A 63,469-nucleotide genomic window follows, 5' to 3' on the forward strand; every position below is an offset into this window, starting at 1 on the left:
TATCATGCCTGATGCTGTTTTACTGAGAGCCTCAGCAACTGCTTCCTTTACTTGGAATATTCTTCCTGCTGTACTATACACAGCCCCTTCCTCCACTTGACCCAGCTCAGTTATCTCCTCCAATATCGTCTTCACAGAAACCTTGACTGTTCACCTAAAATATCTTACTGTAGTCACTTTTACTTCAATCAAGCTGTCGCATCTAACCCTTTCTTGTTTTCAGAATACTTAGTCATGGGTCTGGGAATACAGCTCAGTGAGAGTGCTCTTAGCCTATATGAGTATCTGGGTTTAATCCCCAGCACCAAAAAAAAAAAAAAAAAGAGCATTGTAGCAGGGAGATCACTGGAACCAGGAGTTCAAGGTCAGTATAGGTTTAGTCTCAAAAAGAAATAAAAATAATAATTTATTAATGAGTATATTAATTAGGTGGGTATTATTCTGATGTCAATAATTTTTATATTCAGTGATTAAAGTTTACTTATCATTGGAGTTGCCGCAGAGTTCTGTCTCAAGTGTGGTCACATCAGGATGATTCCTTGCTTCTTCCTCGGTAGCCAGTTTGAACACAGTGGATCTAAAGTTGTAGCATTTCATTGAGGTGGAAACTCAGAAGCAGTGCTTCCAGCAGCTGGTGCACCAGACGACTGGACTTTGTTGGGAGAAATGCATGGACAAGCCCGGGCCAAAGTTGGACTGTCGGTCGGAGGTCTGTTTTGAGAATTGTGTTGAACGCTTCATTGATTTGAGCCAATTCATCTTGAATCAACTGGAACAGACCCAGAAATCCAAGCCAGTCTTCTCAGAAAGCTTTTCTGGCTGATCTCAGCATTACCTTTTTGGAAAAAGAAGGTAGTTCAAGAGAGGAAAAGCTGTTGATGGGATGGTTGAAGAATTGACCATGGGGCATTGGCTCCCCCGCCTTTTGTCACTTGTGGGACACCGTGTCATCTGAGAATAAACAAAGACCAATTGTTTTGTGTGGGGTTTGAGGGTCATAAGTGTATTTGGTTCTGTTTTTTATTGTTAATCTTGTAAAAATAATTGACAGAAAAGCATTAGATGCATATTATTGAATGTAAAATATGGTCTCAAGGTAGTACAGGCATCCTGAGGATCTAGAAGCCTTCAGTTATAAAGGAATCTGGCCAGTAAACATGATTCTCATTACTAGACAGCCACAGGAAGAAGCAAACTTACACTGTATATCAGGGTTAAAAAAATTCATAGGTAGTGCCTACAGAAATTATATCATTTAGCCCTGTCAGAAACTAATAGCAGTTTCAGGTAAAGATGCATACCTGATGTTAATCATTATAGATTGAATTTACTGCATTCTTTTGACAATTAAAATAAAAGTTTCTACTCTAAAAAAAAAAAGAGTAATATGGTCCATTATTTACTGTGGAGGGGATAAAAGTGTCAAAGGGGAAACAGAAAATTCTCCTGCAGTAGCGTTTTGAAGAGATGGGCATGCCCTTCATTAGGGCAGAGATGGCATGAAAGCATAATTTGGTACTTACCAGAACAATTAATTTCTATATTTAAAAAACAACAAAATTTAAGTAATTTACCAAGTGCTATTTTTAAAATCTTAATTTATCTTTTCTTCCCCCTTCTTCTTTCATTCCTCCCCCACAGCCCATTGGTATAGATTTGATAACTTTTCTCTGAGTCATTAAAATGTACTTCCAGGACGGCTAAGACAAATGAAACTCAGAAAAGAGAAATTTTAAAAGCTAAGAATGAAGTAGAAAAAGAGAGCACTCATCTGATTTCAAGTATCAGTATCAGTCCTAAAATGGAGAAGTGAGATATCAGTGAGTGATGTCTCACTGCAGCCAATCTCCTTAAGCTTCATTGAAATGGTGGACTCAGAAACCTACTGGGCTTCCTATCTGCCTCTTGGATAAACTAGGGAAACACTCAAGCCCTTTACTACACAGTGGTACAGCTGTTACTGCCCCTAAAATATATTGTGTAATAAGCTTATGCGCATGAGATATAAAACACACATATTCCCCTGGACTAATCCAGTTTGGGATCGAGCCAGCTGCAATGTCAAGGGATAATTTATGAAGGCTTAAGTCACCCCTAAAATCTCCATCAACTTCCCACATCAAAGCTTCCAAATAAATATACAGTCTGAAGAATAAGATACCTGCTCTGCTGATGAAGCTGCAAGGTTCATCTAACCCCACTGAGTTAGTTTTCAGGGTTGCCATAACAAAGTATTATTAACTGGGTGGCTTAAAACAACAAAAATCTGTTCATTCTCTCTCTGAGTTCCAAAATGCAGAAGTCTGAAATCAAGGTGTCAGCAGAGCTGGTTCCATCTGAAGGCTCTGGAAGAATCAGTTCTATGCCTTACCTCACTGGTGACTATCAGCAATCCTCAGCATTTGTTGACTTAGCAATGCATCACTCTAATCTCTGCCTCTTTCCTCCCATGACCTCGGTTGTTATGTCTCTTAGTCTTCTCCTTTTCTGTCCCTTGCAAGTACTTGTGCCGTAAGATTTCAGGTGCATGCTAAAACCTGGATGATCTCATGTGAGATCCTTAATTGAATTATATGTGCAAAGACCTTATTTCCAAATAAGGTCACATTCCCAGGTACTGAGGGTTAGGACTCAGACACATCTTTTTTGGATGTGTCAACCCACTACATCTACCTTTCTTTTTTTTTTTTTTTAATTTTAATATTTATTTATTTTTAGTTTTCGGCAGATACAACATCTTTGTTTGTATGTGGTGCTGAGGATCGAACCTGGGCCGCACGCATGCCAGGCGAGCGCGCTACCTCTTGAGCCACATCCCCAGCCCTACATCTACCTTTCAAACAGAATAATGTTTACAAGTATCTCCTATAGAAATTCCAGAGAAGCTTCCGAAACTGCCTCTCCATTGTTATCTACACGTCACCACAACACCACATATAACCATCAACTACATAACATTTACCCTGGGACAGGCACAATGTATGAACACCCATGTATAAAAATATCATTTTATTTTAAATAAATCATTGTTGTTAAATTAATTCCTGTACATATCTTTAAAAGATCACAAGACTTCTAATAGAACTACCAGACTTCTAATAGAACTGTGGTCCCCTATCTTCTAGTTCCCAACCTGTTCCCCAGAGGGATATTTCCCAATCTTGTCCCCAGCGGAAACTTCCTTTAATCCATTTAACTCTTTCTTTTAATATTTACATCTGAAATTATAAATTAAAACCTTATGATTCTAAGTGTTTTTTTTTTTTATTTCATCCCTGATTTCTTCTGCTAACCATTAGGTCATTCAATAGCATATGATTTAGTCTCCAGGTATTAAAGTAGCTTCTATTTTTTATTTTATCACTTATTTCTAATTTCGTTCTATTGTGATCTGATAGGATGTAAAGTATTGTCTCTATCTTTTTGTACTTGCTCAGAGTTGCTTTGTGGCCTAAGATACAGTCTATTTTAGAAAAGGATCCATGCGCTGCAGAGAAGACAGTGTATTCAGTCATTGAAGGATGAAATATATGTTAAGTCTAAATATTAATTGTATTTTTTAGTTCTATAGCTCCTTCCTTCCTTCCTTCCTTCCTTCCTTCCTTCCTTCCTTCCTTCCTTCCTTCCTTCCTTTCTTTCTTTCTTTCCTTTCTTTCTCTTTTTTGGAGGATCTATCCAGTGGTGAGAGAGGTATGTTAAAGTCACCCAGTATTATCGGGTTGTAATCAGTTTGATTCTTGAAATTGAGAAGGTTTGTTTGATGTGCATAGATGCTCCATTGGGGCATAAATATTTGTTGTTGATGTATAATTCCCTTAAGCAGTGTGAAATGTCCTTTACTTAGAGGTAAATAAGAATAGTGATATAACACATCAAAATCTCTTGGATACTATGAATGCAGTGCAAAGAGAAAAGTTCATTGCCTTGATCTTATTCATTAAAAGAATAGAAAGTCAATGAATAAATGACCTAACATTACATATCAAAGTCCTAGAAAAAGAAGAAGAAATCAACACCAAAAGCAGGAAATAACTAAAGACAGGAAATAATTAAAATCAGAGCTGAAATCAATGAAACTGAAACAAAAGAAACAATTAAAAGAATTGGCAAAAGTTGGTTCTTTGAAAAAATAAATAAAATTGTAAGCCCTTAGTGACACTAATGAAGAGAAAGAGAGAAAACTCAAATTATAAAATTCATGATGAAAAAGGAAATATCAGAACACACAATGCTAAAATACAGGCAATAATCATGAATATTTTGAAAATTTATACTCCAATAAAATAGAAAATCTACACATCAACAAATTTGTAGACATACGACCTATCCAAATTGAATCAGTAGGACATAAGAAATTTAAACAGATCAATTTCAAGTGATGAAATTGAAGATGCCATCAAAAGCCTACCAAGAAAGAAAAGCCCAGGATCAGACAGATTCTCAGCAGAATTCTACCAGAACTTCAAAGAATAAGAAGACTCCTAAGTGCAAGAAATAAAATCAAGGATCAATAAACTGAATGGATCCAAACTAAAAAGCTTTTTCTCAGCAAAGGAAACAATCTATGAGGTGAAGAGAGAGCCTACAGAAAGGGAACAAATTTTTACCACATGCACATCAGATGGAGCACTAATCTCCAGGATATATACAGAACTCAAAAAAATTAACACCAAAACAAAACAAAAAGACCAATCAATAAGTGGGCTAAGGAAATAAATAGACACTTCTCAGAAGAAGATATACAATCAACCAATAAATATATGAAAAAATGTTCAACATCTCTAGTAATTAGAGAAATGCAAATCAAAATTACTCTAAGATTTCATCTCACTCCTGTCAGAATGGCAGCTATTAAGAATACAAACAAGGGCTGGGGATGTGGCTCAAGCGTTAGCGCGCTCGCCTGGCATGCGTGCGGCCCGGGTTCGATCCTCAGCACCACATACAAACAAAGATGTTGTGTCTGCTGAGAACTGAAAAATAAATATTAGAAAATTCTCTCTCTCTCTCTCTCTCTCTCTCTCTCTCTCTCTCTCTCTCCTCCCTCCCTCCCTCCCTCCTCTCTCTCTTTAAAAAAAAAGAATACAAACAAAACAATAAGTGTTGATGAGGATGTGGAGAAAAGGCACACTCATACATAACTGGTGAACTTCAAATTGGTGCAACCACTCTGGAAAGCAGTATGGAGATTCCTTAGAAAACTTGGAATGGAACCACCATTTGACCCAGCTATCCCACTCCTTGGTCTATACCCAAAGGACTTAAAAACAGCATACTACAGTGACACAGCCATATCCATGTTTATAGTAGCTCAATTCACAATAGCCAAACAGTGGAACCAACCTAGCTAGCCCTCAATAGATGAATGAATAAAGATACTGAGGCATATATACACAATGGAATATTACTCAGCATTAAAAGAGAATAAAATCATGGCATTTGTAGATAAATGGATGGAGTTGGAGAATATAATGCTAAGCAAAATAAGCCAATCCTAAAAAACCAAATGCAGAATGTTTTCTATATGTGGATGCTAATCCATAATGGGAAGGCATGGGAGGAGTGGAGGAACTTTGAATTGGGCAAAGGGGAAGGAGGGAAGAAGAAGGAGTATGGGGGTAGGAAAGATGGTGGAAGGAGACACACATCATTACCCTAGGTACATGTATGATTGCATAAATGATGTGACCCTACTTCATGTACAACCAGAGAAGTGAAAAATTGTGCTCCATTTGTGAACAATGAATTGAAAAGCATTCTGCTGTCATGTGTAACTGACTAGAACAAATAAAAAAATACAAAAAGAATAACTATTCAAGGAATAACTAATTATTTCATTTTAAAAAAGGAGGGAACCCTTCCCAACTCATTCTATGAAGTTAGTATTACCCTGTTATACATCAAGGAAAGAAAACTTCAGACCAATATCCCTGATGAACATAGATGCAAAATTTCTTAATAAAATATATGCAAATCCCATACCAAAACATATTAAAAAGGTAGTGAACCATGATCAAGTGGGGTTCATCCAGGAATGAAAGGTTGGTTCTATATATGGAAATCAATAAACATAATCCATTACATCAATAGATTTAAAGACAAGAATTACATAATTATCTCAGTAGATGCAGAAAATGCATTTGACAAAATACAGCATCGATTCAGTTCAGAACACTAGAAAAACTAGGGATAGTAGGAACATACCTCAACATTGTAAAAACCATCTATGCTAAAACCAAGGCCAACATCATTCTAAATGGAGAAAAATTGAAAGCATTCCCTCTAAAAACTGGAGAAAGACAGGGATACCCTCTTTCACACTTCTATTCAACATTGTCCTTGAAACTCTAGCCAAAGCAATTAGACAGAAGAAGGAAATTAAAGGGATACAAATAGGAAAAGAAGAACACTAACTGTCACTATTTGCTGATGACATGATTCTATATGTAGAAGAGCCAAAAAACTCCACCAGAAAACTTCTGGAACTAATAAATTAATTCAGCAAAGTAGCAGGGTATAAAATTAACACCCATAAATCAATTGTATTCTTATACATCAGTGATGAATCAACTGAAAGGGAAATTAGGAAAACTATCCCATTCACAATAGCATCAAAGAAAATGAAATATTCAGGAATCAACCTAACAGAAGAGGTGAAAGACCTCTATAATGAAAACTACGGAACACTAAAGAAAGAAATTGAAGAAAATCTTAGAAGATGAAATGATCTCCCATGTTCTTGGATAGGCAGAATTAATATTGTCAAAATGGCCATACTACCAAAATACTATATAGATTTAATGTGATTCCTATTAAAATTCTAATGACATTCTACATAGAAATAAATAAGGAGTCACGAAATTTATTTGGAAAAATAAGAGGCCCAGAATAGCCAAAGCAATCCTCAGAAAGAAAAGTGAAGCAAGAGGCATTAAAACACCAGTAAATTATACTACAGAACTATAGTAACAAAAATGGCATGGTACTGGCACCAAAACAGATATGAAGACCAATGGAACAGAAGACAAGACACAGAGACAAACCCACATAAATGTGGTTATTTCACACTAGACAAAGACATTATAAACATACGTTAGAGAAAAGATATCCTCTTTAACAAATGGTGCTGAGAAAAATGGAAATCCACATGTAATTAAATGAAATTAGACTCCTATCTCTCAACCTACATAAACTCAGCTCAAAGTAGATCAAGAGTTTAGGCACTAGACCAGAGACCCTGAGCCTACTAGAAGAAAAATTAAACCCAAGTATCTATCATGCCAGCTTTGGAATCAAATTCCTCAACAAGACTCCTAAAGCACAAGAAGTAAAATCAAGAATCAATAAATGGGGACTGGGGCTGTAGCTCAGTGCAAAAGTGTATGAAGAACTGGGTTTGATCCTCAGCACCACATAAAAAATGAAATAAAAACAAATAAAGTCATGCTGTCCATCTACAAGCACAAAAAGAATAAATAAATAGGATAGTATCAAACTAAAAATCTTCTTCACAGCAAAGGAAACAATCAAGAACATGAACAGAGAGCCTACAGAATGGGAGAAAATCTTTACCACCCCCATCTCAGATAGAGCATTAATCTCCAGGATATACAAAAAACTTAACACCAAAAAAAAAAAATCAAATAACTCAATCAATAATGAATGGGCAAAGGAACCAAACAGACAGAATAAGAAATATGATTGGTCAACAAATTTATGAGAAAATGTTCAACATCTCTAGCAATTACAGAAATGTAAATTAAAACAACACTGAGTGTGGGGAGCCATTCTGACACGTGATTGGGTGACTCCCGTTAAGGGCCTGAGGCACTCTGGCTGTGTCGGAGTTATCCCGACCCTTTCCTGATGAGAGAGCCCATCCGTGTGGGGGTGTGCGTAACCACTGACCCTGGAGACCCAATCACTGACCCTGACCTTGGAGTACAGCCCCCCCTCAACCTTCATTGGATGGAATTCTCCCCTGAATCTCTTGTTTCCCCCAAATAAAAGGCTGATCCCCGGCGTGTTCGCTCTCTCTCTCTCCTGCTAGCCCAGAGTAATCCTCGCTGCCCTGCTGAGCGGCTGGAGGCAGGGAAACAGGGAGACCGAGCCGTCTCGGACCTAGCATTAAAATAAGGTACTGTCTGTGTGTTTTATTTTGATCTCTTCTAACTAACTGAATGCCAGAACCTCATTAATGAAACCACTGCGCAGGCCGCGTGGTAGAATTGGCGCCAGAGGGGGGCATTCTGAATTAGTTAGATTGAGTGGGAGCGCGCGCTAAAAAGATTAAGGGAAAGAAATAAAGAGAAAGGAAGATAAGGAAATAGAAATAAAGAAATAAAGAGGAAATAAGGAAGATAAAGAAATAAGAGAAAGGAAGAAGTGACATTTGGGTCACAAAAGTAATAAAGAGAATAAGGAAAATAAGAAATAAGATAAGAGAAAGGAAAAAAAGTGACATTTGAGTCACAAAAGTACCGGGAAATATTGAAGGAAAGAGACGTTAATTTACTTAAAATGGGAAATTCTACTTCTTCGGATAAGGAAATGTATCTAACTATTTTAGACAGTATAATTAATCAGAAAGGAAAACAGATAAAGAAAACTCAGTTATTGCAATTCTTAAAGATTGTAGGTGAATATTGTCCTTGGTTTTGTGACCAAGAGTCTCCAAATTTACTTACTTGGGAGAAATTAGGAAGAAAGTTACAGAGAGTTTGTCTTTCTACTGAAATACCTGGAGGCATAGAGAATATACAGAAAACTTGGACGGCCCTAGAAATTTGTCTCTTTGAATACATGGACCAGAGTCCGTGGCCACCAGAAGAGCTTCTGAGAGGTATTCAAAGAGCCATTAGGTCTATTCAAATGGAAAATCAGCCTGAGGCTAAGTTAATTTCCTTTCCTTTGAGCCGTTTTAAAACAAAAGCGCTAGGAGCTAAAACAAAGGTTAGAAATGTGCAAGCTAGCCCGCAGACAGATTATACAGAACAGCATGATAAAGAAGAAGCATCTCTAATCTTGGAGAGCCCTCCAGAAGTGGTAACCAATCTTCCTGGAGAGGAAAATACAAAGGAAACTCCTAGCGGGGCTCAGGTTTCTTCTCAGCCACGTGAGTTAGAAACCCAAATTCCAAATGGCGATAGTACAGAGTCTGATAGCAGCTCGCAGTCTGAGGAAGAAGAATTAGACATAGAAACTCAGGACTTAGAGAGAAATTTTAATAGATTGCATTTAGCACCACCTGCCCAAGCCTTTAAAATTCAGCCGATACCTGCTAGAAGAACCAAATTTAACAGGTGTGCTGAATTAAAGATGACTTTTCTTACCCCAGTTCAGCAAGGTATTAAGAAGGCTCAAGAAATGGGGGAGGATACTACTGGTTTTCACCTCTTTCCAGTTTTTGAGCAAACTGATGAGCAAAATCAGAGAGTTAGAATTCATGCTGTAATTCCATTTAAAACTATCAAGGAATTAAAAAATGCATGTGAAACGTACGGCCCAAATTCGCCTTTTGTTCAGAGTCTGATAGAAAATATCTGCTCACAACCCCTTCCTCCTAGTGACTGGGTTTTTTTAGCCAGATCTTGTTTGAGCGGGGGAGATTACTTACTTTGGAAAACTTACTGGACTGATTTTTGTAATGAACAGGCAGAAAGAAACAGAAGACAGGGCATAGAAACGCCAGTAACGATGTTTTTAGGGACTGAAGATTTTGCTGATTTAGAAAGACAGTTAAATTATGATTTTGTAGTGTACAATCAAATAACTGATTGTGCAAAACGTGCCTGGAGGCAAATTGTCCCCAAGGACCAGTCCAATTTAGTTCTTACCAAAATCAGACAAGGTGCCAGTGAGACTTATTCAGATTTCGTAGCCCGACTATATCAGCCTGCGAACAGGTCCATCGGAGACCCAGGAGCTAGCGAATTTATTGTTAGACAATTGGCTTTTGAGAACGCAAACAAAATTTGCCAAGATGTTCTCCGCCCCCATCGTAAGAAAGGAACAATTTCTGAGTACATTCGCTTGTGTTCTGACTTAGATTCCACTCAGTTGCAAACGGTAGCCTTAGCAACAGTATTAAAGGAAACTTTGGGGCCACAAAATTCAGTTCAGAAGTCCCGCAGCAAGTGTTACGTTTGCGGAAAACCCGGTCATTTCGCCTACGAATGTCGCCAACGCAAATTTAGGTTTAGGGCTCCATCTACTGGCGATAATAGATATTGCAGGACTCGGCGCCACGTGGTTGATTCGGGTGGCGCGGATGAGCCCGCCTTCTCGCCACAAGTATTTCCTCCTAGCGAGGGGACAAAAAACTTCCGTTCGGCCCCTCCCCGGGCCCAGAAACAATATGGGGAGACGTCGCACAGTGTGACGTCACTAGCGGCGCCGACCAGGACAGTCCGCGATTTTTACCGGAGCAGAGACATGGATCACAGACAGTTTTCTTAGGACCTTCAGAGACAGTTGAATTAGATCCTGAAACGGGACCAACACAAATCCCTACTGGGATTTTCGGGCCACTTCCTGAAAATACTGTAGGTTTAATTTTGGGGCGTAATAATTTAAAGGGAGCTATTGAAGTAATACCTGGTGTGATAGATTCAGAATTTAAAGGGCAATTATATGTTACTGTAAGATCCAATTATGCCCTAAGACTCACCACAAAGGATATTTTTGCTCAATTAATATTATTGCCTTGTGTCTCAGAAAGGCACCTGCCGACAGATTCAGTTTCTAAACCGCCGGACAGAGTATATTGGTCCCAGTTAGTGCGACAAGAACGCCCTTTATTAAAACTTAGAATTAATAATAAAAATTTCCTAGGAATAATTGACACAGGGGCTGATAGCTCCGTGTTGTCCAGCCGGTTTTGGCCCAGACAATGGCCTCTACATACAGCCTCAGCTAATCTAGAAGGAATAGGAAAAATTTCACAGCCTGCTCAAAGTGCCAACTATCTCCGTTGGGAAGATTCTGATGGGAACAGTGGAATATTTAAGCCTTATGTGTTAGAGTCTTTACCAGCTAATCTATGGGGAAGAGATATACTAGCCAAAATGGGACTGCTACTAGTCACCCCAAATTCTATAAGGTCAGTTGAAGAAATTAATCAGAGGTATTTTCCTGGAGATGATAGGGAAAACTTTCAGGAAGAATATCTGTTTACAAGCCAGTCTCCACGGCAAGGATTAGTAAATACTTCAGGACAAAATTTTTATTAGGGGCACTAAGTACTTCCCCGATCCTTAAAACAGCTGAAAAAATTACATGGCTCACAGAAGAGCCTATTTGGATTTCTCAGTGGCCCATCTCAGGGAAAAAGCTTAAAATAATTCATAGATTAGTTGAGGAACAACTTCAAGCTGGTCATATTGAACCAACACTTAGCCCTTGGAATACACCTATTTTTGTTATTAAGAAAAAGTCAGGAAATTGGAGATTATTACAGGATTTAAGGGCAATAAACCAGACAATTCGGCCTATGGGATCATTACAGCCAGGACTTCCCTCCCCCACAGCCATTCCTTTAGATTATAGCTTGATGGTAATAGATTTAAAAGACTGTTTTTTCTCTATAAGGTTACATCCTGAAGATTGTGAAAAATTTGCTTTCACTGTCCCAGCAGTTAATTTTAAGGAACCTGTTAAAAGATACTGCTGGAAAGTCCTCCCTCAGGGAATGCGTAATAGCCCTACCCTGTGTCAAAAATATGTTGATCAGGCAATAGATCCCATTAGAAATAGCTTCCCTGATGCATACATTATTCATTTTATGGATGATATATTATTGGCCCATGCTAATTCAGAAGTACTTTCAGAAATTTTTACTCAGTTAGAGACCTCACTTACAACTATGGGTTTAAGTGTAGCTCCTCAAAAAATTCAAAAGGTATCTCCTTTTCAATATCTAGGTCAGATAATTCAAGGGAGTACAATCCGTCCTCAAAATCTTCAGATAAGAGTTAAAGAGTTACGTACCCTTAATGATTTTCAAAAACTATTAGGAGATATTAACTGGCTAAGACCATCCTTAAAGTTAACTACTTCTGAGTTAAGTCCTTTATTTCAGATATTACAAGGAAATCCTTCTCCAACCTCTCCACGTCAACTAACTTTGGAGGCCAAAGCAGCCTTAAGGAAAGTGGAAATTGCAATTAAAAATGCACAGCTTACTAGAATAGATCCTAAAGAAATACTGTATTTATTAATATTTCCAACTGAACATACCCCAACAGGAGCCATATGGCAAAAATTAGGAGTTATTGAATGGATTTACTTATCTCATTCCCCTCAAAAGACATTAACACTTTTTCATGATTCTACAGCTCAATTAGTGATTAAGGGTAGAACTAGGATTTTACAATTAATTGGATCTGAGCCTGATATCATAATTATTCCATTTTCTGTTCAACAGACTAATTGGCTTTTTCAAACTTCTAGTTCATGGCAGATAGCTTTTGCAGATTTCCCTGGCCAGATAGATAGCCATTATCCTCGTGATAAGATTGTACAATTTGCATCATTAACATCACTTATTTTTCCAAAGATTGTACTTTCCCATCCAATAGAGGGAGCTTTATCGGTGTTCACAGATGGTTCCAGCTCTGGTAAGGCAGGTTTCTTCAGCCGTGTTCATACAGAGGTAATACAAACTTCTTATACTTCAGCTCAAAGGGCAGAACTTCAAGCCCTGATTTTGGCCTTAGATTATTTTTCAAATGAGCCTATTAATATCTATTCTGACAGCTTATATGCAGTCAGAGTTACCAAAAATATTGAAACCTCAGTTATTGGGTTTACTTCATCACAGGAGTTATTTGAATTATTTCATAATTTACAAAAGACAGTGCTAATGAGAAAGTACCCATATTTTATTGGACATATCCGAGCACATTCTAGCCTCCCTGGACCTTTGGTTGCAGGTAATGATAATATTGATAAATTAGTAGCTTTTTGTCAACAGATGTCTTCATATGACTGTGCCCTAGCTTCCCATTCCTTGCATCATCAAAATGCTTCTAGCTTACGTAAAAAATTCAGTATTACCAGAGAACAGGCTCGTCAAATTGTAAGCCAATGCCCTAAGTGTGTTATTTACACTCCATCTCTGCCATCAGGGGTAAATCCCCGTGGTTTAAAACCAAATCAAATATGGCAAATGGATGTAACTCATATTCCTCAATTTGGTAAGCAATGTTATGTGCATGTCATAGTGGACACTTATTCTAGATTTATTTTTGCCACAGCACGTACTAAGGAAAATACTCAACATGTAATTTCTCATTGCTTAGCAGCTTTTTCTGTTTTAGGGTGTCCTATACAGATTAAAACAGATAATGCTCCAGCTTATGTAAGCTCTGCTTTTCAACAATTTTGCCAAGAGTTTCAAATTAATCATAAAACAGGAATTCCTTATAACCCCCAAGGTCAAGCCATTGTAGAACGAGCTCATTTATCTATTAAACTTCAATTACAAAAATTAAAAAGGGGGAATAAGATAATGACTCCCCAAAATAGCCTTAATCATGCCTTATTTGTTTTAAATTTTTTAAACTGTGACACAGAAGGTCACACTGCTGCTGAGAGGCAAATGTCTCCCTCGGTGACAGGCCCATTAGGCAGAGTTCTGTGGAAAGATTTACAGACTGGTCAATGGAAGGGTCCAGACCCGGTAATAGTGTGGGGAAAGGGCTATGCTTGTGTTTTTCCAGAAGGTGCTTTCCGTCCCATCTGGGTGCCTGAACGTGCCATCAGACATGGAGGAAATAGAACCCAGACTCAAGCGACTGAGGATAGACCCAGAGGAGCCACAACCCAGAAGGAGGAAATATCGGAAAAGGATGAAGAAAGACCAGATTGAACCAGCCGAGAAGCTGATTTCATGGAAAGATGTGAAGAAATTGACAACCCAGGCTTCCCAAATACTTCGACGCCTAGGAAAGAACAGGACACCAGTCTTGATGGTAGCGACAGTAATTGCCCTACTGGGCTGTCAGGTAAAAGGGAATCAAGTAGACACTTATTGGACATATTTCCCAGATCCACCCCTGGTACACCCAGCTGTGTGGACTGGAGAATCTATTCCAGTATTTACTAATGACTCATTCATGATGGGAGGATTTACAGATGCTCATATTACTCCCAATCATGTGACTAGATTTAATTATTCTGGCTACAGTGCCCAATTACCTTTATGTTGGTCACATGATAAACATGCTGGCTGTCTAAAAGTATCATTTGAAGAAAAGACAGCGATTGGTAAACCTAGACTGACAAATAATTCTATTTATGGAGACTTAAAACCTAATACTAGATCAGTAATTAAGATGGGACTTTCCCATAACAAGCCAGTCATTTCTGCAAAACCTCCACCGGTACCCCACTGTCCAAATAGTTCTATAATTGAAATTGGCACCTTTCCTAAATGGATGGATTGTGTAAATACCTTTCCTGTACAACATAAGGTGTCTAAAGCTAGTGGGTATATTTTAGACTGGTCTCCAAAAATTGATAAGAGACAATTATGAAGAAATTCTGCTATGACACCTGCAGGATTTGTTAGTAATATTTTGACTTATAGTGAAGGAGGCATTCAAAGAGATATTTGGCGTTTAATTGCTGCCTCAGAATATTTACATTTTACAGATAAACCTTTACCAAAATTTGTCGGCAAGAACTGTAAAGAGGGATCTTGCTATGGCCTAAGAGCCTGTGTCCAATCTCCTTATGTTTTAATTATTGGAAATGTAAAAGTTAGATGGATGGAAGATAGATATATTGTTACTTGTAATAAGTGCAACCTAACTAATTGTATTTCTAGGTATAATGGAGGAAAAGGAGTGCTGATACTTCATCAGCCCTCTTTTGTTTTATTACCTGCTAATATTTCAGAGCCATGGTATGCTGATGCTGGTTTACAAGTTTTACAGCAAATTCATGCCCAGCTAACAAGACCTAAACGTGCTATTGGAGTCATAATTGTTGGTGTCTTAGCACTGGTCTCATTTATTGCCTCAACCGTCTCTGCATCTCTGACATTGTCTCAGAATATTCAGCATGCAAAATTTCTTAATAATTTAGCTCAAAATACTTCCAAGGCTCTGCGTAATCAAGTAAATATTGATGAAAGGATTGAGACTAAGTTAAACGCCTTAGAGGCGACTGTTATTAACATTGGTAATGAACTTTCAGCCTTAAAATTTAAGGAAAGGCTTAAATGCCATGCTAATTATAAGTATGTATGTGTTACAACTGCCAAGTACAATGCTTCTCTCTGGGATTGGGAGAAGGTTAAAAACCATTTATTAGGTATTTGACAAAATAGTAATAATAGCTTGGATATTCTGAAACTTCATCACCATATCCAAGACATTCAAAATAATAGAGCTGATTTTTCAGATCCTTCTTCTTTGGCTAACCAAATATTAAAAGAGTTAAATGGATTCAACCCTGGAAATATTCTTAAACACTCCGCTTGGTACATTATTGGATTATTCTCTTTGCTGTTAATTCTCTTTTGTATTGTAACTATAGGATGGCGAGTCCTCCAATCAAGAATCCGGGGACTCCAGAGAGTGAACCGCCGCCTCATTGTTAAGAATAAAAAGGGGGAATATGTGGGGAGCCATTCTGACACGTGATTGGGTGACTCCCGTTAAGGGCCTGAGGCACTCTGGCTGTGTCGGAGTTATCCCGACCCTTTCCTGATGAGAGAGCCCATCCGTGTGGGGGTGTGCGTAACCACTGACCCTGGAGACCCAATCACTGACCCTGACCTTGGAGTACAGCCCCCCCTCAACCTTCATTGGATGGAATTCTCCCCTGAATCTCTTGTTTCCCCCAAATAAAAGGCTGATCCCCGGCGTGTTCGCTCTCTCTCTCTCCTGCTAGCCCAGAGTAATCCTCGCTGCCCTGCTGAGCGGCTGGAGGCAGGGAAACAGGGAGACCGAGCCGTCTCGGACCTAGCATTAAAATAAGGTACTGTCTGTGTGTTTTATTTTGATCTCTTCTAACTAACTGAATGCCAGAACCTCATTAATGAAACCACTGCGCAGGCCGCGTGGTAGAACTGAGATTTCATCTCACTGCAGTCAGAATGGCAATTATCAATAATACAAGTAATAATAAATATTGGTGAGGATGTGGGAAAAAAGGTACGCTCATACATTGCTGGTAGGATTGAAAATTAGTGCAACTGCTCTGGAAAGTATGGAGATTCCTCAGAAAACTTGGAATGGAACCACCTTTTGACCCAGTTATCCCACTCCTTGGAATATACCCAAAAGATTTAAAATCAGCATACTACAACTATGCAGCCACAACAATGTTTATAGCTGCTCAATTCACAATACTAAGCTATAGAGCCAACCTAGGTGTCCTTCAACAGAAGAATGGGTAAAGAAAATGTGGTATATGTACAGAATGGAATATTACTAAGACATAAAGAGAAATGACATTATGCCATTTGCTGGTAAATGGATGGAACTAGAGACCATCATGTTAAGTGAAATAAGCCAATTTCAAAAAAACAAAGGTAGAATGTTCTCTCTGATATGCAGATGTTAACACACAATAAGGAGGGGTGGGAGGAAAGAATAAAAGTTCTTTGGATTAGACAAAGGGGAATGAAGGGAAGGGAGGGGATATGGGAACAGGAAAGACAATACAATGAGTAGGACATTACATTCCTATGCTCATATATGTATACACAAATAGTATAACTCCACATCATGTACAATCAAAAGAATAGGAAGTTATACTCCATGTATGTACAATATGTCAAAATACATTCTACTGTCATGTATATCTAAAAAGAACAACTAAAAAATTTTTAAAATAAAGAATTCAGATTCTGAGTCTAAATCTGTCCCAATACTCTTTTTTTGGGGGGGGGGCGTGTTACTGGATATTTAACCCAGGGGTGTTTTATCACTGATCACCAAGATACATTCTCAACCCTTTTTATTTATTTACTTACTTATTTATTTTGGTAACGAGAATTGATCCAGGAGTGCTTAACCACTCAGCCATAGCAACATCCCCTTTTATTTATTTTTTATTTTGAGACAGGATCTCACTAAATTAGGGTCTTGCTAAGCTACTGGGGCTGGCTTTGAATTTTGTGCTCGATCCTCCTGTCTCAGCCTTCCTAGTGGCTGGGATTACAGACTTGCACCACTGCACCAGGTTATAAAGTTCTTTTTATATCCATGAGTGGGGAATATGTAGCAAGTTCCTGCTTCCTCTAACATTTTAGAATATTTTTTCTGTACCATCTCAGATTTGAAATTTAATTTTTTTCTGAGATACAAAAGCCAAAGTTTAATTTAATTAATGAGAGTGCTGTGTTGCTGGTTTAGATCACAGCATGAAAGCAACATAATTGCCTTGCATGCCTTTTAATAAGGAATGGCTCAAAACAGCCAAAGTCCAACCCACATAAAACACTACTCCACTCTGATTTGCTTGTACTATTGGAAAACAATTGAAAAATATTTCCAATTGGAAAACATTCACTGGGAGGATGAGAACATTTGGATTCAGCCTTGATAGAGTAGAAACAGATGGTGGCTTCATGCAAGAGCTGGGGCTCTTCTGCTGAGAGCTATATTTCCCATCGTTGTTTCCCTAACTAAGGAAGCCTATCTCCATCTAATGAACTAAAAAAAATATTTATAATTCTCCAAAGTAATCGTACATTTGTATCATGGAATGACATAGTAATAAAATGTTGAATGTCAAAAATACCAATAAAGATTACATCATTGGCTTGTTACTGGAAATAATTCATCATATTTTGAACACAGGCTAGTATGTAATTTTCTGTCTTGCATCCCTTTATCCCCATTAAATGAAAGGAAAATAGCTATAATATAGTTTAAGTATAGCATGTGAACTTTGGAGCTGGACTACCTGGGTTGAAATCTTGGTTCAGCCATTGATTCATTCAATTGTGCCTGAGGATAAACAAGTTAACTTCTTGGTATCTCACTTTTTTTGTATGCAAAATGAGAATAATATCTTTTAGAGTTCATGTAAGAATTAAAGAGTTAACACACGCAAGCACTTTAAATGTAAGTCCATAGTAGTCACACAATAAATGTTACCTATTTTTTATTTTATTGTAATCTTGCAGCAGGACTTTCTTCAGGTTGATCACTTATAGACCATGAAATTACTAGCCTTTTTTTCAGCACCTTAGTCACTAGGAAGTCCTTGTCGCATCATAGATCAGTGGAAAGAAGATGGGGATGAGGTCAGTAGAGGTGAACTCTCACTCTGCCATTGAACAAGTTCTTACTCTGTACCTGCCGCAGTTGTATAAATCCCATGAGGTGCCATACACCTATGTGCTGAAGGCTGATGCATAGAACACACAACATAAGTGGTTTTTAATTATTGAGAAAAATATATACCTATAAGCTCCTCTGGAAAATTCTTCATAAGAAGCCCCCCCTTTTTTTTAATGCCTTCATAGATTGTAGCAATAAACAAAGATCCTGAGATGAATTAGATTAAAAAAAAAAAAAGCCCACCAGTTCTGAAATCTTGATTAAACTGACTTTAAAACTAAATTCTAATTTTAGGCCAGTGTGGGATCCAAAGATCTTTCCTTCTGGTTTTTGATTCCTCTAAGCCAGGGGTCCCAGCCTTTAGGAGTATTGAAGGTTATGTCAATGAAGCAAGATGATAGGGAATGTTAGGAACTGTGGAAAATTGGATTGTATAGGCCCAATCATAAAAAGAATTTGAATTAACATTTTTTGGTACAAAATTCATTTGTAGGCTGGAGTCAGCATACAGGCCACCAGACTTCAGCTTTTGTTTTTTCTTAAACTGATAGACCTAACTGAATGAAGTTAACTTTAACTGGAATTCAGTCTTTTCATTTGCTATTGTATACACTTCCTTACTAATCTTCTCCTCAAATTCCTAGATGTTTGTTCTGGATTGACATTTCCCCTGCATCATCTAGCAATCACCCACGCCAATGCCATGCGTAACCTGCAGCCATTAGCAGTAGGTATGTTAAGGGATGGGGCTAGCTACTCCTAAGAACTCATTAAAGCTGTATCTGATGGAATTAACTGGACTCATACAACATTCATCAACCAGGTATTTACAGAGTGCCTACCCTGAGCATGACAAAGAATCACAAATTCATCTAAGCAGCCCTTATTTTACTAAAAAAATTTGGATATAACAAGTTAAGTCATCAATTTTCTTTCTTATTCCTTTAGATAAACTGATTATTTCCATTTCCAAGAGCAAAACATTCTTTTTTGTTACTTAGATGTAAAATTAGAGCCTCATTCCCAGGTATTGGCACCTGTGCACATCAAACACACTTGGGCACACACACACACAAACCAGCAGATCTGCTTCTAGTCTTGCCATTTTGGAACTTGCTATAAAGAATATTTTTATACACATATATATATTTCCATATATATATATGTATATCCATATGGAAGTTTTCTGTCTAAAATGACTGTCTATGATGCTTTTACACATAAAATGGGTACACAGCATTGTAATTCCATTTTAGAGTAGTAAAGTTTATAAACTGGTGATGAGATCACAGGCACGGCTGTTACATTAGTTCTGCTTTTTGTTTGTTTGTTTGTTTGATCTCAGAAGGTTCTTCTCATTTTATAGCTGAGGAAACTGAAGCCTGAGGGTTAAATGCTCATAAAGCCTACAAAGGTCAAGAGACAAGAGCTCAGGCTTCTGGATGATGAGCTGCACTCTGCCACAGCCCTTAGAAGGCCTCCCGATTTCGGCATTAGTAAGAATTGCCCCAAACTGGGACACCCAGAAAGTGTTTATGTGAATCTCATGTTAAATGTGAGATGATGAATAGTAATATTTGTGTTGTTTGATTTAATGAATTTGAGTGAAAAGACTGTGCCAGCTCCTACCCTAAGTACTCAGGTAGTGGAGATAATTCGAACTTACTCCATTCCTCTCTGGGGCTCAAAGAAGAGCAGTTACTGCAATGTAATCGGTGCTGACAGGGAGGTGCTTAGTGACGGGAAAGGACACTTCTTAGGAAGTCTGTGTCTCTGCACTGGAATATCAGAGAAGAAGGAGTGGGTGGTATTCACCATATGGCAAAGCCTGGAAAGGCAGGCATGCATTGGGAACACCATGAGAAGCCTTGGAGATGAGGAAGAATTTTTTTTTTAAAGGAACTGCAAGAAGTTCACACAGTGAGCAAGATATTAGGTGTGCTAGATAGTGAAGGGCCTTCCATATCATGCCAAGAAATTTGGATGATTAATACAGCTGGGAATCACAAAAAAGGGGTTCTTTAAAGGGAGTGGCATGACCAGATATGCATTTTACAAAGAATACCATGTGCAGATGAAGTAGAGGGGGAACGATGGAGTTGGGGATTTTAGAAAATTAAAGAAATCATATGTATCAAGAAATGATGCATTAGTGCTATGGGAACAGAGCAAGAATGAATAACTGACACTGTTTGATGACCTGCTAGATGCAGAGACCTGATGAAAGGAAAAAGTTCAAAGTGACTTCTAAGTTTACACCTGGGGGAGAAGTTGAATGTTGGTGCTTTGCAGGAGAAAAAAAGGATGTTTTGGGATCCAGGGTAGGATGACCACTCTGAACACGGAAGGAACCCAGTCAAGAACTGGAAACAGATGTTTGAGAATTGTCATCCTAAGGATGATTTTTGAAGACTTAAGTTGGGTAAACTTGCTTTGAAAAGTATGTAAGATGAGAAGAGAAAAGTGACAAGGACAATACCAAGATGACCAATATTTAACAGTAAGAAGAAAAGCTGAGAGGGAAACAAGTGGTCTGAAAACCGAAGGAACCTTGTGAAAGAAGATGATCATGGAAGTACAGCGAGGCCCTGAGAGGTCACATAGGACGTCTTCAGGAAAGACACAAGGAATATAGAAGTCAGAATCATTTACTCATTTAAGTCAATGAATGTGCAAGCACCTATTATGTGCTTACACTCTTGAAGGCACTGGGGATGAGAGAGAGAGAGAGAGAGAGAGAGAGAGAGAGAGAGAGAGAGAGAGAAATAAAAGAAAACTCCCTATCCTTTAGGATTACATTCTGGATTACACAGACAATAAACAAATAAATATGTGAACATTTAATACACTAGATGAGAAGCATGAAGAAAAATAAAATAGATAAAGAGGACCTGGATTTGTGTTGGGAGAGATGGATGAAACGTGAAACAGAATGAGGGAAAGGCAGATGCAGAAGCCAGTGATTTTACTGAGATCAATTTCCATCTAGTGAAGGCAAAAGCTTGACTGCAATTAACTGAATAGTGAACAGAAAAAAGCAAGAAGAAACAAGCTGATACAAGAGAAGGAAATGGAGTAAATAACATCTTCAAGAGGCCTGATGCTAAGGAATGAATGAGATGCTAAGCACTGATAGAAGGGACAGGGGAAGAGAAGACCAAGTTTGGAAACAGATATGTAGGTTGGAGGTCAGGAAGCAAGGCTATGGAGTTGTGCAACCTCAGGGGGAACCATTCACTGTGTAGTCTGTGAATAGGATGTTCCCTGGAGAAGCGAAACAGGTGTTCCCACTCATCACCTCTGTTGACTCCATTTATGCTACAAATTAGGAAATAGGAATATCTATTCTCAATAGAGTGGGCATAGGCATATCATGGGTGGTTTTCACTGGTTGGGATACAGACAATAAACAAATCAATATGGGTGCTGGGGTCGTGACTCAGTGGTAGAGCGCTTGCCTAGCAAGTGTGAGGCACTGGGTTCGATTCTCAGCACCCTTTTAAATAAATAAAATAAAGATCCATTGAAAACTAAACAATATTTTTTTAAAAAAATATGTAAAAATGTATCAAAAGTGCTGATGTCACAAATAGAAAAAGAAGTTGAATCTAGGAATAAGTAAAATGGTGGCCATGTGGTACTGAGAGTCCAGAGGATGATTGGGCCCCTCACTCACATTACCTCACTTAACGTTATCAAGAGTCCTACAAGAGGTCATTCTTCTTACTTTATAGAAGTCCACAGTGATGAAGTAACATGTACAAGCTCATGCAGCTGGGAGGTGGTGGAGCCAAGATTCCCAAAACAATGAACTTTCCCCTACATCGTGCTGCTTCAGATACAAAAGGGATTAGGACATATGAGCCCTCCTCTCAGATCGCACACACTATTGGGGAAAAATGCATATAAATAACTAGAAAACAATGAGATGAATGTGAGACTGGTTTATGAGCAAAGTGCTGTGGGAATATAGGCTTGTAAATTCTCCCAGGCTGCCATATATTTACAGGAGGCAAAGAGGAAGAACAGGAATGACAAAGGCAAATAACAATGAATTCTCATGATGATACAATTGGGAGCCTTCACGGCCTAATATCTTATTTTTAAATAGTTATTCATCATTTACCAATTGGAATGTGCAATTTCTTAAGTATAAGGAATGAAGGGGAAAACAGCATAGTTTTGTGTAAAGACCTACTAGGAGGACAAATCAGAAATTCCCTGGTAGAATTGTGGGGAATGGGTTCAAAGGAATGGAAGTAAGAATTTTTTGAGTATATCTTCTTAGATTTCATATGCAATCCAGGATTTATATATTTAAAGAAAACACAAGAAAATGCTAAAATTAAAAACATATTGAAACAAATTACCCAAACTGTGTCAAATGATAACCACACAGAATTTTGAATGAATCAATTTTTTAATATAGTACTCTGGTCATCTTGGTGCTATATATTCTAAGGACAAAAATAATTTTAAAGATAACTTAAGCTAGATTCTTTACTTTTGTTTTAAATGACATGGACACTTAAAAAGTTTTGGGGGAACTGGGGATTGAACCTAGGGGCACTCTACCACAGAGCTACAACCCCAGCCCTTTTAATTTTAATTTTGAAACAGGATCTTGCTGAGTTGCTGAGGCTGGCCAGATTCTGCATATTTTCACTCAACCTGTAACTTGTGATTCTCCTGCCTCAGCCTCCCAAGTATTTGGGATGACTGGTGTGTTTGCAGTGATGTTGGCTTTTTTAATCAACCCAGCCAGTTGCCTTGGTAAAGGTAGATCTGTCTGATTGTTTCCTGGTAGTGTTAACTTGTTCCTTTATCCCTGTGTTTTCTATAACTTGGAAGATATGTCTAAAGAGTTGTTTAGATACAACTGGAAGACCTGTGAAAACACTGATGCAGAATGACACATGTTTGGTTGCATTACATCAGGAGATATAGTTGTCCCAATATTAGCAATGCTGGGTGTGAGTGACTAAAAAAAACAAAACAAAACAATCTATGTTGGGGGGCTGAGGTTGTGGCTCAGTGGTACAGAACTCTCCTAGCAAGTACAAGACCCTGGGTTCGATATTCAGCATCACATAAAATAAATAAAATAAAGGTATTGTGTCCAATTACAACTAAAATTTAAGTATTATAAAAACCTATGTGGGGAGATGATTTATGATAAAAGAAGACATAATAAGTACAGTGCATGAATTTTGATTAGATTCTGAATCAAAAAAGAATGACTATAAAAGATGTTTTGTGGACTATTGGGGAAATCTGATCATAGACAGGATATTTGATTATTTTGGGGAATTGCTTTCTGAGGTGTGATCTAGTATTATGAGTTTTGTAGAGGAATATTTGTACTCTCAGAAGGTACATTCTTCTTAAAATTCTTTAAATAGTTTTTAGTTGTAGATGGACACAATACCTTTATTTATTTATATGTGGTGTGGAGGTTTGAACCCAGTGCCTCACACATGCTAGGCAAGCACTCTACCACTGAGCCACAAGCCAGCCCCATTAGAAGGTTCATTCTGAAGTATATGTAAGCCTGAAACATATCTTCAAATTGTTCACCACCACCCCCACCTATTAGATTGAAGTACACAAAACTGTTCCTATTAAACAATTTTCTATTACAATTTCATATCGTTCAACCTAAGAAACAATACAAGTATAGCAAATATTCATAGTTGTTTCAGTCTGGTGATGGATATGAGTGTTACTGGATGTTATCCCATTCTTTAAGCCTTTTGGATTATTTAGAGATTTTATTAAAAACATTTGAAAAAAAATGTTTGGCCAAAGGTGGGGGGGAACCCTCACTTAGGAAGTGGATCTTGCTTTTACAACTTTATTTATTTATTTAATTGATTTTATTATTTTTAAATACACAACAGCAGAATGCATTACAATTCTTATTACACATACACAGCACAATTTTTCATATCTTTGTATAAAAGTATGATATACAATGAAAACTACAGAACCCTAAAGAGAGAAATCAAAGAAAACCTTAGAAGATGTAAAGATCTCCCTTGTTCTTAGATAGGCAAAATTAATATTATCAAAATGACCATACTACCAAAGCGCTATCCAGATTTAATGCAATTCCGATCAAAATCCCAATAGCATTCCACATAGAAATAGAAAAAGCAATCATGAAATTCATCTGAAAAAAATAAGAGACCCAGAATAGCTAAAGCAATCCTTAGCAGGAAGAGTGAAGCAGGGGGCATCACTATATCAGAACTTAAACTAGACTACAGAGCAACAGTAACAAAAACAGCATGGAATTGGCACCAAAACAGACTGGTAGACCAATGGTACAGAATAGAGGACACAGAGACTAACCCACAAAATTACAATTATCTTATATTAGACAAAGGTGCCAAAAACACGCATTGGAAAAAAGATGGCATCTTCAACAAATGGTGCTGGGAAAACTGGAAATCCATATGCAACAAAAAGATATTAAACCCCTATCTCTCACCATGCATAAAACTTAACTCAAAATGGATCAAGGATCTAGGAATTAAACCAGAGACTCTGTATCTAATAGAAGACAAAGTAGGCCCTAATCTTCATCATGTAGGATTAGGCCCCAACTTCCTTAATAACACTCCTATAGGCAAGAATTAAAACCAAGAATCAATAAATGGGATGGAATCAAACTAAAAAGTTTCTTCTCAGCAAAAGAAACAGTCTGTGAGGTGAACAGAGAGCCTACATCCTGGGAGCAAATTTTTACCCCTCACACATCAGTTAGAGCACTAATCTCTAGGGTATATAAAGAACTCAAAAAGCTAAACACCAAAAATACAAATAACCTAATCAACAAAATGGGTCAAGGACCTGAACAGACACTTCTCTGAAGAGGATATACAACCAATCAACAGATATATGAAAAAATGCTTTTACATCTTAGTAGCTATATGACAGCTTTGATGCCAAGAGCAGGTTCTTGGGGTGGGGACAGAGAAGGCTTTATTCTATCCCTGGCCTCCATTCGGTCTCCGCCCACACCACCCCAACAAGCATAACCTTACCTAAGCAGAGTGTGCTTTTAGCCCAAGCCTCCTAAACTAGTTTTGGCTCCTAAGGCCTACTCACCGGATACTACGTGACCTGGGTAGGTGTGTTAATATCTCTAAGGACTCAGTATTGAGCAGATCTGAAGAATAAAGAGGAAAGAGGAATTTAGGATGACTTCCAGATTTCTGGCCAGAGTGACACCTCAGGAAGAGGAGGCGGAAGGAAGCATCCCTGGGGGTTTCACGTGGACTAAATAGGATTCATTTGTGAACCTTGAGCTGATGAAGAGAAGCAGAACAATGATATCTATTTTTCAGATATTCTATATCTATATAAGCACATATTGCTTTATTTTTGAGGAAAAGTTTTTTTTTTTAAATTTATTTTTGGTTGTAGATGGGCATAGTACCTTTATTTATTTATTTTTATGTGGTACTGAGGATCAAAAAACCCAGTGCCTCACACATGCTAAGCAAGTACCACTGAGCCACAACCGCAGCTCTGAAAAATTATTTTTGATATGGCTCTGTGGTATGATAACTTAGAAATAGCAAAAGTTTTACAGGAGATATGGTTTTGAGTTATTATTTAATTATGAACTAAGTATTAAGTTTTAAAATCCATATACTTGAACTTATAAAATCAACTTATCCATCAAGTGCTGCTGGGCAACAGGTGGATTTTGGCAACAGGTGGGGGAGATCATGACCACAGCCGTACTGCAGGATCCGAGGCCCCCACACCGGCAGTGGAGACACATCCTGAGATGCGGGCAATGAGAGACAGCTGCAGCTGAAAGAGGGGACAGACTGTAGGTGGGACACAGCAGCTGAGGGTAGGAGCCATCTAGTATCCCCAAAGAAGAAAAAGAATGGAGTGGTGTGTGGTCTGGAGACCCAGTAACACCGGGAGCAAATGCTCCTATTAACAGGCAGAAGTCGGCTGGCCAGTTACATTTCCAGGCACTGAAAATTGATTATCTCTGATTCTCACCATAATCATGTAGGGGTTGCTATGTTTGCTTTTTGTTTTGTGGAAGGAAGGATGGAAAGAAGAAGGGAGGGAGAGAGGAAAGGAAAGGTAAGCGGTAAAGAAAGATTTAAAACGAAAAACATTGTTTTTGTTCCTTGTGAAAACAATTAGTTGAGTTTTGTTTCGCCAGCCCCAGTTCCTTCCAAGAACAACCACTTCAACTCTGCTAAACATCTTCAACTGTGAAAGTATGATTGATCTGCTATTTTAAGACATTATTGGCCTACAGTGCCTGATGTACTTAACTCAGCCCTCCAACACACATATGTGCACACACAAGTCACATTCTTATTTTTAGTTCTATGATTCACTCCTGCAACTTTAATATCCTTAAAGCTTTTTTGGTTTTGTTCTTTCACATCAGACAGCATTTCTTGACTGTCTGGGGAGTGGAGGATATTTGAGCTTGTACTTCTCTTAAACTGCTCATCTCTTCTTCTGCCTCCATATTTCTTTAAAGCCATACTCTCTTAGATTTCCATGAGTGAAATCTACCTTCCCTTCTGCAACTATAATTAAGTTTTCTATGATATGTCCTTGGGCTGAATCAAACAGACAGTAACCAATGACACCTTAACATTATTATGTTTATGAAAACATTTGTTCACAGCAGAGCTAAGAAACTATGATGAATTTTCCTTCTCTGAAACCAGTGTTGCGTCCCTGAAAAGCTCAATTGCTTAAAATCATGGCTAGTGTATTTTTATTTATTTATTTTGCATTGCCTAGTGTTTTCTTGAAGACCACTGACCTCTTAGTTTAGCTTGATTCTCATTTGTTTTATGACTTTTCAATAGAGCCCTTTCTTAAAAATAATTTCTAGATGCTTTTCTTATTTTCATTCATCCTTGACCTGCATTTTGTCTTCATGTTTTTTCAACTCTATATTCTATGAAATTCCTTTCCTACCTGGAGCCCCCATGTTTGTCCCTCTGTCAGCTGGTGGTGACTAAGTCAACCATAGAGCTAATCTTCCTGGTCCTGGTCACATCTGCTTCCTCAATTCCATGGCTTCCTTTTGTTTCTTTGTTGTTTCACTGGTGGAATATATGCTTAAATAACTCCTCAAGGAGGTGTGTGGGGGTTGGGTGCAGTTCAGTGGTAAGCACTTGCTTAGCATGCACAAAGCTACAAAGTTTTGTACCACACTACCCCCCACCCTCACCGTACCAAATAAATAAATAAATAAATAAAAATTTGTATGGCAGGTGAGCTTTCTGAGTCTTGTAATTTGGATAGGTATCTCACGTTGAAAAATCATTTTACACCTTTTATTCTCTTGCTTCTAGTGTATCTAATGAGAAATCCACTGCCCACATGGTTTTTGTTTCTTGCAGAGGTTTGTATGCCCCCACTCCCACAATGCTTCTCAAATATTTCCTACAAAACCTGTTCTGAAATCTCTAAATGATGTGTGATCTCTTCCATCCCACTAATAAATATTCAAGAAAAGCCCATTAGTAATTTTACTAGTTCTAGTAATTTTCATTGTAGTATTTCCTGGTATCTTTCTCTCCTCTATCTTCTCTGCTCCTTAAAGAATTCCTTTTAGTCTCTTATTGGGTCCTCTCTGGATTGATCCTCTGTGTATTTTATACCCTCATATTTTTATACATATTTTGAGAGATTTCCTCTAATTTATCTTACAATCCTCTGTTGACTATTTCATTTTTGAGGATTTCTTCCAGTTTTCTGGGTCTTCTGTTCTGTTGCACTGTGTTCAGACTTGTTTGACAGATGTAATATCATTTTACTTCTCTTTAGGGATAATTAATTTTGTAAGGTTTTAATTTGACTCCCTTGTATTCTCTGAATCATGTCTATTCTTTCTGGGGTTGATTTTTCTTTGTCATACTGTAGGCATTCATCAAATGTTTCATGATTTCTAATAGTCATGTTATTTTGTTGTTGTTGTTTTGGTTTGGTTTGGGGGGCTACTGGAGATTGGATCCAGGGGCCCTCTACCACTGAGCTACACCCTTTTTATTTGTTATTTTTGAAGAATGATAAAGAAGTAGGGCAAGTAGGAGCCCCAAGCACGTGAGTAGAGCTTGCTGACTGGCGGGCTTCAATCCAGGCTGAGTAGTCAGAGATTGCTCTGGACATTTGCTGATTGGTTGGTTTTGTTTATATCTGTTGAACTCTCAATTTCCACAGATTCTTGGCACCAGAATAGGAGGGATGTGAAAAATGACCATTTTCTAGACAGATCTCTGTCATCAGTCTTCGGTTCATTCCAGTAATTTCTGTGTCCCTAACCTTTGCAAGGTTTTACCACATGGAGAGGCTCCCTTGTCTACTGCAGAACTCTGAAATGAGCTAAAATTCTTCCATTCAGTGTCATTCCATGAACTTTGTCTTTCATAAATTTGCCAAATCACCCTCTTGTTCCCTAAACAGTGTTCAACATTACACCTTTTATGTTTTTTTATTATAATTTTTTTTAAAGAGAGAGTGAGAGAGGAGAGAGAGAGAGAGAGAGAGAGAGAGAGAGAGAGAGAGAGAGAGAGAGAGAGAGAGAATTTTAATATTTATTTTTTAGTTCTCGGCGGACACAACATCTTTGTTGGTATGTGGTGCTGAGGATCGAACCCGGGCTGCACGCATGCCAGGCGAGCGCGCTACCGCTTGAGCCACATCCCCAGCCCTCTTTATTATAATTTTAAGTCCTAGGAGGGTGAGAAAATAAATATGTGTGTTCACGTCCCCATCTTCAACCAATAGCAAGGGTAGACATTGTTATTACCTTAGATTTAGAAAACAGGATCCTATGATTAAGTGACTTACCATCATTCAGCTAGGAAGGGAAGGGCTAGGATTAAATTTTTATCCTTTCAACTATGCCAAACTATTTCTTTTTATTCAAACCATTACTCAGCTGGTATGACCTAGAGAAATAAAATCTTACATAATACTCTAAGTTTAAATATGCTGCCTTTATGGATAAAAAGGACCCAGAAATTGCCCGCACTACATATTATGGAATATTATTTTATATAGTTACATATCTATCATGAGAAATTATCAAAATCATAAAGCTGCAGTTTTATACATTTAGTGGGTCAGGTTCGGGTGTAGAATTCGAGGTGGAAAAATTAGTAGGAAGGGCTGGATTGTCATTACACAGTGGTGGCGAGGGCTTGGCACACTAAGTGCTCCCAGCTATAAACCCCACCTAGGCAGAAGCTCTGGTTGGGAAACTTGCCTCAAAGAGGTGGAGCAAAATGGTAGACACTGTTAGGAAGGCAGAACACCCTATCTATTGGAGGCCAGTCTATCATATACCTTCCATACTTATTGCTAGGTTTGGATAAGTGTCCCGTGAAGGCCCATGTGGTAAATGCTTGGTCCCCGACCTGTGGTGCTATTGGGAGATGGTGGAACCTTTAAGAGATGGAGCCTAGTGGAAGGAAGTTGGGGACCTTCAAGAGGATACTGGACCCCAAACCACTTCCCCTCTTTCTTTTCCTTTCAGCCATAAGGTGAATGGTTTCTCACCTGCTCTTGCTGCTGCCTCAGCACGGCCTCAGAAACAATGGGGCCAACCAACCACGGACAGAAACCTTCAAAACTGTTAGCCAAAAAAAACCCTTTCCTCTTTTTAAGTTGATTATTTCAGGTACAGTAAGAGAAAGCTGACTAATACACATATTAAGTGACTACTGTGTGCAGAGATACTTCCACCTTCAACCACGGTTACCAGCCCAGAAAGATAAGGATCCTTTTATTTGTGGAGACCTCTAAAAATTAAAATCCCACACTATAGAAACATATCCCCTTCATAATGGTTTAAGATTTAAAGTATTACATAGAATTATTTTAATTCAACCAAAAATATAATTTTAAGGCTTTTGAGTAGCTGGTCATTTATTTAAAAATTTTTTATTGAGCTCCTATATATTTTTAACTTATTTTTAATTTGTTCTTTTTAGATATACATGACAGTAGAGTGTATTCTGACATATTATACATAGATGGACTATAACTTATTCTAATTTGGATCCTATTCTGTGATTGTACATGCTGTGGAGTTTCACTGGTGGTGTATTCATATATAAACGTAGGAAAGGTATGTCCAATTCATTCTACTGTCTTTCTTATTCCCATTCCCCATCCCTTCATTCCCCCTTTATCTAATCCACCAGAGCTCCTATTATGTGTAATAGCCATTGTGGCTACTGTATCTAGGGACACAATGGTGAAAAGTAGATCATTTCTTTTTTTTTTAACTATTTTTTTTTTTTTTTAGTTTTTAGTTGGACACAATAGTTTTATTTTGTTTATTTTTATGTGGTGCTGAGGATCAAACCCAGGGCCTCGCACGTGCTAGGCAAGCGTTCTACCTCTGAGCCACAATCCCAGCCCAAAGTAGATCATTTCTAATGTAATTTACCACGTATCCACCAAAGAATACTAAAGCAAATTCTTTTCTCTTTCTCAGAGGCACAGATAGGTCAACTGATTAACTTGAAAATGTAGAGATTGACTCTTGATCAAGCCCAGAAAACTGAGCTCAGTAGATGATGAACATGTTATATGCTGGTGTTAGTTCACTGCGCTATTAATTTAGATGTAGAATATACTGGAAAAGAATATAATTTCAAAGAAAAAGCTTTCTTTCCATAGTGTTTCCCTTTAATTTCCACCTCTCCTAGTACTGGAACGGGTGAGCACGTACCCTTTGTGTTCAAAGGTTGGCATGCAGGCCTATAAACTTGGAAAAAGAACAAAGCTTTCTAGTATGATAAACAAAGAAAATGGAGATTAAAAAGCTTGGTTTCCTCTTCTTTGCATCAGCACATACCAGCTGTCAGACAGCTCTGAATAATCGACCCCTCCTATTCCTGAAAGGTAGAGTATTATTAAAGCATTTCCAAACCACACTTTATTTTTCAATAAAAACGGCAAAACGAAGTTTCATTGCAACAAATAGGAGAGAAACTTTTAAAACTGAAATGTTGGCATTTCAAAAAATTTTCCCATCTAATTCCACTGATCCCTGTAACCTCACCAGCAGGCTGACATCCTGATAAGCTCTAAAAAAAAAAAAAAAAAAGGAACCAGCAGGATGGGTGTGGCATTAGGGAGGTCCCTGTGAAAAAGAAGGGAAGTGCAACTACTCCAGTGGCTGCTGATTAGTCACCAGGAGAGGGGTGGATAGAAAGTGCACCCACAGGATACCTGATGACAGTCTTCCAGAGGAGAGGCCCATCTTTAGGTTCTTTGGTGTAGCCCTTACTTTCAAACAAAGTAAGCTGCACCACCAGTCCTAAATTTCATCTAGCAGCAGAAAACTTCCATCCTTTGGGAAATGCTAGCAGAAGGGCCACTTTATACCCTCTTACAGAAAAAAAAAAATGCTGGCTATCTCCTGAAGTTCTGCTATTGGAGAAGACTTGCAAATGAGATAGAGATGTAGAATAAAAAGAGATCCCCAGATGCAGAAAGTGCTCAGGAAATATTGTAACTCTTGAACGACACACTCTTGGCCCAGGCCCTTGTAAAATGAGAGAAATGCATAATAATAAAATTATTATTATAAATTTCTTGCCAGGGAAAACTGGCGAGAAATTGTGTAACTCCACCCTGGCTCCACGACTAGTCCAGCCCCCAACAACCGTCCCACTAGAAATATTAACACCCCAGTTTTAAAAGTTTCTCTTGTATTGGATGCATAGAAACTTTGTTCGTACCATTTTTATTGAAAAATAAAATACACAACAAGGGATTGCTGTCTCTCCCTCTGGAGATAGCCTGCATTCTCCCTTGAATATGTACCTAAATAACCCTTGTGTATGCCTTTGTCTGGCAAATGCTGAAAATCTTTCCCCTCATGCATGCCAAGAATCAGGCTGGTCCAGTCAAGTTCTGCCTTCTCTCTGGGAACTTCTCGAACCCTGCTCTGAAGACATCTCTTCTCCCATGACACAAAGACTCATGGTTGAGTGCAAAGGGTATGGCATCTGGGATAAAGGATCAGTCTATCTTCTATTCAGTCCTGTTAATTACTCTTGTTGCCTCAAATTCCTCATCTGTAAAATGCGGTAGAAAGATGGAATAACCAATTTAAAAAGTGATTCTAAATTTCCAAAAAGAGTTCTTTTCTTTTGTTATTATTTTTTTTCTAATTAAAAAAAGCTTAAACTGTAAAAAATCATAAACTGGTCTATCTGCTTCCTATATACCTGAATGCATTCTCTGCTTCCAGTTTATTCTAGGAACATACAACCAGCACCCTATTGTCAGGCAGTGTCCCTGGTCAGCACCTACTGCCCATTTTCCAACAGATCCTTTCTCAGGGGACAATGCTTTCCTTTCAGAAATATTTACTATTTTCCCAGAACAATGATGGCTAGTTCTTTATTTGATTCACCACCTAAACAATCAAATGGTTATGTCATTTCTCTAAAGCAGGATTAATTCACATAATTTTGTCAAGTCATATGAACTCTTCATTGCATTAAAAAATGTTAAGATGTCACCCAAATCTTTCCTGCAAGTTCTTCTGGAATATCTTGTAGGGTCAACATTTCTTGGTGGTCTAATAACCATAATTCACTCAATCAGCCACATACAAAACCTGTTCAATGTTGCCCCTGCAGGAGCCAATGCTTATATGTTTATAACTTAAAAAATTTACAATTCAAAATTGTGATACCAAGCTTACTTTACTCTGGCACTGATGAGTTAAGGCTTCCAGAGATCTGCTTCAAGCCAGGAAACTTCCAGTGCAGTGTTCAAAGAGCATCATGCTCAAGGCACATCTTGTGGTCTCTCATATCCACATGACAGGTCACGTTCTATTTGCTTTAGTTTAAATTTTATTATTGCTATTAGTAATAAGCCAATAGAAATAGGGTAGCAAAAAGAAAAGTTCAGGATCAATAACTTCTTCCTTATGAATTAAAACACATGCATATGCATGTGTCCCCCCAGTGTGTGAGCAACTCCCTTCCCACATTCTGCCTCACGAACCATTACACAAAATAGTCCACGGAGCTACGGGAGCAGTTGATAGTGCAACCTGGGTAAAGGACACCTGTTGTGTGAAGTCTCAGGCAGATTCTTGACCTAGATTACCAGCTTTTCCACACTAAGGGTACTGGTGGTTTCATCCTCTTCGTTTGAGCCAAAATATCCCGGGAGGTCCAGCATCCTTTGCTCAGCCTCAGTGAGGCCAAAAGATGTGTTGTCATAGAAGGCAAACTCAGGCTGGGCCGGGAAGCTCTGACACTTGTCTTTCCTACATTGAGAAGGGCTCAGTGGACTGACCCTCTGGTAGCTATCTTTGGGAGACGTGGGGGAAGACTGCTTCCTTGAGACACTCCTGTGACTGGGGGATGGTCCTCTCCGAGCCCTGTGGGGCTCTGTTCTCTCCACTCCTGCCACTAGTCCTGCCTGGCGATCCCCCAGGTCTGCTTTCCTCACAGGTTGCCCCATGGTGTAGGGTTTAGGGAGAGGGCTCAATGGACCACTGATTCCACCTGCTCCTTGGAAATGCTCCAGTTTCTCAGGAACCAGGTGAGCACCTCGACTCGGAGGCCTAAACCTGTCCTCTGCCTGGTCCCAGGTACGCATCCTAGAACTGTAGGTGGGGGCCTGCCGTGGAGTCAGAGTGGACATGCTCCTCTCCCGGAATGGTCGGGGTTGCTTGGTCTCATGAAAACTAGCCGTCCTCCTGAAATGGGAATTCCTGGGGTGGCTCCTTTCTGATGAGGCCCCTCTGCCACTCGTGTGCCTCAACTGGGACTTGCGGATCAGAGTCTGGCTGGGGCTGATGGCACAACTGGCCTGAGACATGTTGAAATCCAGCCTGGAGGGAGGCCTTTCCCCGCCACTCCCCAGCCCCACAGGCTGGTCCAGAAATGGAGACTTGATCCGGAACTTACTTGCTGCAGCTTCTTCTGGGCTTTCCAAGTCTAAGGGGGGACCGGCCGCAGAGTCTATGGCGGTGTCTGTCAGGGGACTCTGAGACACATGGTACACTTTGGTGGTCTCTGTCAGTCCTTTCTTCTTCATCTCCTTCAGCTGCTGCTGGGCAAGGCGGTAGCTGAACAGAGGGGGGATTATCTTCTGTGCATTGGACTGAAAGCTCTCGCTGCCAGAGGCGTCGTCCTCAGGAGTCACCTGCACACTGCGCCTGTAGGTCAGAGGGATACCCGTGTCCCCTGGGCTCCCCCCAGGCCCATCACCCCCATCCGAGAAGCTTCCCCGCTGCTCGCTCAGCTCGCAGATGTTCTCCTCGTCCGAGTTCTTCCGGAAGCTGGGGGAATGGATGGAGTTGTGTCGAGCCGGGGTGCTGCATTTGGGGGACCGGCCAAACCTCCTCCACAGAGTGATGAGGACGGTGGCAATGATGATGAAGAGGCACAGGGATATCCCAGTGACCGTCACGATGTTGTTGGACTTTGCCGGACCCTGGGGTGGAAGGGGGGATGAGCTGGCTGGCCGGAAAGCTACAAAAAGAGGAAGAACAAATGAATTCTCTATCTGGTTCTAAGATCTCTGAGTTGCTTGTTTTAATAATCAGAGCAGTCAAAGGGAGGTGGAAAAGGGACAGGCATTGGGCTTTCTAGTCTGCCAGATCTCTGCTGAAAGCTGAAGCCAAACAAGGTCACCAGGAAAGAGGAAAAGCTGCAAAACTAGGGACCCACACGCAGGAAAGCCACAATCAAAGAGACTCCTGTGCTCACCAGCTCCTGCTGAGACACCACCCGTTTTCCACACAGAAGCAGTGTGTAGAAAACGTCAAGGCAAAAAAAAAAAAAAATCAAGGTTTTCCTTTACAATGATGTAAACACAGGACATCTGTAGTACAGGTACTGTGAGAGGCTCGTGGGAAAATACCAAGACTCAAAACACAAAATCATTTAGATGGGTTATAAACAAACTTTCACATTAAATTAATTGATGGAAATAAAAGTGTCAACAATATAATACGGTGCACTTTTCCCCCTTGTAGTACCCAGAAGGCGTCTTTCTAAGTATGGATCCCTGTGCTCTCTCACCCTCTGTTTTCAGCTCTCCACCCCTCTTCCTACCTTCCAGGTGGCACTGGCTTTGCATCATCTTTCCTGCTTTCTCAAGCCACTTTGTCCCACAGCCTCAAAACTTTTTATCAAGATGCCGATGTCTATACATACACAATGGAATTTGATTCAGCCATAAATAAAAATGGAATTATGGCATTTGCAGGAAAATAGATGAAGCTAGAGAAATAAGTCCAACTTAGAGGATCAAGGGTCATATGTTTTCTCTCATACGCGGAAGCCAGAGAGGAAAAAGAAAAGGAAGGTGGAGGTGGATCCCATGAAACTCAAAGGGGGATCAGTAAAAAGTGGCCAAGGGGTGGGAGGCAGGGAAGAGGGGGGGATAGGGCTGGGGAAGGATATTGCCAAATTATACTGTTATGTTGTGTGCAGGTACAAATATGTAACAACAAGTCTCATCCTTACGCACAACTACAATGCACCAATAAGAAATGTGGGGGGAAAAGATGCAGATGCCACCTGGATCCTGGAATACCACACAACACCTGGACACTGAGACCCGGTGAACTCACCTCTTTCATCCTGGGGCACTGCCCACCATTCAAGCCCTTCCAGACACCTGTCCCAATTCTTTTCCCCCAGACCCTTGTCACCACCAGCTCTGTGCTTTGTCTCCTGAATTCCTGTTCCTGCTGTACCCCTGTGGCTTTCTATTGCACCCTCTGGGACACTAACTCATCACCTCCACCTTTCCACAAAACAGTCCCTGGTCTCCTGGCCTGACCTGAGGCCTGGCGATCCCACAGCACACAGCTTCCTCCAGGCCTCTCCGGTGGGAGTCATTGCTTCTTTATAAGCAAACAGAGCCAGCAGCTGGGTGTGTCTCTAAATGGCATTCCTGATTGCCAAGTTCATCTAGCACTCCTCCACTTCCACATGAAACCTCTATTCCTTTGCTGCGCAGGCCATTCACCTAAACCATCCTTCATTCTGCTGTCATCTCCCAACCTTCTGACAGCCAACAGTCACTCTAGCACCTGGGCCCCAGCCTAGAGCTAGGACCATTCGGGATACTCCAAGGTCCATCCCACCATACACAGCACCTTCCCAGTGTCTGCAGCCTCTCCTCCCCTGAAACCTCAACCTTCACAGCTCACTGGTGCATTTGCCCCTCTCACTCCATTATACCCAGTCTCAAGGGAACGGCACCACAGTCCACACAGTGGCTACTCTTACTATCCTGATTTTCATCTTTCATCCCTGTCTCTCCATCCCTTGCCACATCCAGAGTCCATGCATCCTCTTCTTCCTCTATTCCCACTGCCAGTGTTTCATGTTTCATGTGGGTTACTGAAAATCTCTTACCAGGTACCTCTCTGCCAAGCCTACCATTCTGATCTGTATTCTGTGCCACAGGCAGAGGGAGCCCTCTAAAATGCAGGTCCAAACCTTTAGGATCTGCCCCTGATTGTCCAGCCTCATTTTTCCCATCCCCTCCCTACCCACCATCCGACAGCCACAGTAAACTGTTTGCAGCTCCCAAGGTCTCTTACTGTGCCATCTTCTTCTCTGCCTTCATTCATTGATTGCTCCCTTTGCCAAAACTCCCTTGCTTACCCCATTTACCTGGATAGCACCTTCTCAGCTCTCAAAGACCAGCTCAAATATCACTTCCTTCAAGAAAAGAAATGTTCCCAGCATGGATTATAATCCTTGCTAGTTTCTGCAGCAGGCTTCGGATACCTTTATCATTGCAGGTCCTATGCTGTCCTGTGTATTATGCCTGTTTATGTACCTTCTGAGCTACTATATCCTAAGCTCCCCTCAAGACAAGGACACATCTTCTTAATATATGTAATATATTCCCAACCCTAGTCACAACTGGTACTCAATAAAAACATTAGTTTAGTTAATTGATTCATTCAATATTTTAAAAAAATAATAGCAAGATGATCAATATCCTACCAGATGGACTGAGGATACCACAGCAACTGGATCCTCCTATTCTATTGTTGAACAAGAGAGAGCAAATTAGTGCAAAGAGGTCCCAGTCCTTGGCTTAAAAGTATTGTTTTAAAGCCAAATAAAACTCTGAACTCCCAACCAAGTAAAAATAGTTTCCCAATTTATCATTTCTTTCCTCTGCAGTGGCTGCTGATCAGTGGGCTGTCACACATCATGAACCATTCTCTCAGCTCTGTTATCTTTTGACGTTAGCTGGCTCCTATAAAAACCACAGCTGGAAAAAAGTCCAAAAGTTGCTGGCCTCCTGTATCCCTGCCTCATCTATCTTTCCTCATTCACCCGAAGTGAAGATCTCCTGGTGCTGCAGACAGATCTTTGCATTTCCAAGGAGGAGAAAATAGGTGAAATGGGAAAAAGAGAAGACCTGGAAGGTTAGGTGGATCATTTCCACTTAAGAGTAGAAGTTTGACCCTTACTCTTCTTGCAAATTAATAACATATGCATTTCCAGATCCCACCCAGTGTTCAGGAAGATGCCAGAACATGAAATATGATTACATTTCCTCAAAGATGATGGCTAATTGCAATTGCTGATGCTTCTTCTAGAAAGCCAGATTGGCCTGTACATAAGGGTAAAGTAGTCAAGACAGGAAGCCTGATGCAGAGTCAGCTCTTGTTCCTGATTCTTTCCTTTATGACCTTGGGTAGGCTATTTGCCTTCTCCATGCCCTCACTTTCTCTGTAATGTGGAGATAATAATATACAAGTGTCCCTTGATACCTGTTGGGGACTGGTTCCAGGACCTCTGTGGATGCTGAACTCCACAGATGCACAAGTCCCTTCTATAAAATAGTCTAGTATTTGCATAGAAACTACACAATTCTCCCATATAATTTAAATAATTTCTAGGTTATTTATAATATCTCATGCAATGTCAATGCTATGTAACTCATTATGTTGTTTACAGAATAGTGAAAGGGAAAAAAATCTGTACATGTTCAACACATATGCAATTTTTTCCTGAATATTTTCCATCCATGGTTGGTTGAATCCACAGATGCAGAACTTCCAAGCCTTCTCTTTTTCCTATTCTGCAAATACAGAGGGAAAGCTGTAACTACTTCTTACGTGTAAGATACTTAGAAAAATGCCCAGCAGGCAAGTATGCTTTCAAGATCTGAGCCCAGCATAATAATATCTATCTGGAAGAATGAATGTGGGGCTTAAGTGCAATAATGTATTTAAAGTGTTGACACACAGCGGGTGTTCAATAAATGGCTGATATTAAATTCATGTGAGTGTTATTGAACTCTGGGTGGACTATTTTAATGCGATGCTCCATCCCAGAATTAAGAAGATGAGGTATACTTAAAGAAAGTTATATACAAGGAAAGAGCTACGGAAACTGAAGGGGACTTATAAAGAAATAAGTTGACAGGGCTAAGAGATCTGAAAACTGTATGAGATAGAGCTGAAGAAAGAATGGGTTCAGAGCGGGGCCCTGTCTTCAAAGAAGACAGGCTGGGAGGGCTGGGAAATGAGCCTAGATTTGAAGCTACAGTAAGAAAAAGTCAGAAGAGAGAATAAAGCTCTGGAGGTGCTGGAATGAACAGAATAAGGCCTCTGGTACTGGCCACAAAGACGAAACAGCAAGGATTTTCTAAGGCCACAGGCAGTAACAATGGTTGAAACATTGCCAGGTATCTGTGGTTTGGACTAAAAGGTTCTCTAAGATCCAGACAAAGACAAGCACCTAACTCCTCAAGATTCCAAAGAGCTAAGGAACTAAGTAAGGATGGTCTTTGACTCTGGGATTAAAGAACGAATGGCAGGATTTGACAGAGGGATTTTATCTTAAGGGTCAGGACCAGAGTAAAAGGCCAATGAGCTCAGCAGGAGTGGCTTTGTGTGTGGGAAGAGCAAGGATTATTCATCACTGTAACCATAATTGTGGCAAATAGACAGGATTCAGCTCCATAAGCTGAAGCAAACCTAACCGAGCCATATGAGCATCATGACCACTCACACCAAAAACTCATGGAGCACCTACCAGTGTGTGCCTAGAAGACACTGAGGAAATGTGGCCAAGACCAGTCTCCAGGTGATGGCAAAAAAATGTCCCTACCTCCTGGTAACAAACTTAGATCATGCGGAGGTAAAGACAGGTTATCTTGCCCCACTTGTACAACTAATGGTCTATGTGGTCCCCTTGGGCTTCTCTGGGTTGCTGAAGGGAAAAAAAATTAGGGGAAAATTTTTTCCCACAGTTTTGTTTTGTGGGATAAAGCAGAGGGAGAAATATCAGCAACCAAAAATGTTAGGAAGAAATAACACTTCTCCCCTGTATTTAAAAAAAATTAATTATTTATTTGTTGTATTTAAAAAAATATTTATTAGTCTGAATCTTTAGACATATTTCCTTGTCAAGTCCCTCTTACACGGTGTTCAATCCATCATCTCACTGGCAAGTTATTTTCCAGCCACTCCCAGTCTTAGATACACTAATGAGTACAGCATTAGAATCAGCGGCATCACACAGCATGCACCAGTCTGCTCCTGAACTCAGAATGCTGGTTCTCAGGCCATTCTGGGTTCAATATTCCCTCTGATGAAGGCTCTGAGAAGACTCCCAAGGGAGCAAGAGTACCTACCAGCACACTCCTCCAGGGAACATGGGGAGGCCTCCGAGGATACTCCAGGGCAGCCAGGTCTGGAGGGGAAGGAAGTGAGACATACTCGGCGACGTTCTCTGACACCATCCCCACACGTAGCGCTACATTGGCTCCACGGCTGCCACAGTCCCCAAGTTTCTGCAAGGATATAAAGTCATGTTTTTAATGCTAGTTCATTTGAGAACCAGTATTTAACTGCGCCCAAATGAAGCAGCAATACTCAAATCTCAGACCTTGAAAAGGCAGTAAGTAAAAACATTCCCAGAAATGGAGGAAGCTGCAAAGACTGTTTCTCCTAGCCTTAAAACAAAGAAAATCTGTATAATCTCTAAAATCTTAGCCTTCCTAGAAGCCACCAGATAACTGAGGTCACAGGGCAACCAACTAACCTGCAACGTAAGGAAAGACTGGCTCTTCCAAAGAGAGAGTGATGCAGCATTTGTTTACCTGGGACAGACTCCAGGACCTACCCACACAAGGTAGTGAGAAGACTCCATAAAAAAGGTACTGAATTGCTAAAAACCTAGTGTGTGGACTAGCATGAGAACACAGAGTCCCTGGGGGATGACAAAACAAGGGGAATTTGTACCCACTTGCAGACTCTTTTCTAGAGAGCTCACTAAATGCTCACAGAAGGAAGGAGTGCAGGTGCAAGACTAGACAAAGCCCTCTCACAGTTGAAGTCTAAGGAGAGAAGGGACATCACCACAGAAAAGACAGAAACCTCACCCAGATCCTTCTCCCCACCTCCTTTACAGAACAGCATCCTTAACCACTGGGGAAAAGGCTGCCACTCTGTCAACCTAAGAGTATTGGGTGAGGCCAACTGCGACTAGGGCCTGAAGAAACTGTGCCCTTAAGGAGAAGCTGAAAACGTCGTGGGCCCAGATATTGTGAATCTTCCACCATATGGGAGGAGAGGGACCATCACGAAAGCCCTATCTATCCTGAGACACAGGGATACAGCACTTGCGCAAGACTGAGTTGACCCAGTCCAAGAGAATGCCCTCTCCTCATTTCAGGCTAGCAAGTACCACATAGCAAATAACAACAGTCTAGAGCTGGGGTGGGTTGGGGAGAGGCAAGAGCTAGAACCTCTCCAATGCATAGACTCAAGTCTAAAGCTGAGGGTGAATAGAAGTATGGAGAAAAACACTCTGGCAATCTAATGCCTGCCCTAAAAACAAAGTAACACGAGAAAATTCTGACATCTGTGTTGTACTGAGGGTAGCCACAACAGGAAAAGTCCAAAGAATGACTCAAATCTTTAATTAACCCAATGCTCTCAGTAAAGATCTAGCAAAAGCCAGTATTGAAATACCTACATTAAGACCTAGGGAAAAAAATCGAAATATACCCATTTTACAACATAAATACTACATGCCTTAGTGTCCACATTTTCAAACAAATTTGTAGCTTTCAAAATGTAATTATGAGAGGCACAAGAAAGGAAAAGGGCAATAAGCTATCAAGAGACAAACAATCTAGAGAACCAGACTCAGATATGACCCAGATATTAGACCTATTAGAAAGAAGGTTAAAATAATTTATTAATATGTTAAAGACTTTAGTGAAAAGATGAACAAAATGTACAGAGATGGAAATTTTCATCAGAGAGTTGTAAACTAAAGAGTCAAATGGAAATGTTAGAATTGAAAAACAGTAACAGAGTTGAAGAATGCCTTTTTTAGGCTCATAATAGATTCAACACAGCTGAGGAAAGAAACAGTGTATTTGGATATAGGTAACTAGAAATCACCCAAACTAATACACTAAGAGTGCTATGAATTTAATATGTTTTCCAAAAGCCATGTGTTTGAACTTGATCCCCAACCCAACAGTGCTGAGAGGTAGAACCTAATGAAAAGTGTTAAGGTTTTAAGGGCTCGGCCCTCATGAATGGATTAATGCTGTTTATAAAAGGGTTTGAGTCACACATTCTTTTGCCTTTTGCCTTCTGCCACAAGATGATGAAGCAAAGAGGTCTTCGCCAGATGCAAACCCCTTGACCTTGGACTTCCCTGCTTCTAGACTGTAAGAAATAAATCTCTGTTCTTTGTAAATTACAGTCTCAGGTATTCTGTTATAACATCACAAAATGAACTAAGAGGTGAGCCTGAAGAATGAATACCACAGAAGTCTGAAGAACTGTAGGATATCAATATCAAATAGTCTCTAGTACACGTAATTGGAATAAGACAGAAGAAATATTTAAATAGATAATGTCCAAAAACTCTCCAAAATTAATGAAAGACTAAACCATCGACCCAAGATGCTCAGGAAACACCAAGAAGGATAAATATAAAAAAAGTAAAACAAAACAAAACACTTAAGACACACTACACTCAAACTTCTGAAAACCTAAACAATCAGAAAATCTTAAAGACTGTGGCTGCTGGGTGGCAGGGTGAGGGTGGAAACACATCATACACATTTCTCATCTGAAACTATGCAAGCCAGAAGGAAATGAACAACAAACTACCAACCCAGAATTCCATACCCAGTAAAAACACCTTTCAAAAATAAAGGGAAAATAAAACTTTTTCAGACAAATGAAACTGACCACCAGCAAGCCTTCAACATAAGAACTGTTGAAATCTTTCAGGCAGAAGAATTATAATACGGAACAAAAACTTTATGTAAAGAGACTAAGAGTATTAAAATGGCATATATAAAAGTAAATATAAAATTCAAAATCCATTTTTTCTTATCTTTTAAATGCTCTCAAATACTACTGATAGTCTACACCAGCATTATAGCAATGTGTGATGTGTTTAATATCATATATAAAACAAAATGCATACCAGGTGTGGTAGCATACACCTATAATTTCAGCTATTTGGGAGGCTGAGACAGGAGGCTCAGAAATTTGAGCCCAGCCTGGGCAACTCAGTGTCTCAAAATAAAAAATAAAAAGAGCTGGTAATATAGCTCAGTCATAGAGTGCTGCTCATTTCAAAATCCAGTGCCCCCCCACACACACACACAAAAGTAAAATGCATGACAACAATCACACATAGAATAGGTATAGCTGCAGTGATAGGGAACTTACTTAGCATGTGTGAGGTCCTTTATTCAATCACCAGCAACAAACACACTCACAATAATGGGACAAATGAATTGAGAGTATACTGCTCAAAATTCCTTACACTACATGTGAAGCAATGTAATATTTGAAGGCAGATTGAGAAGATGTATATTGTAAACTATTGGACAATCACTAAAATCATTTTAAGAGATAAACAATCAGGGATGGGGGCTGTAGCTCAGTAGTACAGCACTTGCCTAGCATGTGTGAGGCCCTGGGTTCAAACCTCAGCAGCACATAAAAATAAATAAAAGTATTGTGACCATCTACAACCAATAATAATAATAATAATAGGGAAAAGTGTCAACCATGTGTCATAGCCAATTTAGAGAGAGAGAGAGAGAGAGAGAGAGAGAGAGAGATAAACAATCAACCAAAAGTGTATACCTCAGCAACTTAGTGAGACCTTGTCTCAAAATAAAAATTAAAAGGACTGGGGATGTGGCTTAGGGGTTGAGCACCCCTAGGTTCAATCCCTGGTATCAAGAAACAAAAAAACTAACTAACCAACCAAATAAATAAATAAACCAACCAAAAGTGTTGATAAGGTAAATCATAAAAATATTCAATTAAGGGTTGGGTTTGTGGCTCAGTGGTAGCGCACTTGCCTGGCATGTGTGAAGCACTGGGTTTGATTCTCAGCACCACATATGAAGAAATAAATAAAGGTCTATCAACAACTTAAAAAATAAAATTAAATAAAAACAAACATGACCCAACTACATACAGTTTTTTAAAACTCAATTTACAGATAAAAATATATATATATTAAAAGAATAGAAGAATATATACCTTGTGAACATTAAAAGAAAACTAGAATGGCTACATTAATATCAGACAAAACAGACTAAGGAACCAGGGACATTCCCAGGAATAAAAAAGGAACATAACAAAATAACAAAGAAGTCGATTCAGCAAGGAGCCTTAACAATCCTAAATGCAGATCCACCTAACAACAGAACTTCAAAATACACACAAACCCCTCCCGAACAGCCCTCTTCTTTCTCTCTTCCCTCCGGCCCCACGCACTACTGGGTACCAACCCAAGGTCTTATGCACACTAGGCAAACACTCTACTTTTAAACTACACCTCCAGCCAAAACAACCATTATTGATTGATAAATGCAAACTTTTCTTCCAAGCAGATATCCGATCACTGCCAGCTAGAATAACTGAATATTTCCCTATAAAGAATTCTCTATGATCACCCATCCAACCCCAAGACTTACTATGTTCTGCCAACATGAGGCATCCTCTGCATAAAAGTTTCTCTCCATCCTTTTTGGACAAACCTTCTAATGCAGCAGAGGTGTACAAAGCACTACAAAAACACAAGGAAAATGTATAGGGCTCAGGTGAGCCAAGTGGTGCAATCTTTGGAGTGAGTCATGGAATATGAGTTCTTCGTAGCAATTAAAAGTCTCAGGATTTTCACAAGAGTTGGGACCAACATCAACTGAGGTGTGGTAATGATGTTCCAAGTAGAGGTCCAAATGAACACAATATTGGTTCTGTGCCTCCTGGATCATACTGCAGCTCCTTGGCTGGGGCAGAACAATGAGCAGACTTTGTCCACAACGCTTCAGAGATGCTCAGGCACTAAGCCCCCAGTGCTTGAACAGCTTTGGCAATCTCATATGGAAGTCTCTCTGTTAAAGTACCATGATTCATTTTTGAAAAATCTACTGGGAATCCCATTACTGCTAAATCTAAATTGAAAATTAAATCAACATACAGCATTTTCTTCTCTGGTTTAACACAAAGGTGCGGACAATTACAAAAGCTAAGAATCTTCTTGCTATTCTTTTTGAACTCTTACTTTATATAAATATAAAAATGAATTCTTTAAATACATAGACATTTGTCTAACTAAAAGAAAAATTCCCTTAGTGGAGACCGGGAAATAAAATTACTTTTGATATCAAGAATGTTAATGTTAAAAAAAAAGCTGATTTAAAAATAAAATGAAAAATAAAATCTGTAACATTTTTATATCTATTTCTAAAAAAATTTAAATAGGAAATCATTCAAATAAAACAAAAATCAAATTTAATAAGACAAATTTTTTCTAAAAATGCTTTAAGTATCTAATCCCTGAAGATCTCCACTAATAACTCTGAAGAAAATACTCGGCAAGATGGAAATTCATTAGATGGCTACAGTACATGTTTTAGAAATGAAGGGCAAGATGACTAAGAGTCCAAATAGTCTTTCTTCATGAATGGAAAGCTATTTCATTTGGTCCTGGTTAGATGTCCATACCTTTATAACAAACCTATCTGTCCAGGTTGAATGCCTTTAGGGCCACTACAAAAGATATCAATCCTGAATGAGCAAAATTAGTCTGGAGTGTCAAAAAGGAAAATTTGTTTCTGTCTCCAAGACTATCCGAAGGAATAAAGCCTATGAGATGTTCACATCTGTAAGACATTTTGCTGAAGAGACCAAGGTAACTAAACAAAACATGCTTATGAGAAAATTCCACAGATAAAAATAAGCAAGTAGCTATAAGCAGCAGCAGGAGCAAAGGCACCTGGGATAAGCAGTTCAGCTTTGCTTTGCACAGAACAAGGCTCACTCATATTGAACAAATCATACAGAAGCCTGGGCCAGAGGACCCCCCAAGTGGTTTTAGGTCTTCTAAGAGGAGTAGGCAGCCCAAGATGAACTGGGAAGAAAAAAATAAAATCTTTGTTTTTTCAACCTAAAAGCCCTTTATTATTAGATATATGAACTGATGATTGATTGTCAGAGGCTGTTGTAAAATAGTAATGAATGCAAACTCAAGCTAGTCTACCTGGCTTTTAGCTTTTTTGTGTGTTGTTTGTTTGTTTATTTTCATGGTGCTGAGGATCAACCCAGAGCACCAGGAATGTTAGGCAAGAGGTATACCACTGAACCCATCTCATAGTCTACCTGGCTTTATGTTCTGGCTATACATTCAAACACAATGGACCTTGGGCAAATTATTTAGCCATCCTGTGCCCCCATTTTTTCATCTATAAAATTAACAACATAATGAACATAAGTCATAGGGTTAGGAGGACTAAACAGGTAATATTCACAAAACACTAGGAAGGGTGCCTGGAGTAAAGTAATCTTTATGCCAAAATCATAAGTAGTCATTTTTGACAACATAACAAAATTTGTTGTGCTGGTACTTAAATACTATCCTAGGGTCCTAAGACATATTTGGAAAAAGAGATAAACTCATAAAGCAAATTCTTCCATTGTCAAAAAGAACTAGCAAGAAATTCACTACTTCATATGAGTCATGGTAGGGCCCCTAAATGATGCCATTGGCAAAACAAAAATAAAGAAAAAGTCAGTCTTTACTGTCCAGAGCTGTCAATTTAAATAGAAAATGAACAGAACTCAGCGCCTTCATCAATTTATAAACAGGCTGAGTATCCCCTCTCCAAAATGCTTGGGACCAGAAGCATTTAAGATTCTTGAGGGCTGGGGTTGTGACTCTGTGGTAGAGCGCTTGCCTAGCATGTGTGAATAACTGGGTTCAATCCTCATCACCACATTAAAAAAAAAAAAAAAACAACTAAATAAATAAAATAAAGTGGCTGTAGCTGTAGTTCAGTGGTAAAGCACTTTCCTCCTTTCCTCGCATATGAAAGGCACTGGGTTCGATCCTCAGCACTACATAAAAATAAATAAAGATATTGTGTATCCATCTACAACTAAAAAAAATTTAAAAGTAAAATAAAATAAAGGTATCGTGTCCATCTACAACTAAAAGATTTTTTTAAAAGATTCTTGAATATCTGCATATACATAATGAGATATCTTGGGGATGAGACCCAGTCTAAACATGAAATTCATTTATGTTTCAAGTACATCTTAAACATCAAGTCTAATTTTCTACATTTTTAGTGCACTTGTGTTTCAACAGCAATCCATCACATGAGGCCAGATGTGGACTGTTCCACTTGTGCTATCATGTTAATGCTCAAAAACTTTGGGATTTTGGAGCACTTGGGATTTCAGATTAGGGATGCTGAACATTTTGTACAGGCTCAATCGCACTAAAAACACAGAAAGGCACTAAAGTTCCAACATTAATTTCACTTCTGAGTCAAGTAGTCAGTCACTGTCAGTCTGCCACACAGAAAAATCTGTGTTTAGCTGTGATTACTGCTGTCAGGCCTGCTGTTGGGTTGTGGGTAGCTCCTGCTACATGGAGCAACCCTTGCAAGGAAACACTGACCACCCTCAGTTTGGGCACACAGAGCACCACTCCCTGTCCTGACCCCGCCAGTGCCTTCCCTCTGCTGCTGCTGCTACTGTTAAAACCCCTCAGTAGACACTGAATGGAAGCATCTGTGGAATGTGCAACAGCTTGGAGAAGCAACAAGATGGTCCTCCTGCCCCAAATGTCTTTAATCCAGTGGCCCACATTTCTTGATTTCCCTTGGTTTGTTTCAATTACATTCACTCAGATTTTCTCCCCGAACACAAATCTTCCTGTGAAATGTCAAGAATCTCTTGATGATCAAATCAGTTCAATCTTTTTTTTCTAATAACTAGCTGAGATAGGCCAGACCTGAGTTCAATTTCCACTTTAATAAACATGTATTGAGCAACTAAAGGTACCAGGCAGCCGGGCAAGATGGCGCATGCCTATAATTCCTAGCAGGAGGATTGCAAGTTCAAAGTCAGCCTCAAAGCGAGGCACTAAGCAACTCTATTTTGTATTTAAATAAAATACAAAATAGGGCTGGGGATGTGGCTCAGTGGTCAAGTGCCCTGAGTTCAATTCCCAGTATTCCCCCACTCCTTCAAAAAAAAAAAGCTGCCGGGCGAAGTGTAACAGATAAAGACCATAGACAGTTTTACTACCACCCAAGTCAGATTTTGCCATTAAATGAGCTTCTCATTCAGTGAGACATGGGGGAAAGGCATGGCAGGGGGCATTTTTCAAGCAATGATAGGAGTGATAAGTGACATGAAAAAGGAATTGAAGGCTAATGTAGCAGCTTGGGGCAAGGAAGTTCACCAGCCTGGGGTGGAGGAAGAATAATCTGAGTAGAGACTTGGAGGACAGGTTAATATTGAGCAGGGGAAGGCTGGAGGAGAAGGGTATCCCAGGCCCCAGCTAAAACCTGTTGACTACAGAGAAAGTAGGGACAGCCCTACTGTGGAAGTCCTGTGGATTTCATTCTCGTGCCAAGAAAATGAATGACCTCAGTGGGCCTGAATTTTAAACGATGCTTCTGGTGCAGTGAGAGAATGAAATGGACCGGCAATAGCCAAGCAGGAATCTGTTGCAAGAGTCCAGGTAAGGGATGATGAAGACTTAAAACCAAGTGGTGTCACACAACTGGGAAGAAGTGGCAAGAATCAGACACCCAGGAGGCAAAAGCCATAGGATTTCGTTATTTATAGGAGATAAAGGAGAAGAAGAGTCTTAGGCTTCTGGTTTGAGCAATGAGATGAATGGTGGAGTCCTGTACTGAAAAGCAGCTTTGGGTTGTGGGTACAGCTGACGGGTACAGCATTTGCCTGTCAAGCTGGATGCCCTGGGTTTGATCCCCAACACCACATGCCCCATAATAAAATATTATATTGAGGATCAGGTTTAGTTAGGGGTAAGATAATAAGTCCAAATCCAGATATGATGCTTTTGAGGTACCTGGAGACAGCTCTGGGATGCCCACTATTTAGCAGGTGAAGGGTTGGGAAAAAATGCCCATCTGGACTTAGCAGCATTAGGACAGCAATCACCTGGCAGGCATGCAGAGAGTGAAAAGAGATGACTAATCCTTAAGGGATGAGACAAACTAGAAGTGGCAGGTCAAGGAGAAGGTGCAGGAGCAGCCAGGTAGGTGGGAGGTAAACAAGGCAGGTGTGGTGTCCCAGAACCAAGGTTAATGAGGACACACAGGCTGAAAAGGATACCTGGATTTGGGGACCTGAAACTCATTCACCAGCTGCTTTAGTGACAGTATTTTCAGAAGTGGAGTGGGGGGAGAAGTCAGTTTTCAGTAGGCTAACATGTGAATATGAGGTCAGGAAATTAATCCCAAAGTGTAGGGAACTTTTTTTTTTTTTAAAGAGAGAGTGAGAGAGGAGAGAGAGAGATAATTTTTAATATTTATTTTTTAGTTCTCAGCGGACACAACATCTTTGTTGGTATGTGGTGCTGAGGATCGAAACCGGGCCGCACGCATGCCAGGTGAGCGCGCTACCGCTTGAGCCACATCCCCAGCCCCACTTTTTTTTTTTTTTTTCAATAAACTGGCTATAAAAGGAAGAAGAGAGAAAGAGGCTGATACCTGGAGAGCAGGAGGTTGAATGACAGATAGTTTTTGTTGTTGTTTTTAGACAAGCAAATTAAGTACATTTCAAAGCTGATGAGAATGAGCCTTTGTAAGAAGGGACAAGAGTTGAGAGGTGGGTCATGATAACAGAGAGTTCCTGGAATGAGTAAAAGAGCTGAGCTCCACAGTGGAGGGCAGGTTTGACCTGATATTGGTGGAATGACACTTTTTCCATTGGTGACAGGAAAGGAAGGGGAGAGGCTGGATCTGAAGCCAGAAGATCTGACAGATCATTTAATGGCGGAGCACAGAGTTCCCATCTAATGGCTTCCAGCTGCCCTGTGTGTAGGAGACAAGCCAGCTCTGAGAGTTAACCACAGGGCAAGGGTTGAAGTCTGAGGAAAGTGCAGGAGGTATAAATGAGCCATTGTGCAGAACAGAATGGAGCATGAGCCAGCCAGGGTGACCTGCTGAATAACTCAGAGGCCCAGCTGAGGGTGAAGGGATGAGCCGCCCACAGTGGCATCAGTCCACCTGGGTATGAACTTGTGCAGCCTCAGCAGCTTGAGTGCAGTGGGCAGCCATGCAGATGGCTGGACTCATGCAGAGTGGGGGCGTGCCCTAGCAGGTGCATCCAGAGGAAAATAGGGCAAAGGAGTTCAGAAAATTGGTAGGAGGATGGATAAAGGGATGGCCCACAGATTCTAGGTGGAATAGACAGGTGAGTATAAGAAGCCAAGTGGCCAGTGGAAGGGGAGAGAATTCAAGGAGAGGGACTTCTTAAGGACAGTCAATGAGTATATCTGTAATAAGAAACACTTGGGGTTATGGACAATCAGAAGCTTGGGCAGTCAGGGGGCCCTGGGTTCAGTGGGATGAAAATAAGAGCAGAAGGGAGTGAACCAAAAAAATCTCAGCCAAATTAAGTCACTTGTTAAGACCAAGCTTGACCCCAGGAAAAGGGAATAAAAGGCATAGAGCAGCATTGCAGGGGAGCAAAGGGTGACTCAGTTGAAGTACCTACCCACCATGCCTGAGGCTTTGGTTCAATCTCCAGTACCACCACCAAACAACAGACAAGCAGTACCAGGAACGGATGGCACTGTGGTAACCCCATTTCCCAGTGATTCAGCAGAGCACTACATAAGGAATACAGGACCTGAAGACACTTTCAGAAATCTTGATTTAATTTCTCACTAAAGAGGATTCATTGCTATAATGAATAATGAAGAAAAAAAGACCTGACCAGAAAAGAGGAGTTACTAAATACAAATTGGAATTTAGCTTGGAAATCCAATTATCTCTGCCATGGACTTTTCTGTATGATGTAATAATATGAATTTAAACAAAATAGCTAACATTTATTGAGTACTTCCTATGCATGAGGCACTTTGCTAAGAACATTATGTTTACTTGGTTAAATCTCTAGAAGTCTCTGAGGTATGTATCTTTATTATCCCTATTTTATTGATGAGGAAACTGAAACCTTAAAGAGGTTAAGTGGGTCTGTTTTCCACCAGTACAACTGCCCCCCAACTCCCTGCAGGTTAAACATCCACAGATTCAACTAACCATGGATGGAGAATATTCAGAGAAAAAAATGTGTCTAGGGCTATGATTGTGGCTCAGTGTTAGAGTGCTTGCCTAGCATGTTTGAGGTAATGGGTTCGACTCTCAGCACCACATAAAAATGAATGAATAAAATAAAGGCATTGTGTTTATCTATAACTAAAAAGAAAAAATTTAAAACGTGTCTGTACTAAATATGTACAGCCTTTTTTCTTGTCACTCTTCCCTAAACAATTCAGTATAACAACTTATTACATACATTTACACAGTATAAGGTATCGTAAGTAATCTAGAAATGATTTAAATATATAGGAGGATATGCATAACTTATATGCAAACACTATGGCTTTTTGGTATCTGCAGGGATCCTGGAACTCATCTCCCACAATGGTAGTGGGTGACTGTACTCTTTTAATTTTCAGATAAGGATAAAAATGCCAATTGGTTGAGGAATGAACCATTAAAATGATGGTACAGTTTACCTAAAGTTCACCTAAATACTAAATAATGATTTTGATTCAATGGAGACACCAATCTGACTTTTAAATGTTTAAAAATCTCAATACCAACCTATATTTCTCTGAATGAGCATGCATTCCTTTTCCTTTGCAGAAAAATGGCTTCTCCTTGAAACTCCAAAGTTAAAGCAATATTTATTCTTGCCCATGTCAAACAAAGTGCAGTTAAACACTGTTCTCCTCTCTCCCAGGGGCAAGCTGTTTTCAGCTAGCTGAATGGTCCTCTCTCCAGGGCGTCTGGGGGCCTCCTTGAAGACAGCCACCACTCCTTGGACGAAGACACACGGTGGGGGCAGGACCATCACCTCCACTCCAGACTCACACGTGAGCTCTGGCACCATCGCCAATTTATATCCAAATTTCTGAGCCAGGTCAATGGGTCCTGTGGAAGTGATGACTGAGTCTCGGCCACCCAGCTTTAGCACCACGGTGACATAGGCCTCTGGCCCCACAGGTGCACAGCCAAAATCAACCCATTGACTTTGAGTGAGTTCTGCCCTTTTGCTAGTTCTTATCTCTAGTGGCTGACCTGGACTTGTCCTAGCCTCAGGAAGACTGTTGGTGAAGATGACATCCACTAACATGTCAGGTTTGTCACCAGGAAACAGACACAGTGGCTGATTGGTAAAAAGGCCCACCTGGAAGGTGCCTTCTGCTGCCTTGGATGTCCTGTTCAAGTCAACATGAAAGACGGGCCATTCCACCTTCAGAAAGGCACTTTTCTCCCACCAGGGGACTGCAGTACTGTTGTCTATCACGTCCGGAGTCATCATGAACCAGTAGTCGCCAGCCTCTTTGAAGTAGAAGCACTCAAACTCCAGTGTTCCCTGGGACTGGTTGGTCAGGAGGTACTTGGTGGTAAGAGTCTGATTGGTGTTGGCCTCCAGCAGCAGGACAGACACATTCCTCAGCGTCCCGTTAGCACCATCAGCATACTGGAAATTCACTGACACGGTGCTGTTGCTTAGTGCTACATGGCCTGGCTCTCCTAAGAGGAGATACTCGGCTTCTCCAAGGACTGAAATGAAATGGATGGAAATTGTTTAAAAAGGTGCATCTGAGCAGCACTATTAGTGACACTGATGAAAGCAGCATTTTAGACACTAGGGAAGCTGGAACCCAGCCAAGGATGAAATAGCATGTAAAATGACAACAGACAGCTCCTGGGCTCCGGACATTGAGCTCATTCCATTTTAAGTGGCTCTGTTTTCTCACCACCTTTCACGATATTTAGAATAATGAATTAGTGATAAGTACTCTGAACTCACAACTCTCATCATATTGCAGTGAAACTCTACAAAACTAGAATAACAGTTGACAATTCTCAGGTTAAAAATCAAAAAACTCACATTTCTTATTTTAATCATGTTCTGGTTTTTAGGTATGTGGGGGAAATGAATAGATGGTGAAGTTAGCAAGAGCTTGATACAACTGACACAATCAACTGCTCTAGATTATTTAAAATATAAGACACTATTTTACCTCATAGTTGTTATTGTCTAGTATTCAAGACAAGGGCTTGGGAAAGGAATCAGTCTTCTTGGTTTATCTGAGGTAGAATTTTTTAGATGGATAAGATATGTTGACACTTTATTTTGCATGAATCACCCAAGGGATAGAATGAATATTCATGAAATAACTAGGCTTGTCCTTGACAATTTTAATGACATTACAGCAATTGGTATTGGCCTAGATAGGACAGATGACTTCTAGTCTCCCAAGTATCAGACAGTTAGGATCAATCATATCTTTTAAAGAGATCCAGCAGAGCAGTTGAAGTGAATAAGACAAAGAACACAGATACACAAGAATCCTTGTTTCTATTTTGAACCCCATCCAAATACACATCAAAGAGGCAGAATTTGGCAATGAGACAATCAGTTGGCCCATGACCGGGGAATGAACAACTCACTGCCCTTTTGGTTTGAAAAAGAACTAGTATAATTATCAGTTTATTATTCTTATATATATATATCACATCCATGTATACTGTGTACATATTCTATATGTCCAAAGGGGCTCATGTGTTTTCCATTTGGGTTATAGTCTTTACAATACCCTTACATATTTGATCAAAGATTCTTAGAATTAGCATATAAATATGTTAGCACATAGAACTATTTTTTTAATTAGCTCAGCACTTCACCTATTTCTTATTTGAGATGAGGTGAAATAATATACATAAATTTTGGATAGACTTGAATGCTTGATCATCACTTACTTGAAAATCATTCTAGGATAAAGGTGGGTTTTGTTTTGTTGTTTTCCACTTATGCAAAATGGAAGTTGAAGGATGTTCGCTTATGTCTGGAAATAGCTCAGGTCAAGGAAGGTGACTGATTCTGGAGCAGGTCATACGTTGGTTCAGAGCCCAGCTGGTAACTTTTGTAACTAGTAGGTAAAGAGCATGCACCACAGCCCAGGGAAGGAGTCAAGACTGAGAGAAGTCACATTAATTTCAATCTCAAAGGGACAGGTTGGTTGTGGGGTGCATTTTAAAATTAGAGGCACACAAACTATTAAAACAGCCTAGGTGTCCATCAGTGGATGAACGAATAAAGAAAATGTGGTATATATACACAGTGGAGTTTTATTCAGTCATAAAGAAGAATGAAATTATGTCATTTGCAGGAAAAGGATGGAACTTGAGAGCATCATGTTAAGCGAAATAAACCAGAAGGTAAAGGATTGTATATTTTCTCTCATAGGTGGAAGCTAGAGAGAAAAAAGAAGAAAGGAGGAGGTGGGGGCTCACGAAAATCAAAGGGAGATCAGTAGAATAAAGGGACCAGGGAAAGGGAGGAGGTATGGATATGGGGAAAGACTAGAGATTGATAATGGCCAAATTATATTGTGCACATGTACAAAGACATGAGAACAAATCCCAACATTATTATTACAACTATAATGAACCAGTACAATCATGGGAAAAAATTAAGTGGTCCACTTTAGTAACTAATGGAAGTTTATCATAAATGACAATAAGGTTGTCGATGGGCTGATCAGATTCTGATTCGATTGGAGCCAGTCAAGGAAAGAGGCCACGTGCACAGTTGGAAATGGAGAACAAAGATGCAACTGATGAGTTCCAGCAGCGGCAGATAAGAGGTATGCACTGAAGAGAGATGAACTCCATTCCTTCAGACTAGAAGATTCTCTCATGGAGAAAACGATAATTTAGTTATAGCATATCCTGCTTACTCTAGTGTAGATTTCTCTATTCTTTCATTTCCCCTGTCCTCATTTCTTAATTGTATTTAAAGGATCTGCTCTATATAAATGTGTTGCTAAAAAAAAAAAAAAAAAAAAAAAAAAAACAGTGATGGTATTTTGATTCATATTAAAGGGAAAAAAAAAATAGATCTCTCAAAGTATCTTCTTTTCCATGAGTGACCTGTGCATTCAACTTCTGTTCTCCATTTTTTTGTACTGGGGATTGAACACAGGGCACTTTATCACTGATTTCTATCCCCAGCCCCTTGTTTGTTTTTTGTGTTTTGAGACAGGATCTCACTAACTTAACTTGCCCAGGCTGGCCTTGAACTTGGGATCCTCCTGCCTCAGCCTCCTAAGTAGCTGTGATTACAAGACACGTGCCACCATACCCAGCCACCCATTCAACTTTCGTTTGCATATTCTGGCAAGATATTTTGCTCTTTACAATAAACATCACTGTGTTTGTTTGTTTGTTTGTTTAAAGAGACAGTGAGAGAGGGGAGAGAGAGAGAGAGAATTTTTAATATTTATTTTTTTAGTTCTCGGCGGACACAACATCTTTGTTGGTATGTGGTGCTGAGGATCGAACCCGGGCCGCACGCATGCCAGGCGAGCGCGCTACCGCTTGAGCCACATCCCCAGTCCCGTACTGTGTTTGTTTAAATGGAGAATTTGGATGTCTTATTTATCACTGTGAAACCAAGGACACTAATTGTTTTTTGTAGGAAGCTGTTACATGTAAAGCAACTTTTTTAAAGTAGTGATAAATTACTTTAAAAGAAACAAACTCCAAATTTCCTTAAATCGAGTGTCATCTTTCTTAAATAAACTTCTTTTAAAAAAAAAGTCTGAGAAAGGAGATCTGGCTAAAATGACCTCTACATGCTCTGGTTTATTGTTGTTGTTTTTTTTTAATATTTATTTTTTAAAAGTAGTTGGACACAATACCCTTATATTGTTTATTTATTTTTATGTGGTGCTGAGTATCAAACCCAGGGCCTCGCACGTTCTAGACAAGCGATCTACCGCTGAGCCATAACCCCAGCCAGCTCTGGTCCATTTAACTGGCTTTGCCACTGACATTACTCAAGCCAGGGTTACCTGTTTCTTGAAACACAATTCTTTCATCAAATCTGAAGAGTTTTTACTCTCATACCATCAAGTGCTTAGATGTCTAGAAATATTAACAAATCATCAAAAGTAGAGAAGATTAAGTCACATTGTTGATGCTATTGGTTCAACAGTTATACAAGACCATTTCAATAATTGAGAAATGAACTCAATTTTGAGATGAAACAATAAAAAGAAGTAACTTTAAACACCTATTATATGCTCAGACATTCAAGGTGTTCCACATACTTAATTTTTTAAAACACTGACCCTGTGAAGTCAGTGTTATTGATAAGGTTGAAAGAGACTAAGAACTTTGTCTAAAAGCATACAACTGAAATTCAGACTGGTTCCAAAGATACTCCAGTGGCAAAACTCTGTTGTCCAGTGAAATCTCTCTCTCTCTCTCTCTTTTTTGTTTTTTCAGTGCTGGGGATAGAACCCAGGGCCTTGCGCACTGTAGGTTAAGTGCTTGACCATTGACCTACAAACCCAGTTCAAGTCAAGAGAAATCTCGTGTAGAACCCCAATATACAAAACATCAGTGTGTGTGTGTGTGTGTGTGTGTGTGTGTGTGTGTGAAGTGACTTATAGTACTGAACTTCTGGGAAATCAAAGAGAACTCAGGGTAACAAGCTTATTTCCAATTTATTGAAATGGTAGTGAGTTTTTTAAAAAAATGTTTGAGTTAAAAATATATTTAAAGTACAATTTAAACCATCATGCTGAACTCCTGAAGCACCTTAAGAGAACCCAGGGTTGCAAAGCCACCATTTAAAAGGTTCTAGACAGTTGACCCTATTGACTCTTCCATAGAAGTTCATCAACATCAGTAAATTATAATCTTCACATTGACGCTTGTTTATTGATACCTTTAGCACCAAGTACACTCACAACACTCACCATAGTCACAGAGCACCACCAACAATAGATTTGAAAAGTCTTTCAACATTGGTTTCATTCTGATCAGCAAAATCCCAGGTCTTTAGTCTCCTCATGTCCTTTCTCCCATCCGAATTGTGATTTTCTTTTTCCAAAAACACCTGAAATTAGAATCTCAAAAAATGATGACTCCATTCAACGTGACTCATAAAATCACAAACTGACAAAGCCATTATAAGAAGTTGAACTTCCTAGATGATATTAAAAGAAAACCAGAGAGAACAATAATTTTCCTTGGGGCCATGACCTGTAATCGTATAAACTGAGCTCACCTGTCCAGAACATTCAGGTATGTCTAATACCAAGAGTATCTTTGCACAACATGAAAATCTTTTATCTTTATAGCACATTTTAAGTAGAGAGTTTTTGTTACTTGCTTAATTTTATCAAAGCTGATAGCCAATCTGCATAACACATTTCCACATGATTTATATGCTGGGCATTTCTCACTGATCAGTTTACTAAGTATTTGTCAAACTTTCATTTATCAGTGCTATGTGGAATTCCCTACCTGGATTCCACAAACAGGCTATTAAGATTTCTTTGAATAATGAGTGTTATCTGAATTGCTTCATTTCTTTGATTTCTATGAACTACATCCAAAAGATCAAACCTTGAAAGATACCTGATATATTATATGAAATCTGAACTCCATGTGGCCCTAACTTTCCTTATTTAGGAGAGTCTAAGGAGAAAACATAAATAACAATTATCATCTCTTGTCAGTCTTCCAAAATTTCTTGTTGCTGCTATGTATTGGGAGATAGACGATTCATACAGCAGTCTTTCCAGACCACCAGAGAAGGCAGGGAAGACCTTATTGGCCTGTGGCTCACAATGATTTGTGGGAAAAGGCCAATAAACAAATACTAGAACATTAGATTATAGAAAAAGATGCAGGGCATTTATAGCCAATTTTTTTCATATTAGAATCTAGCAAACTATGTAACCAATGTAATCTAGCAAACTATGTAATCTAGCAAATCTATTAAACGTAACCAAATACATATTTCTTAATGTTTACAGTCTCCCTATTATTCCATTTTTTTTTTGTCTTGTTTTATGGTACTGGGTATTGAACCCAGGACCTTGCACACTTAAGCAAGCACTCTAGTACTGAGCTACATTCCCAGTCCCATATTTAATGTATATTTAAAAAACAATTATATTACATTTGAAATATATGTTACCTCCCTGAAGATAAGAACAGAAATTAATGGAATTAAGCAGACAGCCTGCAATAAGCCAAAATTCAATGGAAAGGAAATTGGTGTGTCCCTTAGCTTTCTTTCAGTAAGAATTGGTTGAACAAAAGAAAGTGAGCTTCCTGTGAGGGAAGCAGACATCTCAAGTGTAACTATACAAATGGGCAGGGATCCCTCCCTTTCTCAACTTCCACAAAAAAAAAAAAAAAAAAAAAAGAAAGAAAAGAAAATTTTGGTTTGGTGGAATTAGCCACATATTTGACCCAATCCTAACCTTGAACATAGATTGGGAAACCTGACCAAAGACAGTAGGTGAGGCCCTGGAAGACAGCATCATCCAATCTCTGGGGCAAGTATGGGCACTTAGGGTAATTAAAATGCTTCATTTAAGTCACTGATAATCAGTAACCAAGCTTCCAAAAGCTGAACTGGCTTTTTTTTTTTTTTTTTAGGCCATTAATCTTAACTAATTTTATGATTATAATACATTTTCCTTCTCATGAAAATGACCAGTAAAACACAGAATTGTGTGATAATCTATATTTAGACTGAACAGAAATGGAATTATAAAATAAACTGGCCTACCTATAAATCATAATATGTATTCCGTTCACAGTCAGAATCCATCCTTGTGTTTTTTTTGTCTACCTTGCTGTCTTTCAACATGTTATTCCCAATTCCACTACTGACTACTTAACAGTGTTTGGCTTGAGAATCATGTCAAGAAAATAAGTTAGGTCCATTTAAGACACATTTTAAAATATTTGTATAGGCGTTGGGAATGTAGCTCGTGGTAGAATACTTGCCTAGCATGCTGGAGGTCTCGGGTTGAATCCCCACACGGAAAAAATAAATGGGAAAAAAAACTTCCCCAAATAGCAACTTGTACATAGCATTCAAGTACATAAACGTTTGTAGATAAATTCTAAACGCATCTGCTGAGAGGTAAGAGGGTGAAGAGAAGTTGTGAATATTCTCAATGGCATCACTCAACCTTAGATCCCATGCTTTTGCTAAAACAGCTAAGTAAACGCTCCTATATTCCCTTTCACACCTGCCAAAAAATAAAAAAATAATAATTCTCTAATGACTTTCCAGAGTTGAAATTACAAAAACTAATTAATTAATTTAATTAAACAGAAACAAAGTGTCTTTTGTCCCTCTGACAAACATGCATATACTCTTGTACATATCTAGGAATAATATTTATTAGGAGGAAATCCAATTCCAAAGCCGTTTGTATGAACAGACTTTGTTTACATATCCAGTTGAGGCTGCTGTACCTGGGTTCCCTGGGAAGGCTGCGCAAGCCCCGTTTACTCAGCTTCCAAAGGCAGCAGGTCAAGTTCATGCTAGGAACTCCAGCCATGGAGCGGTCAGTACAAAGCCCTTTTAATGAAGATCGTCTTGAAATTCTTACATCTCATGTTATTTGTATCCCAGAAAAGATTGATTTTTGTTAAGAAACAAACTTACTCGGCAACGCTTAGTCTCAGAGCTACGATTTTTCAAAGATCCCAAACACCTGGACTCAATACCGCCTACAGCCGATCTTGGTTACATCGGCAACACTAGCGTCGGGAAGAGCCGGGTTCAGGGTAGACTCCTGGGTGTAAAATCAACACCTTTTAAGAGTTGTTCCCCGGGGACCGAAAGCGGTAGGTGGAGTGAACGCCACTATCCATCTGCGCTTTCAGGCTGCCAGGAGGAGGCAAGGTCCGGCAGCACTTCCCGACCCCCGTGGCACAGGAGCGCCGGCCGGGGCGCGGGCATCCAGCTGCCCAAGGCTCTCCTTACCTCTGGGGATTCGCGAGGGTGGGGAGGCTGGACGGAGGTTTCAAGGCCGGCCGGGAGAGGTGGAGAGGCGGAGAGGCGGTGAGGCGAGAGGGGGGCCTCAAGGGCCGCGAGGCTGCGCGCGGAGCATCCCGCGACCCCGGACTGCGCTCCCGCGCTCCGCGGTGCACCGCTCCCGCAGCCCCGCCCGGACCCGCCCCGGACGACAAGGGGAGGCGGGCACCCGGAGGGCGGGGGTCATTCCGGACCCAGCGAGGTCCGCCCCCGCCACTTCTGGGCAGCGCATCCTTTCCTGCCCCCTCCGGCTAGCCGCCGCTGGACAGGAAACCCGCAGGAAACGTGCGCGCCAGGCAGGGTTTTGCGGGGAGGGGGCGGGGCACCCCAGACGCTGCACCCCCAGCCCCCAGCCCGGACCTAGTGTTTCAAGGGTAAGCCATCTCCAGGCACTTAAAATACAATCACTTCTTTACCTGGGTCAGACCGAAAGAAAAGCCATTGAAGTGGCATAAAGTGTGGGCTGTAAACTTGTTTTCCCAAATGTCGTTGAAGAATTTCAAAGGAAAAGTTCAGATAAATTGCACATTGCTTTTTCTTCTCCTAGAGCCAGACTTGGCTTTTAATTAAATTAAAAATAACTAAGCATTAAAAAAGAAAGATGAGTGTTAAATTTGTCTTTTTAAAAGAATTGAAGAGGATAGAGTTCCACATCAACATCGGTTATTAATAATGTACACTGAGGTTTACCATTTGTTTTCTTTTATGCATAACATATTATTTAAACATTAATTTTGTATGGTAATAGATAGCAGAGCACAGCCCCTGGAGAACCAGCGGTTAGAAGGAAACACCAGGGAATCTTTGGGGTGGGAGTGTGATACATTGTGCTATTGGTTAGGGTGTTAGGTGGATTTACTACGCATTTGTCACAGCCCATGGGACTTAACATGTGCATCTCACTGTTTGTAAATATCACCTAAAATTTCAAAAGGTTTTAAAACATGTCATTTGCAGATCCTTTAATTCATCATCTTCTAAAAGGCAGCACAATTATTCACTTATGCTATTGTTGCCGCTGTGGATGAGTCCTTGCTTCTCCAATGTTGAAGAATAACACCAGAGAAGCATGGGGAGGCAAGGTCAGAGTGGAAAGTTAGAAGTTTATTAAAGGACAGCAGAAAAGACGCCTCCTGGTGGAAGAAAGGGACCCAAGAGATGGAATCCATGGACATGCGGTTGTCTCTCCATTTCATAGTTTTCGGTGACACAGGTGCGCCAAGAAGTAATCTGGGATGGAAGGACTTCATTAACACTTCTTTGGGATGGGCTATCTTTAAATCTGCTGGGGCTGTTCATTAACATTTCTTTGGGATGGACTTTGGGCCTAGGGCTTTTTCCTGGACTTCATTAACATTCCAGGAGAGTTCAACTTTTCTGGGAATTCATTCTCAACATGGCCTCCATTTAGATTTCACTCGATATTAGACCTGATTTACCTAACTACACTGACTACCTAATTTTAAATCTGGCTTCATTCCCCCCTCTAATTTTGGGAACTCCTTACTGCTGTAAGGAAAGGGGGCTAAGATCATTCTGGCTTCTTCAGGCTGAAAGGGACGATGTTGGGCAAGCAGTTGAGTCCCCCTTTAAAAATCCTGTCTATGGAGTGGTCCATGATAGAAGTCCAATTGAGAAGTAATAGGCTGGAGGGCCATTTGAGTAGATGGGTGGTCTATAAGAGATATAAGAATTCATTAGTACTGGAACCAGATTGATGCAGCAATAAATGCCACAGCACAGGAATATGCCAATGAGACCACTGGAGGACAGAAAGCCAATCAGTGCATTTGCTATGAAGAGGAGGGTCATCAGAGAAGGGAGACATCCCTGATGCTTCCAAGGGAAGCCACATGGTCAAGCAAGGCCTGGATCCATCCTAGCGCAAATGGCACCAGCGGAACTGAGAAGCTGCTGTAGAGTTCCCCCAGGACTCCCATGGAAACACAGCTGACTGTTAACAATAGAGAGAAACAAAAGTCATTTTGACTTGCTTCATCTTAAACACTTAGCAAAGACAGCTAAAGCCAAAACACAGCTATTCCTGGACATTTTAAATAATAATAATAGTTAAATGTAACTTCCAAGAATAAGTAAACTGGAGGCTACAAAAGAGATTCTTAGGCAGGAATGCCTGATAACTTGCTCTATGGTAATCTTTCAAAAGACACTCTTCCCACAAAAAGCCACTATTTGAGAGTGGGAGGGCCTAAACCCAGAAACAAGCCTTTATAGATAAGTTTGGTCATTTTAAAAATAATAGTTTCATTGAGATGTTTGATCATTTTTGACTTAGAATTCCTTGCCAAAGTGTATTACAGTCTTTATTAGTTAAGATTTAGTTTAATCTTTTCTGAAATAAAAGTGAAGACTGAAAAAGGCCTTTAAAAAACACTGGTGTGTGGTGGTATCATGCTGAACTAAAACTGGCTCTCAAGACACACACATTGAATTATTTTAGACTAGCAACTAATCTAATGATCTATGCAGACTACAAAATCTGGACTCAGTAACTCCCTGTACACAAATGGAGAGATGTTTTATTTCCCAAGTTAGTGCTCTGAGATGAAAGTCATAACTGACTCATGATTTCATATCAGGACACAAGGAAGAACATGAATGATCCAATTTTCACACTCTAATAACAGCTTATAAAAACAAGATCTTACATGTATGTAACCTGAGTTTTTAGGAGTCTCTCCCACATCATGGATATGGCCCATGTCTTAAAATTTAAATAAGAGCAAATCTCAGGCTGACCCATAACGAGTCTGGTTGAGAAGCCTTGTGGGAAAAGGGGTAAAGAACATAGATTTAGGTTTGTTAGTCAACTTAAGACACAGTACTATTATCTGAAATTCACTCAATACTTTGTTTTGTTTTAGGTACTGAGGATTGAACCTAGGGGCCTCATGTATGCTTGGTAAGCCCATTACCAATGAGTCTCACCCCAGCCCACCCATTCAGTTAATATTTAACTGAGAATTTACTTGTAACCTCACTAGCCTAGGACAGTGAGGACTCAAAAAAAAAAAAAAAAAAAAAAAAAAAAGCTCTATGACAGTCTTTGAACTTAAAGAAAGGAAATCTGGGCAAACAAAGGAGACATGTCCATGAATGGGAATGGGCACACCTCGTGCTGTTCCCTTGACCCAGTGCCTTCCACTTACTGGCAACCTCTCAGTCTTTGTGGGCCTAGTTTACCAGGTTCTTCTTCTCCCACAAAGCCTCCCAGAGCACTCCATCAAAACTGAAGGTTCTGGGCTGGGGATGTGGCTCAAGCAGTAACGCACTCGCCTGGCATGCACAGGGCGCTGGATTTGATCCTCAGCACCACATAAAATAAAATAAAGATGTTGTGTCCATCGAAAACTTTAATAAATATTAAAAAATTATCTCTCTTCTCAAAAAAACAAAAAAACTGAAGGCTCCCTCAGTCCTCCACAGTATGGTACTTGTGCCCTATCCATGGCACTTCACTCCACCTTCAGTGAAACGTTGTTTCCATTTCTCCAACAATCCCACCCTCTTCTTCAAGGCAGGGCAGTATATTATTTGTATTATCCTACCCCTTTGCCTAATGCTTCATAAAGTTCCTCACAGAAAACCTGTATGTATTTTTTTTTTTAAAAAAGATTCTTTTAGATTGAATTGAATGGGAGCTAAAGTAGGATAAAGTGGAGGCAAATTATAAATAGGTATATAC

At 39.7% G+C, this 63,469-nt stretch overlaps 1 protein-coding gene across 5 annotated transcripts; it reads right to left on the reverse strand.

Annotated features, from left to right (window-relative positions):
• Window positions 1-28,871: 28,871 nt before the first annotated feature.
• Window positions 28,872-60,100, reverse strand: THSD1 (thrombospondin type 1 domain containing 1). 5 transcript variants are annotated; one of them, XM_081304175.1, is made up of 6 exons: window positions 59,713-60,095; window positions 59,392-59,521; window positions 56,672-56,811; window positions 51,495-52,460; window positions 39,975-40,133; window positions 28,872-34,825 (listed from the first exon to the last, which is right to left on the reverse strand). In XM_081304175.1, the coding sequence occupies exons 3-6, from the start codon at window positions 56,727-56,729 to the stop codon at window positions 33,441-33,443; spliced, it is 2,568 nt and encodes an 855-aa protein (XP_081160301.1). In that variant the 5' UTR covers window positions 56,730-56,811; window positions 59,392-59,521; window positions 59,713-60,095; the 3' UTR covers window positions 28,872-33,440. The 5 variants fall into 5 exon arrangements, with proteins under 5 accessions (XP_081160301.1, XP_081160300.1, XP_081160299.1 ...); XM_081304174.1 differs by having other exon boundaries at window positions 59,392-60,095; XM_081304173.1 differs by lacking the exon at window positions 59,392-59,521 and having other exon boundaries at window positions 59,713-60,094.
• Window positions 60,101-63,469: the final 3,369 nt, after the last annotated feature.

This window comes from Spermophilus citellus (assembly GCF_964194105.1).
Source record: "Spermophilus citellus genome assembly, chromosome: 1".
Taxonomy (NCBI): Eukaryota; Metazoa; Chordata; class Mammalia; order Rodentia; family Sciuridae; genus Spermophilus; species Spermophilus citellus.

What these genes read in the sequence shown, in the direction of transcription:
- THSD1 (XM_081304175.1), bottom strand. Translation starts at nt 56,729, where the DNA reads ATGAAACCAATGTTGAAAGACTTTTCAAATCTATTGTTGGTGGTGCTC. An exon ending in GGTGGTGCTCTGTGACTATG is followed by an intron (nt 52,461 to 56,671) that starts GTGAGTGTTGTG and finishes ATTTCATTTCAG; the next exon opens with TCCTTGGAGAAGCCGAGTAT. An exon ending in GCTCATTCAGAGAAATATAG is followed by an intron (nt 40,134 to 51,494) that starts GTTGGTATTGAG and finishes ATATCCTTGCAG; the next exon opens with AAACTTGGGGACTGTGGCAG.